The 66674-nt window shown below is 34.9% G+C and overlaps 4 protein-coding genes and 2 pseudogenes across 4 annotated transcripts; 4 read left to right on the forward strand and 2 right to left on the reverse strand.

Annotated features, from left to right (window-relative positions):
• The first annotated feature begins 11335 nt into the window (after positions 1-11335).
• Positions 11336-18779, forward strand: LOC120210314 (annotated as a pseudogene).
• Positions 18780-20517: 1738 nt separating this feature from the next.
• Positions 20518-20955, forward strand: LOC120210288. The gene has a single exon (XM_039209053.1). It carries the CDS (start codon positions 20653-20655, stop codon positions 20857-20859), a length of 207 nt encoding a protein of 68 aa, XP_039064984.1. The 5' UTR covers positions 20518-20652; the 3' UTR covers positions 20860-20955.
• Positions 20956-20957: 2 nt separating this feature from the next.
• Positions 20958-22786, forward strand: LOC120210287 (probable trehalose-phosphate phosphatase J). The gene is made up of 5 exons (XM_039209052.1): positions 20958-21242; positions 21343-21489; positions 21595-21666; positions 21750-21842; positions 22697-22786. Exons 1-5 carry the CDS (start codon positions 20997-20999, stop codon positions 22763-22765), a joined length of 627 nt encoding a protein of 208 aa, XP_039064983.1. The 5' UTR covers positions 20958-20996; the 3' UTR covers positions 22766-22786.
• A 441-nt stretch (positions 22787-23227) lies between these two features.
• On the reverse strand, positions 23228-25249 carry LOC120210315 (probable potassium transporter 13). The gene is made up of 3 exons (XM_039209076.1): positions 24982-25249; positions 24502-24756; positions 23228-24410 (listed from the first exon to the last, which is right to left on the reverse strand). Exons 1-3 carry the CDS (start codon positions 25049-25051, stop codon positions 23440-23442), a joined length of 1296 nt encoding a protein of 431 aa, XP_039065007.1. The 5' UTR covers positions 25052-25249; the 3' UTR covers positions 23228-23439.
• Positions 25250-35294: 10045 nt separating this feature from the next.
• LOC120210384 lies at positions 35295-36370 on the reverse strand (annotated as a pseudogene).
• A 2620-nt stretch (positions 36371-38990) lies between these two features.
• LOC120210316 (peroxisome biogenesis protein 1-like) lies at positions 38991-46544 on the forward strand. Its single transcript, XM_039209077.1, is given in 20 exon segments — positions 38991-39226; positions 39228-39293; positions 39667-39840; positions 39974-40073; positions 40388-40864; positions 41440-41820; positions 41823-42179; positions 42302-42393; positions 42806-42813; positions 42815-42877; positions 43050-43272; positions 43457-43550; positions 43695-43849; positions 44143-44373; positions 44756-44956; positions 45114-45239; positions 45320-45381; positions 45690-45807; positions 46058-46342; positions 46435-46544. Coding segments are annotated over 20 exon segments (3387 nt in total). The 5' UTR covers positions 38991-39091; the 3' UTR covers positions 46474-46544.
• The last annotated feature ends 20130 nt before the right edge of the window (positions 46545-66674 follow it).

Here is a 66674-nt window from a genome sequence, read left to right on the forward strand (position 1 = left end):
ATAATCAGGATGAAGTCCACGAGGTTTGAGAAAAAGACCTCCATAGAACCTAAAAAGTTCTAACTGGTATTCAAAGATCATATCTCGGGCTTTGGAATGAAATGTTCTTCTATTACCAGTCTATAAACTTCAGGAGGAAATTCTGGGTTTAGATTTGGAGGAATGGAAAAAGCTTTTTCTGGTTGAGTCTTTGGTTTCTTTGGTGGTTTTGAAGAGGAGGAGGACGATGCTCTGTACATCATAGTTTTATGGATTTGGTTTTGTGGTGGTCTAGACAAAAGATCTGCAAGAACATTAGTTTTACCTTTGATGTGTTTGTAGTCGAAAGAATATTTTGAAAACCATTCTGCCCATCTGAGAAGTTAAGGATTTGGAATCACCTTTTGCTTGAACTTCAGCATCTGAGGGAATGATGACATATCCATTTCAACTAAGAAATGATATCCAATGAGATGGAATTCAAACTTAGTTATGCCTTTTTTTACTGTAATGATCTCCTTGAAAGTGGAGTGATAATGGATTTCTGCATCTGAAAATCTTCCACTTTTGTATCCTCAAACATACTACTTCTGATCTTTTTCTTCCAGTAGAATAGCTCCCCAGTATTTGTCACTAGTATCTGTCTGGAGTATCATTTTTCCATCTGAAGGGATCTGCAGTGGTGGTAATTGTTGAAGCTTTTCTTTGAGTACCTTCACCGCCTTAGTTTGAACGTCTTTCCATGGAGGAGGATCTTTTTTGAGCATTTTTCTCAGAGGATTAGTATACTTTGAGATTTTAGGAATGAAATCTCGTAAGTAGTTTACAATCCCCAAGAATTGCAAAATTTGTTTCTTTGTAAAATCCTTCTCTGGAATTTGAGCAATTCCTGAGCAATATGAGGTCCTGGATGATATTGTCCTTTTTTGAGATTCATCCCCATGAACTGGATCTCCTGTTGACAAATCTGCATCTTCTTTTCTGATAACATAATCCCGTATTGTAGAATAAGTTGTTTAAACTTTTCCAACAATTTGAGATGGGATTCTTCATCTGGACTATATAAAAGAATATCATCAATATAAATAAGAGCATTTTCCATAACAGGATGAAAGATTTTAATCATTGCCTTCTGGAACAGTGATGGGACAGTTTTGAGTCCAAATGGCATAACCTTCCACTGGTAGTGATGATTAGGAATGCAGAACCCCGTCTTGGGCCTGCCTGATGGGTTTATTCCCATTTGCTAAAAACCTGCTTTAAGATCAAATTTTGAAAAAATCTGGGCTCTGGCTAGGCTTGAGAATAGTGCATTTCTGTTGGGCAGTGGGAACTTATCATCTTATAGAAACTGATTAAGTGGCTGGTAATTTATGACCAACCTGAGCTTTCCTCGTGCTTGTTCTGACCTTTTGTTGACATAAAATGCTTCACATGCCCACTGTGAGTCTGATGGTTCAATCAATCCTTGTTGCAAGAGATCAACACATTCTGATTCTGCTAGCTTCTAGTGTTCAGGATTCATCCCTGAATGACTAGCTTTCGTTGGATTGATATCTTCATTCTTCTTGAAAGGTAGCTGGATAAAGAACTCCGAATTTCTCCATAATGGATGGTCACATTTGGATAGGAATTCCTCATGTGATTCTGCACAAGCTTTGACTTTGAGTTCTTCTATAGCTCCATTGATTCTTTGCTTAGTCTCCAATAAGTATAACCTGGAAATTTCCACAAATGGTTTAAACATTTGTTTATATTTAAGACCATTAGGTAGAATTCTCAAATGTTTTGCCTTGGTATATAGGTCAAAACCTACAACTAAATCTTTTCCAGGTAATTGTGAACCTAGAACTGTGGTTGTTACCGCACATCCTGGAAAGAATTGAATAGTTATAGGCTTGCTGATGAGGTGTGTGGCAAATGTCTGATCTGCTGCTGAATTGAAATATCTGGTATGAGGTTTCCACTATTCTGGGGGAAGGACTTCTGGATTCATGATTGTCTCTGCTGCTCCAGTGTCAATAAAAGCAATCACTGAGATAGGCTTTTCATATTTCCCCAGGTAGACAGTTGCTGGAACATGTGGTATAGGAACCGCTGAAACTATTGAGGAACTGATTTTGCTTTGAAACATAAAGATTCCCTCTGTTTCAGAAAACTCATCTTCTGAAGAATCTATAAGGTTTTGTATTGCAAAAAGAGTCTGATCAGTTGGTTCTTCATCAATAGAGAAAAGGGATTCAACATCATCATCTTCCCTTATCTTGATTCATGTTTTCTCCTGGATCTGCTGGATCATCTTGGAGCTCTTCTTGTTTTTGGGACAATTCTTTGCAAAATGTCATTTCTTTGTTGTTAAAGATGTCTGTGGATAGCATTATGTACCAACTCTGGGATTGAAGCTAAGATGGTATGTTTCAAGCTTGGTTCTGCTCCCAAAGCATAGAAAAGCTTTGTCATTATGCTGAAATATTTCTCCAGATCTTTCTTCTTGTAAGAGCAGCATTTTCTTTTGAAAAACTCTTTTCTTTTAAGAGTTTTGATATCATCTGGGTTTCCAAGAAAACAATTGTGCACTACTCTGATGACTGTTGCGAAATCCTGTTGAACAAGAAATTATATTTGATCTCCTTGGGGTATGGACATCCACCAATCTCTGAGAACTCCAGTGAATCTAGATACAAATTCTGTGAGGATATCATAGTTATTGTCACTGGTCATAGCCCATTTGATATGGATTGTTCTTGCAAATCCTGTAGGCAAGCAGATCTAGCATTATGGCTAGAAGGAAACTCTCACTCATCCTATAATCCTCACAAGAAGATGAACAAAAAGATAAAATCTTCTCACTCCGACCTATACCAGAGGTATATGCAAGAGATCCCTCTGTTGGACCCTTGGGAGAAGACAATGGAAAGTACCAATTCCTTGTTGATTATTCTTCCAAAATCCCTTCTATGAAAAATCAGAACCAAACCTTTCAACCATCTCCTCACCCAAAACCACCACCAAATTCAGGAATCCTTGTTCAACCATGTTACAAAAATATTCAGAAATGGATCAAAAAGAATCCTGAACCACACCCTCAACCAATTACTGCTGTATGTATGTTTCAACCTTCTGATCCTACTTATGATACAGAATTTCCTCCTTTGGAAGAATTCACCAAAACAAACTACAGACATACCCCAAAAATCCAAAATCTACTTGCTGGTGAAAATATCAGTGCTGCAGAAGCAACCCTCAATTGGCAAAGTAAAAATGCTTTAGCACAAAATTCAACCTTAAAGAAAATTGATTCAAAGATTTCACAGATGGATTCTAAACTCTCTCAAATATTGTCTAAGGTGGATGCCAACACCAAAATTGCCAATGAACTGATTGTTCTACTTCATAGGAGATTACAACAAGTCGAAAGGCAAACAACTTCTCCAGGGCAAGATTTATTTCTCCACTTTGAACAAAAGGAGAAAGAAATCCAAAAGCTGAAAGAACATATCAGAATCCTTGAAGAAACAGGACAAGTTCCTCAACCACAAAAAGAATATGAACATTTCTCTTTGTTTGGAAGAACAGGGCCGGAACCACAATCTTTCTTATATTCCCGTCAACCAAAGGTCATATAACACCTTCACAGGGATTATTTTTTCCCTCTCTCAGTGCTGAGAAGAAAAAGCCAACAACTTATGAACTCTACCAGCAAATCAAAAAACAAGAAGCTGAGAAGGAAAGAGAAAGAGATAAAGGGAAGAAAAAAAAAAAGATGATCCTTCCCCAAAATTCTCAAAGGCCTTGATGATCCAACAAGAACATCAGAATCCTTTGACTTCCTTTCTAAAGGAGTATCAAGAAGCTGTTATTCCAAAGATAGCTACTGTCAGCCATCAAGAAGCAACGTCTGAAGAAGTTTCTGATAATGAAAGTTCAGAAAGTTCATATGCCTCTTCAGATGATCTCATTATGGCCACTACAAATCAACCTGAAGAAAAATCAGATGTCTCTGAATCAGGAAGTCCAATGGATGCAGAAACCTCTACAGCCAGACAACCGTCTGCGGTAGGTGGAGGAAGATATGTGTTCACACTAGATGATATTCCTGTTTCCAGATGGTCTCAAATATTCTAAGAATTTCACTCTTGGATGGAAACCCAGAAGTTGACCAGAGACAGTAACTATGATATCCTCACAGAATTTGTATCTAGATTCACTGGAGTTCTCAGAGATCGGTGGATGTCCATACCCCAAGGAGATCAAATTTCTCGACATATTGGCTTTCAAAGCTGGGCTTACATAAATCTCTTCTCTATATGAAGTAATTATTCAGAAGATGAGAAAGTTCAACCTACTGAACTTCCTCTTGTAAATCCATATTTGCTTATAAGAAGTCCTCTTTCTCCCCTATTAAAAGTATAAAACTCTTATTCACTCCTCACCTAAGAGTGTAAAAGAGTATGTCCAATCCTCTCGTTTTGACAAACACTTTATTACTGGAAGTGCTACGGAACAGTTCGTGACATTGGAAATTCCTTCAGATTTTCCAGGAATATGGATGGAAGTTGGTTATTCCCATATCCATTTTGGAGTTATTCGTTTAGCTTTGAATTATCATGGCACAGAAGGCAAGCCAGTTGTGGCTAGGATTGCTCTACTTGACACAAGATATCTGAAGTACCAAGATGCTTGTATTGGTACAGTTGAAGCAACAATGAACAATGGTCTAGTTATGGTAACTTTATTCCCAAACTTTACCATGGCTCTTGCAGATCCGAATCTAATGGATGTTTTGAAGGTTCAAATCCATATAGTGGGAGCACCACAGATAAAATCTTCTATCATTGCTACCCTTCACTACCAGATTGTTTACAGAATCCAGGACCATGCTTTCAAATTCAATGGATCAGGTACAGGAGACTCTCTCCTTATCTCAGTTAACACTCAAGAACAACCACACTGTGTTCATGTTCCTAGACAGATTTCCTGAAAAAACTGATCCAGCTATTACCAGAAAGATGGGTGACAAATTATGAGTAGATTCATGAGAAGAATCAACCAATCAGATCCACCAACAACCAGATCCTTTCCAGAGAAGGTAGAGCTACGGAGATCAGATTCGACCACAGTCATTTAAAAGGTCCAGCAACACCATCAGTTTTCCCCACACAGCTGATGATGTTACCTACAGGTGATCCCAGGGAGGCTCATGATAAAGACGATCCAGATTGCTACTGTGATTTATGTAAGCCCAGCTTTGAAAGCCAATATGTCGAGAAATTTGATCCAGCAGGAAGGCCTATTTACATGCAGCGAGATCCAGTCATTGATCATAGCCCATTTGATATGGATTGTTCTTGCAAATCCTGTAGGCAAGCAGATCTAGCATCATGGCTAGAAGGAAACTCTCACTCATCCTATAATCCTCACAAGAAGATGAACAAAAAGAAAAAATCTTCTCACTCCGACCTATACCAGAGGTATATGCAAGGAGATCCCTCTGTTGGACCCTTGGGAGAAGACAATGGAAAGTACCAATTCCTTGTTGATTATTCTTCCAAAATCCCTTCTATGAAAAATCAGAACCAAACCTTTCAACCATCTCCTCACCCAAAACCACCACCAAATTCAGTAATCCTTGTTCAACCATGTTACAAAAAGATTCAGAAATGGATCAAAAAGAATCTAACCACACCCTCAACCAATTGCTGCTGTCTGTATGTTTCAACCTTCGATCCTACTTATGATACAAATTTCCTCCTTTGGAAGAATTCACCAAAACAAACTACAGACATACCCCAAAAATCCAAAATCCACTTGCTGGTGAAAATATCAGTGCTGCAGAAGCAACCCTCAATTGGCAAAGTGAAAATACTTTAGCAAAAAATTCAACCTTAAAGAAAATGATTCAAAGATTTCACAGATGGATTCTAAACTCTCTCAAATGGAGTCTAAGGTGGATGCCAACACCAAAATTGCCAATGAACTGATTGTTCTACTTCACAGGAGATTACAACAAGTCGAAAGGCAAACAGCTTCTCCAGGGCAAGATTTATTTCTCCACTTTGAACAAAAGGAGAAAGAAATCCAAAAGCTGAAAGAACATATCAGAATCCTTGAAGAAACATGACAAGTTCCTCAACAACAAAAAGAAGATGAATTTTTCTATTTGTTTGGAAGAACAGGGCCGGAACCACAATCTTTCTCTATATTTCCATCAACCAAAGGTCATACAATACCTTCACAGGGATTATTTTTCCCTCTTTCAGTGCTGAGAAGAAAAAGCCAACAACTTATGAACTCTACCAGCAAATCAAAAAACAAGAAGCTGAGAAGAAAAGATAAAGAGATAAAGGGAAGAAAAAAGAAGAAGAAGATGATCCTTCCCCAAAATTCTCAAAGGCCTTGATGATCCAACAAGAACAACAGAATCCTTTGACTTCCTTTCTAAAGAAGTATCAAGAAGCTGTTATTCCAAAGATAGCTGCTGTCAGCTATCAAGAAGCAACATCTGAAGAGGTTTCTGATAATGAAAGTTCAGAAAGTTCATATGCCTCTTCAGATGATCTCATTATGGCCACTACAAATCAACCTGAAGAAAAATCAGATGTCTCTGAATCAGGAAGTCCAATGGATGCAGAAACCTCTACAGCCAGACAACCGTCTGCGGTAGGTGGAGGAAGATATGTGTTCACACTAGATGATATTCTTGTTTCCAGATGGTCTCAAAGATTCCAAGAATTTCACTCTTGGATGGAAACCCAGAAGTTGACCAGAGACAGTAACTATGATATCCTCACTGAATTTGTATCTAGATTCACTAGAGTTCTCAGAGATTGGTGGATGCCCATACCCCAAGGAGATCAAATGCAATTTCTTGTTCAACAGGATTTCGCAACAGTCATCAGAGTAATGCATAATTGTTTTCTTGGAAACCCAGATGATATCAAAACTCTTAAAAGAAAAGAGTTTTTCAAAAGAAAATGCTGTTCTTACAAGAAGAAAGATCTGGAGACACATTTCAGCATAATGACAAAGCTTTTCTATGCTTTGGGAGCAGAACCAAGCTTGAAACATGGCATCTTAGCTTCAATCCCAGAGTTGGTACAGAATGCTATCCACAGACATCTTCAACAATAAAGAAAATATATTTTGCAGTTGACTGTTGGTGAAATACAACAAGAAACTTTTATTTCAGTTGAAGAACTTTGTGACAGAAAGAAGATAATTAAAGACTACATGACGGGAACCAGAGAGCTAGATCAGGCTTGCAAGGAGAAAGGTTTTACTATTAAGTGTAAACCATCTCAAACATGTCATTGTAAACCTCGTACCAGGGGCAAGAAGTATTCCAAAAAATATTCTCAATATCCATTCATTCCTAAAAAAGGGAAAAAGAAATGGAGATATTTGAGAAACAAGAAAGTCACAGGTGTAAAATCTTCAAAATGCTATGTTTGTGGTCAGAAAGGACATTTTGCAAAGAATTGTCCCAAAAACAAGAAGAGCTCCAAGATGATCCAGCAGATCTAGGAGAAAACAGGAATCAAGATAAGGGAAGATGATGATGTTGAATCCCTTTTCTCTATTGATGAAGAACCAACTGATCAGACTCTTTTTGCAATACAAAACCTTATAGATTCTTCAGAAGATGAGTTTTCTGAAACATAAGGAATCTTTATGTTTCAAAGCAAAATCAGTTCCTCAATAGTTTCAGCGGTTCCTATACCACATGTTCCAGCAACTGTCTACCTGGGGAAATATGAAAAGCCTATCTCAGTGATTGCTTTTATTGACACTGGAGCAGCGGAGACAATCATGAATCCAGAAGTCCTTCCCCCATAATGGTGGAAACCTCATACCAGATATTTCAATTCAGCAGCAGATCAGACATTTGCCACACACTCATCAGCAAGCATATAACTATTCAATTCTTTCCAGGATGTGCGGTAACAACCACAGTTCTAGGTTCACAATTACCTGGAAAAGATTTGGTTGTAGGTTTTAACCTATATACCAAGGCAAAACATTTGAGAATTCTACCTAATGGTCTTAAATATAAACAAATGTTTAAACCATTTGTGGAAATTTCCAGGTTATACTTATTGGAGACTAAGCAAAGAATCAATGGAGTTGTAGAAGAACTCAAAGTCAAAGCTTGTGCAGAATCACATGAGGAATTCCTATCCAAATGTGACCATCCATTATGGAGAAATTCGGAGTTCTTTATCCAGCTACCTTTCAAGAAGAATGAAGATATCAATCCAACGAAAGCTAGTCATTCAGGGATGAATCCTGAACACCAGAAGCTAGCAGAATCAGAATGTGTTGATCTCTTGCAACAAGGATTGATTGAACCATCAGACTCACAGTGGGCATGTGAAGCATTTTATGTCAACAAAAGGTCAGAACAAGCACGAGGAAAGCTCAGGTTGGTCATAAATTACCAGCCACTTAATCAGTTTCTACAAGATGATAAGTTCCCACTGCCCAACAGAAATGCACTATTCTTAAGCCTAGCCAGAGCCCAGATTTTTTCAAAATTTGATCTTAAATCAGGTTTTTGGCAAATGGGAATAAACCCATCAGACAGGCGCAAAACGGGGTTCTGCATTCCTAATCATCACTACCAGTGGAAGGTTATGCCATTTGGACTCAAAACTGCCCCATCACTGTTCCAGAAGGCAATGATTAAAATCTTTCAGCCTGTTATGGAAAATGATCTTATTTATATTGATGATATTCTTTTATATAGTCCAGATGAAGAATCCCATCTCAAATTGTTGGAAAAGTTTAAACAACTTGTTCTACAATACGGGATTATGTTATCAGAAAAGAAGATGCAGATTTGTCAACAGGAGATCTAGTTCCTGGGGATGAATCTCAAAAAAGGACAATATCAACCAGGACCTCATATTGCTCAGGAATTGCTCAAATTTCCAGAGAAGGATTTTACAAAGAAACAAATTTTGCAATTATTGGGGATTGTAAACTACTTACGAGATTTCATTCCTAAAATCTCAAAGTATACTAATCCTATGAGAAAAATGCTCAAAAAAGATCCTCCTCCATGGAAAGACGTTCAAACTAAGGCGGTGAAGGTACTCAAAGAAAAGCTTCAACAATTACCACCATTACAGATCCCTTCAGATGGAAAAATGATACTCCAGACAGATGCTAGTGACAAATACTGGGGAGCTGTTCAACTGGAAGAAAAAGATCAGAAGCGGTATGTTTGCGGATACAAAAGTGGAAGATTTTCAGATGCAGAAATCCATTATCACTCCACTTTCAAGGAGATCCTTGTAGTAAAAAAAGGCATAACTAAGTTTGAATTCCATCTCATTGGATATCATTTCTTAGTTGAAATGGATATGTCATCATTCCCTCAGATGCTAAAGTTCAAGCAAAAGGTGATTCCAAATCCTCAACTTCTCAGATGGGCAGAATGGTTTTCAAAATATTCATTCGACTGCAAACACATCAAAGGTAAAACTAATGTTCTTGCAGATCTTTTGTCTAGACCACCACAAAACCAAATCCATAAAATTATGATGTACAGAGCATCGTCCTCCTCCTCTTCAAAACCACCAAAGAAACCAAAGACTCAACCAGAAAAAGCTTTTTCCATTCCTCCAAATCTAAACCCAGAATTTCCTCCTGAAGTTTATAGACTGGTAATAGAAGGAACATTTCATTCCAAAGCCCGAGATATGATCTTTGAATACCAGTTAGAACTTTTTAGGTTCTATCGAGGTCTTTTTCTCAAACCTCATGGACTTCATCCTGATTATCCATTTATTCACCCAATTCCTTTTGAATTTACTGAAGTACCAGACGAGTTAAAATGGTTATTATGGTATTTTACACATATACACCATGTAGCCATCCAATTCCACTTAGAAGACCTTCAGTATTTTCTTGACAAAGCCATTAGAGGAAAAGCTCAACCAGAGTTATGTATGATCCATCCTGAACTAAAAAATCTTTTTGTCATTTTGGAATGGTTCTATCCTCTACCCCAATGGCTTGAAATGGTGAACACAGAAGCACAGAAAATTCCAGGATAATATATCCTGATCGTCTTCTACAAACCACATTATTTCCTGCAACATGGAGCTGCAAAGCAACTTGGCACATTACCCGACAGCTTGGATACATCGAATCTACCCTGATGATGTCAGAAACCTCAATCAACAATACAGAGATCTTCAAAGATACTTGTGCCAGATAAACAGACAAATTCCAATTGAAGTCTGGCCCCCTCCTAATGTTGATGCACCATGGGACACTTGGCCTAGTGACTCTTCACTTCTGACTCCATATTACAAATCAATAATGGAGGCCCTTAAAGCATTCAAAGAGATGGTCCTAGATCCATCAGAATGGTCTCAAGAATATCCGTGGATCAATAGTGTTGCCAGTAAAAGAGGTGAGTCATCACAACCACCAGAACATCCATTATCAAAACAGACAGATCCTGTCCCAGCACCAGAAAATGATAAGATGGAAATGGACCCAGAAGCATGGCATGAAGCGTATCAGTTGGAATGCTACAGAAGAAATCAGGAAAAGGAAGACAGAATCATTGAGCTAAATATCACTTCAGATGAATCGACTGACTACAGTAACATATCGCTGTAGTACTTTAATAATATAATGAGTGTTTTAATTATTATTGTACTGGAGTGCTTTAATTACTTTAGTGAGCACCAGACTTTGTCTGGAATCCAATGTAATTTCTGTGTAAGATATTTTTAGGTGGTAATAGTCTCCTTGTGTGGATAAAAGGAGATAGTGTGGATTGTAAATGGCAGAACTTAGCCTTAAATAAAAATCGTGTTTTTAAATCATGAGTTTCTAAACAATTCTCTTCTTCTTTCTGAAGTCTTAAAGGTATGTAAATAGATCTCCCGTGAGTTCTTTGGAAATGGGATCCTAGTAGAAGAATGTATATTAGTAAAATCTATGGAGAAATGCTGTAACTAACAGACAGTGCCTTCTATGGCTATAGAGGCCTTTGTTTTGGCATAGCATACCTGTTACAGTATTATCTGTAGATTCTCCCCTGGTATTCATCCCCTCTATTAGTGGTATCAGAGCATCGTCCTCCTCTTTAAAACCACTAAAGAAACCAAAGAGTCAACCAGAAACAGCATTTCTTCTACCATATCTTTTACTTTCTTGTCATAACCTTCCTAATTGATTAAGTATTCAAGAGCACTCTAATTAAGATTAACTATTGAATCAAAAGTCAACGCATGTTAATGTAAGTGGACTTTGATTAGTATCATTCCAGCCTGCAGCAATCATGTTTTACAACAACGCCACTTGAGTAGATCTTTAAGCTGTGGCTGGTGACGATAAGCAGCCGTACGCCCAAACCCGATAACCTTTCTGTGATGAAAGGAAAAACCATGACTTCAATGAAGCCACCGCTCTCTTCTTCAAACTGCTTGTTATACTTCTTCTTCTGGGTTGTTTTCTTTTTGTTCAGCCAATCCGTTAATGCCCAGAACGCAACCACCGTTCCTTCTGAAGGTACTTTATTTCTCCCTCCCTCCCTGTGTCTCGTCGGTCTTTGGCAGTTCTGGTTTGGACGGAGAGATGCGGTCGTGTTGAAGAATGGGTAAAAAAAATGAAAGAACACACGAATTTTAGGAGGGAATGGAGGTAGAAGAAGATGAACACTGTGTGAGAGAGAGTGGCAAAAGATAGAAACTCTTCTCATACTGATCAATCCCAGTTCACGGTCGAGTCTCGACCGGCTGCGGCTCTCCCCCAAACCAAAAAGAGTAAACCACCAACGGACAAACTTGTTCCGATCAATATATATACATATGGAACAATGAACTCGTAATTGATTATGGGGGAAAAGCGGTAGTGATTATGATCGGTTTTGACTTTGACGCAACTCTGGTACATGTTTGACAAAATGCCAATATCTATTTTAGTATGGAATGAATGATTAAATGGAAAATTGTTTCCTCTTCTCTGTTCAGTTATTTTTTATTTTTTATTTTTGGGATAACTGTAATCTCCTAATATGAATTTTTGTTTTCACCAACTATTTTATGAATGGGAAAACAGTGAGGGCATTGAACACAATCTTCCAAAGATGGAATATACAAGCACCGGATACATGGAACATCAGCGGAGAGCCATGCACTGGAACTGCTCTCACCACAAGTTTTTCTGTGTTTGAGGATCCTGCCAATAACCCTGGTATCAGATGTGATTGTTCTTTCAACGATAGCACTGTTTGCCACATCAGTAGCCTGTATGCTTCCTGCTCTATCACGCTTCTGCAATATTTTTTAAGCCATTACAATTATTATAGTATAGCAGTTAAAAATAAGCATATGGTTTTTAAGGTTTATAGGCAGCAAAAAAACTTCATTATCAATGGCCTTTGTGAGAAGTCTAATTATAATATCGTTTGTACTAATTCTTTTACATGCTTTTAAACACTTTTATCAGGAGGGTATTCGGTCTAGATATACGAGGAGTGATACCAGAGGAGCTTTTGGAATTTCCTTATCTGGATTTCTTGTAAGCATGCTCTTATTCTCACCTTTGATATTGATAAGCCAACAATCATTTTGTGATTTTCAATATTTTCCAAATGAATACAGATTTTAATATGGTTACAGTATGCTTTTAGTTATGGAAAATGATTAGTTTTTCAGTAACTGATTCTAATCGTTTATATTGTTTGGTGATGCAGGAAGATTGATAGAAACTTCTTCGCTGGTCCTTTGCCACCATTCCTTGGAAATTTGTCTAGATTAGGGTTACTGTGAGTACTCGATGTAATCTGATAAAAGCATTTCATTTTTGGTAGACATTATTTGTCTTTGTTGGTTTTCAGGCCTTAAGAAAAAGTTCTAAAATAACATTTTGAAGAATTAACAGCATCATAGAAATGCATAACATGTATAGGCTGCTTTTTTATGGTTCGACACTACCTAGTCTAATTGGTTTCTTCATGAACCTCCTAGTCCCATACATGTAATTGCTAATCTGATACTTCACTTTGACTCAATACGATTTTGGATTTGTATATGTGTTCGACGCTTTAATTTTTTAAAACTATTTTTCATATATTTAAAGAGTCCGTGGAGGATCATATTTCCATACCATGTCCGAGAAATGAAAAGTTGAACCAACATGAGAAGTAGGTTTAAATATGAGGTTATCTTAATTATCTTTGTAACCAATGACTAGAGGAACTCAAATTTAATCTAATTCCTTGTCCTGCGAGACGGCTAATTTGAAATGAAGGTGTATCAGTAAAGTGTCAAGTCCACTCTGCTTTATATATGACAGACAATGGTTCTTTTGACATACTGGAATAAGAAAGCATTATATTCCCTGATTTTTATGTATATTTTTCAATTTTTTCACTATTACTGTTTGTTAATTTCTTATATTCAAGAATACACCTTTCTTTGGATTATTATTTATTTATTTTACTTTGTATAGGTCAATTGCACAAAATAATATCACTGGACCCATTCCAAAGGAGCTTGCAAATTGCAAGAAGCTATATCTGCTGTAAGAATTGAAGGAACTCTCAACAAATTCTTTTTGTCACTATTATAAAGGATAAATTAGTTCTGTTGTTAAGCAAACATTTTCTCGGGTTTCTTTCATGTTTCTCAAAAAATTATGTCTGGATCAATATCATGCAGGTCTTTGGGTAATAATAATATCTCTGGTACACTTCCTCCAGAACTTGGTGATTTAGTCGAACTTGGAGAACTGTAAGTTCTAACTTTCTTTAGTTCTTTGTATGGGACGTATGTGATTGTGTTTACAGGTTACCCTTGAAATTAGAACAACATTTGGTTTATGAATTTGGCAGATACATTAACAGTTGTGGATTGAGTGGTGAGATTCCCTCAACATTTGCTAACCTTAAAGAACTGCGAACAGTGTATGAAAGACCCTTCCCGATGCTTATTACCTTTTCTCTCTTCGAGTCCTTCCAACCTTACCTTACCATAACAACGGTAAGCTCTGTTGAATTTCAGGTGGGCATCTGATAATGCATTCACAGGCAAAATACCCGACTTTTTTGGTAACTTGACAGCTTACGACATTGTATGTAATTCATCAAAAACATATCTTAATACAAGTTCTCTTCGAATCCAACATCAAGATGGATAGCTTTGCCTAGATTTTTCATCAGTTTGACTAGTCTGTCGAATGTTTATATAGGAGATTTGAAGGGAACTCTCTTGAAGGTCCAATACCATCCAGTCTTGGAAATTTAACCTCATTGACTTCTTTGTAAGTAGATATATCTTGCTTTCCTGATAGCTACCATTGAACTCTCTCCCTTTGTCCGCATGTTCATATACACACAATTGTTTTTTATGCTCGTATATCATGTAGGCGAATTGGGGATATATACAATGGGAGTTCTTCTCTCAATTTCATAACAAATCTAAAGAACTTGACCGACTTGTGAGTTAACTACACTTTCCTTGTATTCATCTGTTTTCATTTTTGGAAAAAGATAGAATATTTTTATCTAAATTTATGGGATTGGAATTAAGATATTTATTTTTCCTTTCTTTTCATTTCCTATAGGGTTCTGAGAAATGTCTTGCTTACTGGTAGTTTGCCTTCTGATATCACGGAATTACAATCTTTACAAAAGCTGTAAGTTTTATCTAAAATTTAACTGCTTCAGTAATTTACGATATTTGCTTGCCTCATGTTTCTAACTTCTTTTTGTTCCAGGGATTTGAGTTTCAACAACTTAACAGGTCAAATTCCAAGTGCTCTATTCAATATGAATTCTCTCAGATACTTGTAAGCAACAAAAAAAATAAAATGAAAACCATCCTCTTCCATGGTAGAAAATCTCCGCTTAAGACATGTAGTTTTCGCTTGACATTGGTCATCTCTTTCATGCTACTGAAATGGTCAGGTTTCTTGGAAATAACAGTCTATCAGGTTCCATTCCCAGCCAGAAGAGTGAAACTCTTCAAACCATGTAAGTCATTCTCACTAACTTATTTGATATGATGTTAGTTTGAAATGTCCACCATCTGATATTAACCATAGCCAGCATCTCCATTTAGTGAACGACCAAATAGAAAAAGCAGTTAAATTCTCCTGATTCTGGCAATATATTCATACTCCATACTTTCTGCTAATATACTTCTCTATGCAGAGATTTATCATACAATTTTCTATCAGGAAACTTGCCTTCTTGGGTGAACTCAGGCTTACAACTGTATGTATCTTAAACCAGTAAACTTCCTTCACTTACCTGTGCTTTCTAATTTTAACACCGCTTTGTAGCTTATGGCTCTTTTGGTGCTCAAGTGGAGCCTACTTTCTTATTGTTAATATCACACTGTAAAAAAGTAATCGGTTGCAAATCAATACCAATAAGAGCCAGTTTCATGGAATTTTATGTAGGAACCTTGTGGCCAACAACTTCACACTTAACAGCACAATCATAAGGTGAGTTATCATCTCTCAGCACCTGATTTTCCCTTCTCCTAAACTTTCTTGAAAGGATTCTTTTACCTATATGAAAAGAAATGCTTGCTATTTTCTTTGTTATGCAATGTATTCTTTTAATGTTCCTAATCAGAAAATTGTTTTGAAATTCCTCAGGCGTTACCAGGATTAGAATGCCTTCAAAGAAGCTTCCCATGCTTTAGAAATGCTCCACGATGTACTAGCTAAAACTTTGGAGCCATTATCTGTTGTTGAGATCTTAATTCAAAGATTTAATCAAGACCAATGCTTATCAATTTGCTAACGTATTTCAATGTCGTCATTGGCAGATGCAAACTTTTCAATCAAGTGTGGTGGAGGAGCGATGCTATATGATGGGATATCATTTGAGGCAGATAATAGCTCACTTGGCCCAGCAACATTTAATGTAACCAGTGCACGGAGATGGGCAGTTAGCAATGCAGGCTTGTTTGCAGAAGGACGAATTCAACAGTTTGTGCAAAACTTCTTAGGACAAGTGAGAGATACCAACAATCCGGCACTGTATCAGACTTCAAGGCTATCCCCTGGATCACTTAGATACTATGGCCTAGGCCTTCAGAATGGACCCTATACAGTAAGATTGTTCTTTGCGGAGACAGGCTTTCCAGAGCGTTCCTCACAGTCCTGGAGGAGTCTAGGAAGGCGTGTTTTTGATGTTTATATCCAGGTAATATTTCATTTGATGTAGAAATTATTACCATTATAAGCTGTATATAATTCATTCCATTCCTCCTGTTTGCTGTGTTTCTACGATCACAATTTAGTTCACATGATTTTACGCTAAGAAGTACATATTGCTATAATATCTCATCAATGCTTCATTAGGGAACCCGACGATTAAGGGATTTTGATATAGCAAACGAGGCTGGTGGTGTCAATAGAGCAATAACTAGGAACTTCACTACTAATGTAACTGAGAACCATCTTGAAGTTCACCTGTTTTGGGCTGGTAAGGGGACTACTGGCACACCCGAAGATGGTACTTATGGTCCAGCCATTTCAGCAATTAGTGTTGTTCCAAGTAAGACACCTTAAACACTTTTGAATCCCCATGTTATATATCCTTCATATGCTTATCTTCTGTTTTCTCTTTCTAATACATCTATTCTGTTCCTCAGATTTCATACCAACCGTCAGTGGAATACCACCAAGCAATCCTAAAGGGAAGAACCACACAGCATTAATTGCTGTGTTACAGTCCCAGTTGTGGCATTGGCTTTGATACTTTTATTTGTAATTGTTTATGTGAAAAGAAGGAGAGAAGATGACGATGAGGAGGGTAAGTGAGTTAGATTTATCATAAAATATTGTATGAGTATTCATCATATATCAGAAAAAAAGGTGCATCTTTTCATCTCTGTTCAATTTCAGTGGATTAGTTCATATGAAAAGACCCCATTACCAGAAAAAATCTTCTGCCTTTAAACGGGAATGCTTAGCAAAGTTCATAAAGATTTTTAAAGTAATATCTAATTATGATAATTGGATATATTAGAGAAGGTTTTTTTTATACGGGTTACTAATTGCCTTACTTGACTCTACAGTGCTTCTTGGCATCAGCCCTAGGCCAAACACATTTAGTTATTCAGAGTTAAAAGCTGCCACCGAAGACTTCAGTCCTTCACAGAAATTAGGAGAAGGGGGGTTTGGACCAGTGTACAAGGTAAACAATGTCTAACCTTTTTTAGCATGCTGACTTTCTTCCCATAGGATGATGAGATTACCGAGGGATAATGATTTATCACACAATTTTACTAAATCGTATTATGCTTTAGGGTACACTTTCTGATGGAAGAGTTGTAGCTGTGAAACAACTTTCAGTAGCATCAAACCAGGGGAAAGAACAATTTGTTACTGAGATAGCTACCATATCAGCAGTGCAACATCGTAATCTTGTCAAACTATATGGGTGCTGTATCGGAGGAAATAGGCGTCTTCTTGTTTATGAGTACCTTGTGAACAAAAGCCTTGATCAGGCACTTTGGGGTATGCGGACAACCTAATATACTAATTTTGATGCTCTTCATTCTTTGTTGATTAATGAACAATTGTATGAGACTTGTTGCACTAAAATGCAGGAAAAAATGTCCTGCATCTTGATTGGCCAACCCGCTTCAATATCTGCTTATCAACCGCAAGAGGGCTAGCTTATCTTCATGAGGAGTCTAGGCCAAGGATTGTTCATAGGGACGTCAAGGCAAGCAATATTTTGCTTGATGAAGAGCTCTGCCCAAAGATATCTGATTTTGGATTGGCAAAGCTTTATGATGACAAGAAAACACATGTCACTACTCGTGCTGCCGGAACCATGTAAGACCTTTCAACCTTTTTGTTCATGGGTTCAGCCTTAGTATCATGTAATTTCTATTCCCAAATTGCTAGATTTAGTAGTTTTATCACTGAACATATTCACCAATGCCATGTAATTATCTTGAAGTGGCTACCTGGCACCGGAGTATGCAATGCGTGGGCATCTTACAGAGAAAGTCGATGTTTTTGGCTTTGGTGTTGTTATTTTGGAGGTCATGAGTGGTAGACCAAACTCATATAATACCTTAGAAAATGACAGAATTTATCTTCTTGAATGGGTAATCCAGAAGCACGTCTTTCCCTTTTGCAGCACTATTTGTTTGAGAACATTATTAAATATGATTATTATTAATTTGTTCCTACAATGTCTCTAGGCATGGACATTGCATGAAAATAACCAACCATTGAGCCTGGTTGATCCAACATTAGCAGAGTTCGACGAAAATGAAGCTTTTCGAATGATAGGGGTGGCACTTTTATGCACTCAGGCATCACCATCAATGCGGCCGCCTATGTCCCGTGTCGTCGGTATGCTTGCAGGAAATATTGAAGTGAACAATGTTACAACAAAACCAAGTTATATAACTGACTGGGATTTCCAAGATATAACAGGCACCTTTGTGGATGAAGAAACACAAACATCCATTGCATCCGATCATAGCAACAGCGACATCAAGAGTAAGAACAAGACTATTTCTGGGGCGGATAATCAACCAATACTCTCCCCAAGAAATATTACAGAGTTCAAGGAGAGCATTGGAGAAGGAAGGTGAGAATTGTTTGTTCCATGCCTGCTATAATATCATATCAAAATGTCAGAAAACAGAGAATTTATGCTGTTTCTTCCACTCCCCCCACTTTGTTGTGCTAGAAACTATCATTTCTATACTGAGTTGTTTTGTAATATACGTATAACAATATTGTAAACTTCATCATATACTGAAATGTACAATAATGTCTATTTTTTTGTCTTTATAGATGTATTTTAAGATTAAAAGTCTCTTTTTGGCTCTTGTTTGTAAGCTAACAATTAAGTTTTTGAGAATGATAACAAATGTTTTGTTCATTAAAATACTTGGTAATTTGACATGTGAAGTTACATGCGAAAATTGGGTTGTTGTGGGAACCTTTGTACATGACTGACTCCATCCTATTCTTAGGAACATTCTGTTACGTGTATATTATATTATATTATATTCAGGAATTGATACAAGATTTTATGTCGATGGTGATAACTTAAGAAGTTATATTAGAAATTTAGGGGTGCAAAATTACGAAATTTCAATGTGCAAAATTATATCAACGATAGAAAATATAAAGAAAAGGCCTACTATTTGAGAATTTAAAATTTCTAGAGTGCTATTACATCTCCTAATACTCCTCGATTCATCCCTAATTATATTATATTATGTATCATGTATTGAAATGACATAATTAGGATGGATTATAGAATGGAAGTATAGGTCAAGCTAGCCACCTAAATCTGTTGGCTTGACAGACTTTCATTTCATATATATAAATAAACTCCGCCATATCCAACTTGCAGTAAACGTTCAAAAACAGGGTTCACCTTGAAAGTAACATACACAACTGGTTATTGTCCATGTCATTTCGATACAAAATAAATAGTTGAATACAGATAACTCTCCAAACCAGGTTGGATCTGGACCCTACAAGTTCCTGATCCGTAATCGATCCCACCAGAAAATGCACTACCCCTTCTCTCCCTACAGTGGTTTTCAGATGGGGATTGAATATGTTATGCAGAGCACATTCTTTCTTAGTCATTGACAACAAGTATACCCCGCAGATCTTGTTGCTCAAATCCGAATATATAAATATCTAAAGAGGATAATTTCAAAGAATTAGTAATTATATGATGAGTCCGTAGCAATATCAGATTGAGACTAACGAATTTGTCACAGTTCTGGGGTTGGATAAAATTCCCTGGAGTCTAAGACTTTTCTTTGGTTTTATATGAGATCAACAATGAAACGTTAGATGTTAAAATTGGTGGGCCAACTGCATATTGCAAAATGCAGGTTCGTCATTTAAGAATAGATAAAAGAATTGGCGTGAACGGCAGGATTCGAACCTGCGCGGGCAGAGCCCACATGATTTATAGTTATACCTAGGGGTGTATTCGGTTTGGTTCGGTTTGATTTTTTACCAAAAATTGAACCGAACCGAAATAAACGGATTTTCAATATTTAAACCGAAACCGAAATCGAATAGTTAAAAAACCGAAAAAACCGAAACCGATTTTTTTGGTTCGGTTCGGTTTTTTTAACGGTTTGAATTTTTCGGTTCGGTTTATCGATTTTTCAATAAAAAAATCACTTGAAACTATAATTTTTTTACAAAAATTGCCTATTCGGTTCAATATGGAACAAATGGTTCATATGGAAAACCCGAATCGAGCCGAATCAAAAAATGAAGCCTTTAAACCGAATCGAAAACCGAATCGTTTTACTCGATTCGTGTCGATTTTTCGATTTTCTCGATTTCGTTGCTCAGCCCTAATCATACCCGATAACTACTCCGGCACGTCCACCTTTTGTTTGCTGATTACTTTGAAATAGTTTCTTCTTAATTATTAATTTACTTTCCTGGAACCAAAAAGAAAATTAGCTGTTGCAGACTTGAAAAGTTGAGCTGAAGACTGTTGGGGAAAAAATACTTTAAAAGGGTCCCTTCCCTGTAGCTATGGCCCTCCTCATCAACGCCACCCTGGACAGAACTAGAAGCCTCTGCATTATTTAAGAAGCCAAACCCGAATCCTCTTTCAGATAAAACAAATCAGAATTTTTACAGACACGTAAATTTTGGGAAGAGTTGACGTTCAAGATGGGTATGGTTATAGTCATCTCTCTGCCACTCATTTTCTTCTGCATATTACTTGGTGCTGGATGTTTCTTCTTTGGAAGAGCTAAAGGCCGACAAGATTTCCGCACCAATCCTCAGGTTTACGGGATCCCAGCTGCACCACCCGGAGCAGCAACCACCTCTTTCCCGTCTCCACTCTCCAAGCCTGACAATTTATCCAATGTTTGATAGTGTCATCTCAGCAGAGCCGGCCCAACACATGTGCCACATGGACGACGGCCTAGGGAAGCATGTTGGGGGCAGTTTTCTAGGGTTTAATTTCTATGTTACACGGTCCTGAATATGGGTTGTCGTTGTCTGTTGCAATGAATTTCCTTGAAGAAATACCAAAGAACATGGCCGCTTGTCAAAATGTGGTCTCTGATGCAAAATCAACACAAAAACCGCCTGCACCACCCGATTTTCTCTCCATTTCACGCAAGAAATTGCTTCAGAACCTTGAAATCAGTGCAGGAGCAAGGGTTAGCGCATGGGTCGATTCCATGAGAGCTTCTTCCCCAACTCATATTAAGTCTACACCTTTCATTGCCGATGATGAAGGTTTCTTGAATGTGAGTTCTTACCTGTTTCAAGCCTTGAACCAAAATGGGTTTTCATTTTTTTCAAAGGCAATAAAGATTCTGACTTTCTGTGGTTGATAAAATTGTTTAGCTGCACCAATACCATCCATCGGCGTTGGATATGTTCGAGCAGATAATAGATGCTTCGAAAGGGAAACAAATAGTAATGTTTTTAGATTACGATGGCACTCTTTCTCCGATTGTTGCAGATCCAGATCGAGCTTTTATGTCCAAGAAGGTTAGTTATTTGTTCACATGAACCACGGCTATTCTTTGCATAAAATTTTTGGGTACTTCTCATCTATAAATTTGACATTAATTTCACATGTTTTGTGTACACCAGATGAGAAAGACGGTGAGAAAGGTAGCCAAATGTTTCCCTACAGCTATAGTGAGTGGTAGATGCAGGGACAAGGTACATTTTCAGGCATTAAAATTTGATCCTTTATTTAATGTTCACACAATTGGTAAATCTTTAGTTGTTTTGAAAACTGCAAGGTATATAACTTTGCCAAGTTGGTTGAGCTATATTACGCTGGAAGCCATGGAATGGACATTAAAGGCCCTGAGAAACTTTCCAAATCTAACACAGTGAGTAAACTTATGTTTCTCAGGTCAAAATCTAACACAGAAACACATGATGTGTTTGATATAAAATCAGTACCTTGTTCTCGACTGGCACCTTGACTTGCACTTTGATCTTGAGATTCCAACGACTGATCTTGCTTTAAGAACTTGATTGAACAAAGCAGTTATCTGTTTAAATCATAAATCTAACATTAAACACTACAGAACCATATTTACCTTTGATCTAGGTTTTTTCTACCGAAAACTTGTTGTAAACTTATTACCTGTGCACAATTTCCCTTCATTTCTTTCCATTTACTACTATGTTGTTAGTTGTGAAATTCTTGATGTTTATATTCTGAATTTTATGCCAAATGAATCCGAATGTGGAATCAAATAGGCCCGAGATTCGCATTTAGCATCTCTTATTCTTAGATTACTCGATTAAACTTATCTAATAGGGGAAGGATTTATGCTTGGATTCGAACTTTGAATTCATTAGATGCCAGTTTTTGAAGATGACTGCATGAACCATTTGAGTTTCGAGTTCACTTAGGAATGCTTATTCTTTCTCTATAGTGTGTGAATTTGGTGGTTGGCATGAACTAATCCTATGATAAACCCATCCTCAAAGTGTAGTAACGAATCGGCCCGGGATTTGTATTTAGCATCTGAAATCTATTTTCCTATTCTTCGACTACCTCGTTAAACTTTTCCGGTAGAGAAGGACTTATGTTAAGATTCGAACTTTGAATTTGCCAACTACCACATTTAAAAAGTATTGCATGAGCGGATTGAGCTAAGTTTTGAGTTCAGGAACGCATCGTTCTTTCTCTTCTAAACCTTTGATGTTATGTAAATTTGTTTACAACTTGTAGGTGGTTGGCATGAAGAGACCATATCATTTTTCTCTAGACAATGTTCCAGGTCACCCTATCGTAAAATAATAAAGGTTTTTGCTTCAAAAAATGTACGAAGACATCGTTTTAGGTGATATTTATAGTCTTGTAGTTTTTGGTTTGTATTAGTATTGATATTGTTCGACTATAATTTCTATTATATTTTTGTGTTAAAAAAATTATTTATGTTTTGTCTATTATACGGTACAATTATATGGGCATAAAATTGTTATCTCGCCCAGGACATTAAAACTCATTGGACCGGCCCTGCATCTCAGAATTAAGGTTACACCCAGTGTCAAAGATCGGATTTCATATCTGAGATATTTACAAATTTGGCTATTCTTTTTGTTTTCATTGATTATATACATACATGTGTGAGATTTTTCAAGACATTGGTTGAAATATAAATCAATAAGAATTATAGAAGCAATAAATCGACAAGATGTTACAGAAAGAACAATGCTAGAGAATTATGTGTTTGTGTATTCATTCCTAAGCGCCTAAATCTGTAAAAACCTCCAAACCAGAGTAAAAACTGTAAGAAAGTCTAAATTTACATGCCTTGATTACAAAACAGTGTTACAACTCAGGCAGGCAGTTTGATTATTTGCAGCTTGCAGACTCTTCGTTGCACCAGCAGATCCTTACCATCTCAATGAATTGTCAACCTCTCTGTTAAAACTATATAGGTATAGCCTTGTTTAAAACTGTGTCGAGATCTATTCAGAATAAATCATTCCCACTTCGATCAGAGAGGTGTGTGGAATCCCGAGGGCTGTGGCCGGGTGCCTACAGTTCTGTCTCAAGAACCCGTAGACGAAGTTTATGGCAAATTTCTTCAAATATGAAGATGTGTCGCATGCCAAAACACAAGTGCTACCCATCATGTATGCCAGACCGGATTCCCTTGCCTCTTTCAGATCTTCCAATTCCTTGCTACATCCCACACCACGAAATCTCACTGTTTTCTTGCTCGACCCAGTATTAACACCACGCTGAAGACTCAAAGCAGTAACATGGTCGGGTGGGATTGATTGCTGCTGATTTACAGGTTCCCAACCTAATTCTTCACTATCATTGTTGCCACCCTGTAAAAACTCTGTTACGTTTTCAATCAGATGATTCTCAAAATCATGACTATCCTTCCTTTGATCCTTGTAACCATATCTAACAACACATTGAAAGAGACGGAAGTCGGGTGGGCCAATGCGACTGATAACAAAGCGCAGATTGGCAGGAACTTTTGGGACTGTAAGTGATTGCACCGTAACAAATATAAGGATACAACGAAAGGCAGGAAAGTTGGTGACAAAATGAGAAAACATTGGGGGAGGCCCTGTGGCCACATTTGAGTAGATTAAGCCTATTCCAGGAACACGGTTTATCCCAAGGTTTGGGCCCATGCTTAGAAGCATATCCAAGCTGACCTTGTTGTTCGACTCATACGCCTGTTTCTTTAGAGTACCATAGTGCCATACGCACATTGTAGACAGTACTATTAGCGAGAACATCAGAGGAAACCAACCCCCCTTATGAACTTTTGCCAGGCATGCAGAGAAGTAAAGCAATTCCACAGATCCAAAAACGATGACAAATGCTAAAGCTCCTAAAATATTCCTCTTCCACACCATGACAATGACCAGAAACATCAAGCAGGTGGTAACCAACATTACAATGATAACAGCAAGACCTAAAACAAGAACAGCAACAAGTCAGCATTGGATGCGAGTAAGCTGCAGGGAGAAGAGAGACAATAAGAGATGGAGCACCCAAGACTGTACCATATGCATTGCCTATCATGTCTGTATCCCTATACCCAACCACAACAGCAAGGCATAAAACCATCAATATCCAATTTGCCTCTGGTATGTAGATCTGCCCATGAATGTGGTTTGATGTATGTACCACCTTGACACGTGGGAAGCACTTCAAAGCCCTACACTGGCTGATAATTGAGAAAGTGGCAGAAATAATTGCTCGACTCCCAACCATTGTTGCAATTGTTGCAATGATAAAAACTGGCCAGAATACAACCTCTGCATAGAGAAGGGAGGGAATTTGATATGAGATTATGCTCCCTAAACAGAAAGCTGTTGAACTTATCCAGCCTTTCCGTACCGTAGACCTTTAAAACTTGATTTCTAATCTATATGGTTTACATGTGACTTGTGACCAAACACAGTAGACATCAAATTTACACACAGAGAAATAGCATGGACACTCTCAAATTAAATATTACAAGACTTGCTCGTTGGATTTACCGGGGATTGCTTTATAGAAGCTTTTCTGAAGGTCCTCTTTGTTCTTGGAGAGATAAGCATCCTCACCCATGTATGCCAAAACTAAGCAAGGGTATACAACAACAGTAAATGCAAGCTGTTCACCAGAAACATATGTAAATATAAATCAAGAAAGCAGATCATAAATGTCATGCTTTGATAGGAAACAAAGACATAAAAGAACATTCACAGAGAATTTTATAACATTTGAGGCAAGCAAAATAGGTAGGATGTTTCTAATTCTTTTCCAAATTATTCAAATCCAAGCACAGGGAGGAACTTACCCGGATTGACAGTTGGGAAAAATGACCAAGATCAGCAAACATGGCATCAACGCCTGATAAATTGCAAGAAGGGAATTCACCATTTTAAACAAAATTTACCTTAATTGGAAAAGGCTTGGCAAGAGAGGTAACTGGCGAACCTGTAATGCAAAGAACAATGCCTCCAAGTGAACTCCATCCATCTTTTCCAGCTTTTTTGAAAAATATATACATAATATGGTGACAGAGCACGTATTACATGTGGGTTCCAGTATATGGTGTTGTAAACTCCAACAGTACTAATGCAAAAGAGCCACGCTAACAAAATAGGAGCAAAAAGAAATCCAACACTACGAGTCCCAAATGCTGAAGTGCAAACAGTCCCACCAAAATCACACATGCAATAAACACAATATATGCATAAGAGAAGCCAAATTAAGGCTTAGTTTGTTTTCACAGTACAACCTCTTCAAACCTCTTATGTCTACGCCGCGCAGACCACGCGCAGACATTAAGCTTCGCATACCGTTTGTTTTTTAGAAGACAGAAGCTCTTCAAACGTCTGTGCGAGCTCTTTTTGGTGCAGACATAGTTTTATGTCTTCAAAAGTCTTCAAAGGTCTGCAGGAAAAATTAAAATCATTTAAATCTATTTTAAATTTATTTTAAAATATAAATTAATTTATTTTAAAATATAGATTGATTTATTTTAAAATAGATTGATTTATTTTAAAATATAGATTAATTTATTTTAAAATATAAAAATTTTATTTTAAAATATGGATTGATTTATTTTAAAATATGAAAAATTTTATTTTAAAATATAGATTGATTTATTTTAAAATTAATTGATTTATTTTAAAATATAGATTGATTTATTTTAAAATATGAATTGATATTTTAAAATATGGAAAATTTATTTTAAATATGGATTGATTTATTTTAAAATAAATTGATTTATTTTAAAATATGGATTGATTTATTTTAAAATATGGATTGATTTATTTAAAAAAATTATTATTGTAGTATGAATTATTTAAATTTCAATATTATAAAACTAAAATTATTTAAATTTAAGTATTGCAAAACTCTTTTAAGTTTAAAAAACCAATTTATTTTATATTTCAGTTTATTTTAACAGTCTGCATACGTTAAAAAACAAACAGTCTTCTTTTTGCAGATTGCAGACTTTTGGTCCACCTCTTCTGCTGCAGATGTGATTCGCATACTGCATACCTTTTATCTCTTCAAAACAAACACCACCTAAGTATATGCATATATATGTTCATCACGGGCTATACTAACTCCATTCAAAAGGGAGCTATAAAAAACCCTGTCCAAATGTGATTTTACAATAAGCTTTCCTGCAAATTTACAAATAGTAACTGGAAAAATGCTGGTGGGCTGAGCTTGTAGATACGTGTAATTAGAAACTCAATGACTCTTGATCAATAGTAAGGGATTCTACGATCGAAAGGGAGCGAGAAAACACTAATTTGACATACTCCCATGAAGACTAGGAGCCTTAACTTTGACACCATTAACTGCAGAAAGAACTGTATAAAAAAAGGCACCCGGTTAATAAATGCAGGAGTTGATCATAAAGGTGTCGAAACGGTTTTTTCCCGGGTGAGATTTTGGAAACCACACCAGTTTTAATTATTCTCTTTAGATTAAATTTAAATTAAAAATGAATGTGATTAAAAACCTCTCGTTTCGAAATTTGGAAATTCCTTTATGATAAAAATACAGTTCGAGGAGTCGCCACCAATCTTTGATTAAGGTGTGATTGGGCACCCAAAACGTTTTGTCATTTTAAATAAAATTAATTTTAATTAAAACAACAAATTTAGGTCCGTGTTACCAGAAAATGAGTTCGGGAGTCTGTTACACGTGGGGAAGGATTAGCACCCCCACAGTGCCCTAAATCGGTACCTAGTCGATTAATTAATTATCTTTGTAATAAAATGTATAAGTTCAAAATTAATTTGATTTATGATCCCCTAAAATAATATTTTTCAAAATTTTGGATGAAAGAATAATAATATTAATTATTTCCTATCGAGAAGAAATGATCTATCATACCTTGAAGCAATCGATTCTACTCCAATCGAAATAAAAATATTGAAATTTCATTCTAAATTTCAAAATAATAACACCCAAACTAATTTTAGAGATAAAATAATAATATTAATTATTTATGATCGAACATTATTATTTTGAAAACCCTTTAAAAACACATGCAAAAGTAAAAAAAAAAAAACTATCAAGCAATTGATTAATTTTATTTACCAATATTTAATGAGAACAAGGGTCAATTATTAAATATCAAGAGACGAGACCATAGATTCGATCTAACTGTCTTTTCTCGATGATTTAATTAAAAGAATACGATCTTTTCCTCTCCCCAAATTTAAAAATGAATATGTTTTAATTGGTGTCACTTATAGGATAGACTTTCATTTTAAAATTATCAAAAGTAACTTTCTTATCCGTTAAGACAGTCACTTTACGACAATATTAAAATGCTCGAATATTACCATTAATCAGATTATGTAATTAGGTTGATGCACGTGAGGATCTATACAAATACATGTAAAAATGTCATACCAATTTGCAAATAAATCATCCGTATACTTGTACATATCAAAACATATCAACATGCAAACCATTACGTGCAACTAATTAAAGAAATCAATCCTAATAATGGACTAAATTAAAATAAATTTACATGACTTTACACACCATAACGCTTAGTTTAAAAATATAAATATGCTTCATATGGACCAAAATATGCCACCTATGTATGTATATATATACATTTATACCACAAAGGACAAAAATAGCATATACCAAAAAGCAACCGAACATAGTGCAAAATAACATGAGAATTAAAATGAACATACTATGGGATTAAATGTAATTTAACAAATTACGGGCTAGAAGTCAAAACAACAAGAAATTATAAACAACATAACATAGGACTAAAAAAGACATACAATTTAAGGTTCCAATGTCTAAACATAAAAGGTTAATACAAAACGCTTGGGACTGAAATTAATGCGCAATAAATATAGAGACAATATAAATATAACTACAATTAGGGACCTAAATGAATTCACATGAAACTTAGGAGCTATAATCAGAAAAAAAACTTAAACACCCGAGTTGAATGCTTTGAAGCTCAAAGGATTAGCCAAAGGATTTACCCCTCCCTATGCAAAACACGTTTTACAACTATTGAAACACTGTTATTTTTATGATTAATATATTATTTAGATGAGAATTTGCCCTAACCTTGTTTACTAACATAAACTCTCCCCAGCGACATCTCCCCCCTCTCTGACTCTCTTCACGAACAGCGGCTGTACATCAAGATCCACAGCTCGTTCATCACTCGGTCGGTCACCACGTCGTGGTGGCCATACTCCTCTCCGACCACTCCAAGGTAATATTGCTTCCTCTTTTTTACCTCTGCTTTCTATTCTGTTTTGTTTCAAAACTTATACTAAAAATGAATATGATTTGTTACCTTAAAATGCTTGCTTTGTGCTGTCGGTTGATAAAAATGGGGAATTGCTTGTACGAAAAATCAAGGAAGGAAAATTGGTATTTTATTGATTTTGAATCAAAATCCCAGGAGACCCTTTTGTATTAATGACCCTCTTACAAATTGTTTTTGAAAGATCCCCTCTTTCTATTGAGAACCGACCCTTACAATCTGTTTTCACTCGGTTTCATCTTTGATCAAATCCTCCCTTCCTATTTACAGCTTTCGATGACATATCGAACCCCTGCTTGTTGGTGAATTTTGCCTATCTCCTTTCTATTTTTTCCTTTTGCTTCTTCCTCTCCTCTGACTCTCCTCCTCCATCCCCGTTGAAATTTCCCTATTTATGGTTGTTTCGAATCCACTTTTTTCTTCAATTAGTGTTGAAGCAGTATCTTTAATCCCGTAATTTCAGGATTTGCTTTTTTTTCAACGATTTAGGTAACTTAATCTTTTGTGTTGACATTGGTTTCATCCAGTCACATTTGCTGAGATGGCCAGATGATGACAACTTTTAGAAGTATTTGGTGGTGTCTCTATGTTGGCTGACACTGCAGTAGGACATGCGTGGATGACAGTTTGAAGTTGATGGCAGCTTGCTTTAGGATTTTAGCAAATCCTAAGTCAAGGATCTGGATATTCAGTGTAAGTTTTGAACCTAACCATCTAGTTTTATTTCCTTCTTCTTAATCAAAACTTTTAGTACTCCTTATGAAATATATTCAGTCCATTAGAATAGAAGTGAAAGAGGGTTAGCTAAATTTTTTTTAATTTCTTGTTTGGTTTTTCTTTAAATCAAGGAATTGGTTGTATCGACATAGTGAAATCGCCAATCCGAGAGTTTACTGGGAATTGTATTGATCCGACCTGTGTTTTTCGGCGTCCTGTGAGCTCATATTCTTTTTAATAAGTTCATGTTGATTATGGGATTGATATATCGTGAACGAATTGGATTTTTTTTTACATGTTTTGGAAATTTTACAGTTGAATATGTATTGAATTATAGCTTTAGAAGACAATTCTGCATGCACGCAACTCGAAAGACATCATGACAGGGTAGTATATTTAAAGCAGCTACTTTATATGTTGTACGGTCATTGCACATTTGCACCTTCATTTTTGGCATATATATGTTTGTTGCAGTGTTCTCTATGTTTTACAGTGTCTTTTATTGTTGACGTGCCATGAATTTACAAGAATTATGAGGTCCTATGATTTTAGTTCCACTATCTACTTTAGATTATCATCATGTTTGGCTATTGAGGAACATTAAATATGGAGCATTATAAGCAATTATATGTTAAAAGGGTAGGCCATTAATGCATTTGCAACTAATAATGTTGTATTTGGCATCTAATGTTTATCTTAAACAACCCATTTGACGCTTTAGCTTTTGGAGTGACTATGACCGAATCTCTTTCCCATTATTTATTAAGTCCTCCTTTTGAATGAGTTTATTTTAGTTATTGCTTGGTTGTATGTTGTAGTTCTATGAACTAAAACTCTTTACTATTTTCGCGGTCATTGGATGTGCATGCTCAAGTTCCATCCAAACCTATTGGATTGTCATATCAAAGTGCGGCAGCTACGAACAAGACAAATTGGCCTTGTTACTTTTACTTCAACGATTTATGCAATAAACGTGATAGATGCACTTTTCATGTTCAAAGTACGACAGCCGTTGGATGTATATGCAATAAACCTCAAATTTATATTGAAGTAAACACTGTCAAATAGCAAATTCATGATCAAAATTCCAAAACACTTCAATTGCATTCTAAACCCCAAAATCCAAAATACTTTAATTATATTATAAACCCTAAATTAGAGTATTTTAAAATTTAGGGTTTAAAATATAATTAAATTATTTTGAAATTTGGGGTTTAGAATGAAATTGAGGATTGTGTTACAAGTTTTAAAAGTTGGGATACCTAAATACAAGCGCCTAAAAATTCAGTGACCATATTGCAAACGTACTAACGGCAGTGTAACGGTTGGAGACCATATTGCAAACGGACTAAATGTTGGAGGACTGTATTACAAGTTTTAAGAGTTAGGAGACCTAAATGAAAGCTTTAGAAAAGTTCAGTGACCATTACTATACTTTACCCTATTAATAATAATAAAAGAAAATGTGTCAATTAAGCCAGCCAATAGAAGAAATAAACTTCTTTTGTTTGGGTAAAATACACAAATGGTCATCTGAATATAGGGTGTTACTTTATTGAGTCCTCTAACTATTAAAAGTTATAAAACGATTCTTCTACTATAGGGTGTTGCTTGTTGAGTCATCCGACTACTAAAAGTTACAAATGGTCACATGACTATTCATATGTTCCAAACTCATCCTTTTTCATTGAAAATTTGACGACAGTCTAAGTTAGATGTTAACTTGTTGATTATGAAATAATAAAATATGATCTCAGAGTCTCAAACGACTATTATATCTCAGTCAACATGTTAACATCTAGCTCATATGATCGTCAAATTTTTTATTGAAAAATGATAAGTTTGGAACACATGAATAGTAGGGTAACCATTTTATAACTTTTAATAGTCGAGTGACTCAAATAAAGCAACACCATATAGTTGAATTATAATTTTGTAACTTTTAATAATTGGAGGACTCAACAAAATAATATCCTATAGTCGGGAATCATTTATGTACTTTACCCTTAGTTCTTTTTACTTGTTTCCAAATAGCAATTCCTCTTTTTATTGTTTTCGGATAAATTACATGTATAAATATGGAGGTGATTTTATTTTGATCACTAAACTAAAAAAGTTGTCAATGAGATTACTTAACAAATTAAATGATACCAATTAGACATTAATTTTCAATTTAATTTTTATTATTTATATATTTTATCAATTTAGTTTTAATGTTAATTTACGTTAATTAATATTAAATTTATAAAATGTGTAAGTGATAAAAACTAAATACGTAATTATATAAATTTATTTAACTGTCACAACAATATATCCACTAATTGTTAGCTGTTGCTGGTATAATTGATACTATTTAAATAGTTAAGTGACCAGAGTGATAAAAAATTTAACTTAATTGTCAAAATAAAATTACTCTTATAGTTCAGTTGTGAATATGTAGTTTACCCTACTTTTTCATTGTTTATATGGACTTTGGATTTAAGTATAACTTTTATGATAATATTTGTTTTTAATTTATAAGGATTAATTGCATCTCAAATTATGGTCTAGATTCTTTATTGGTATCTAATTATGGGAAAAAATCTAATTAAATCCAAAAGTATTAGAGTATAATATCAATTGAGTCCTTCAAATCACTTTAATCATCAACATAGTTTTTAACTGGTTTGAATAGTTTTTTTATATTTTATATATTTTATAATTTTTTTCAAATTTAATATATATTATATGTTGTGTTATGTTCTTATAATGTTGCATTATTTTTTAATAAAATATATTAAAATAAAATATATCACGATAAAAAAAATATAAGGATCAAACTAAATTTATTCGAGTTTAATATTTTTAATTTTTGAACACATTTGATAAATACATTTTTTTTAATTTATTAATTAGTATTAGTTTAAAATCATCGTTAAAATAAAGTTTTAAATCTAAACATGAATAATTTTTATATCAATTTAATATATTTTAAAATAATTAAAAAGAGAGATAGATCTTGAACTACATACTTCAAAGACTTCATAAGCAATAAAATAAAGAAAAGTACACACTTTGTTCTTACTTCTTAGTGCTTTTCTTTCTTTTTTTTAACTTCAAAATATTTTATGTTTTCTCAGTTTGAACATAAACTTTGGATTCCATGAGTGAGAAAACATACACTTTAATATACTAATTGAGATCCAAAAACTATGCCAAAAAAATTGGAATGCTTTAGATCAGTTGATTTCTAGATTGCTGACTGCAAGGCCCACTTTAGCTGGATTCTAGCAAAATTGTTTAAGTTTAGGAGTGAAGCTAGGAGGTTGTTCTGCTCTAGCAGCAACTGGGCTCAAATCAAAGCTAGTTGGATATGGAATAACATCCAAAGTAGGTGTGATAAGGTCAGTTGGCATCGCCTTGTGTGGTTTCCTGGTCATATTCCAAAATTTTCATTGATTTCATGGATGGTAATTTTGGACAGTCTTGTAATCATCTATTCTCTGATTATGCCTATGCAAAGGAAGCTTAGTGTGCTATTCTGCTTTCCTATGGACTAAACCAGGAATGGTTGCTACAAAACCTTAAAGGTAAATCTTTACTAGTACATATCCTTAAGCTGGTTTGGACTAATTCGTTTACTACATTTGGGAGGAACGAAATCACAGGCACTTTAGAGGTTCGATTCGTTCGATTGAAACTATTGTTAGTAGTATTAAAGAAGCTGTGAGAAATTAATTGTATAGGAGCCATATGAATAGATTAGATGTTACAAATAGGCAATTGTGTATAGATTGGGGATTGATGTAATTGTTTATAGGTTATGTTTTGTAGCAGCTAGTCTGCATTCATTTTGGATGAATAAAAAATTTACTTATCTAAAAAAATCGGCTTTTCATAAAATAAAAAAGGGTAAAGTACATAAATGGTCCCTCAACTAAAGAGTAAATCTTTGTTGAGTCCCCAAACTATTAAAAATTATGAAATGATCCCTTAACTAAGACATTATTTTGTTGAGTCTCCCGACTATTAAAAGTTACAAAATGGTTATTGATTATTCATATATTCTAAACTCGTAAATTTTCTGTTAAAAATTAATGTCTTTTAAGATGGACGTTAACATACTAACTGTAATATAATAAATTGATCCCATAATCTCAAATAAATGGCATATCTCAATTAATAGGTTAATGTCAAACTCATATTGTCATCAATTTTTTTAACGAAAAAGAACGAATTTGGAACATATGAATATCTGAGTGATAATTTTGTAATTTTTAAAAGTCGATGGGCTCAACAAATCAACATCCTATAGTCAGTAGATCATTTTATAACTTTTAATAATTGAGAGACTTAACAAAACAACATCTATAATCGGGAGATTATTTGTGTACTTTATCCAATAAAAAATCAAAGTTTAAGATTCAACTAGTAAAAGTCACGTTCTTAATTGTATGTATATTTTCAAATGAATCTTGTAATTTTTTTGACAAAGAAAATGAATCTTATGATTTTGATGGACATTTTTCAAATGAATCTTGTAATTTTTTTTTACAAAGAAAATGAATCTTATGATTTTGATAGACATGAAATAATTTCAACTTTCCATGGTTACTACGTAACAATAATATAAGTGTCAACCACCAATATGTCGACCATTCAATGACGGTGGCAAACGGCAACTCACTTTCACTTGCATTGTTTTTATTGGGTTAAACGTAATATTAGTCCCTTGGTATTTTGTAAATTTAACAGCCGAAGATTAAAAAAAATTCACTTGACGACTTGATCTCTGTTACAACTTAGCTTTTAATGTATATATATTTGTTACATCTATGATTTTATTCTATATATTATTTTTAATTATATATTTGTTACATCTATGATTTTATTCTATATATTATTTTTAATTTTATCTCAATCCCAAGATAAAATTCTTATATTCATCCCATCACTATATATAAATACATATAAAACACATAGTAAATCATGTATTACATTGATAAAAATATAGCAAATCATGGAATACTCGCTGGTAATATGGAAGAAAAAAATTAATCATCTAGAAGTTGATACTTGCCGACAGAAGATAGAGAAATATAAGTAAACAAAAACTAAAGAGCTTTGAGAATTTAATAATAACAATAATTATAATTTATAATCTCGTGTGATTAGGAATAAATATTTTACACGAATTTGATGGATTTTGATTTAATTTGATCAAATACAAGTTAAGTTTATTTCCGTAAAATTTGATTTTGAGTTGAGTTTTTCAAAGGGTGAGATCAGATTGTCGTTCGAGTTTATGACGAAACATTATTGGCTCAACAAAAAATGATAGTATAATTATTATATTTATATAATAAATAATAATTACAATAATACTTCACTTTTTTTTCAATTCTATCCATATTTTGGGTTAACTATATAAATGGTCACTAATGTTTGAGTAAATTTTTATTTTCACAATCGATGTTTCAAAAGTCACAAATCGGTCACTAACATTATCATTTGTTAGAAATTGGTCACTCGACATTAATAATCGTTAATAGACGTGACGGAAAATACACGTGAACCGTTATCTGCTTACGTGGATGGTTGACCGCCACAGTGAAGAACTGTTGGGATCCCTTTGACTGATGTTTTACCAAATATTTAATGAAAATTTAATTAATAAATAGATTAATCGGGGGAAATCAAGGTTTAATAATAAAAGAAAAGTGTATCCCTTTTCAAATCTTTAAACCTTTCCTTCTTTCATTCCTCGATGAGAGAATCAGTTTTAGAGAGTTTTAAAAAGGGTTTGAGAGAGAAAAGAGAATCTACAATCCTTCATCACTGAAAGATTGAAACTTGTTCACTCATCGAAAACCCCAAGCAACGTAATAACCAAAATTGCCTTCCCATCTCTGCATAAGTTGTAAAAAAACTATATCTGGAAACCCACCATTGATAACAAGCTTCCTTCGGTTCAAGTTCCCAGAAAATGAACATTCCATTATAGGATGAACAAGCTTGAGGAACTTGGCTATGGCGAGCTTAGCAAAAGAAGAATCTAGGTTTTGAATTAGAAAGGATTTCGGCTGAGCAATTTTCAAGCTCTTGAATTCTTTGAAATATTCCTCCTCTATGACCTCGAAAACATGAGAAACGAAGCCTTCTTACATTATTTTACACATAAAATATTCAAAGACAAAGCATCGATGGCTTTGTTTTTCCAGAATGGTACCAGGCTCGATACTTTTAGCAGCTGCATCAACATCCCATTTTGCTATCTCCATCTCATTCATCATCAACCTCACGAAACTACGAACAGATTTCATTGTAAAATGCAAAACTTAAACGAAATCACTTGAATTCAACGTTGTGAACTTGATATTATCGAACATTGAAAGAAGCCCACTTTCGTTTAGTTTCTTCTCTATGGATTTGTTTAAAAATGTGCAATCTTTTAGTTGTTTATGGTGTAAAGCAATGTCTGCAATTTTTCTTTCGATATCATATTTCAGCTTCTTGATTTTGATATCGTAAGTGCGCATCAAGCTTTATTGTTATTGGATCTCAATGAGTATCAAACTGACTTGTGGTGAAACATCAAGCTCATGCTTTAAAAACTTGTGCTTCAGCTCCGAAAGAACTTTAAGTTGTTCCACGACAGCTTGGTCGGTGGCTTGAATGGCGTCGTTGTTATAAGAGTTTTGAGCCATTTGTAACTCGACATAAGCAGCTTTGATGGAAGTGACACTGGCAAAAACCATGGCCACCAGAGCTTCCAAGGCAGCACCTCTTCGGTTAACATCAGAGCCGCCGTGGGAGCCATTTCCAATCCTATTGCTTGAAGTAATTTTTGCAGCGGTTCTCAGGTTTATGACACTTTGAAAAGTTCTTGCTAGTTTGCTCTTATGGGCCATGTTGAAAGCTGGTTTGAGTTTGGATTATTCCATTGTTGAGCTTGAGCATACAAAAGAACAAAAGAAAAAAAGAGTCAATATGGTATGTTTGAAAAGCAACAAATGAACAAATTTATTATTAAACCTTGATTTCCCCCGTTAATTTATATATTAATTAAATTTTCATTAAATATTTAGTAAATCACCGGTCAAAGGAATTCCAACAATTCTCTACTATGATGGTTAACCATCCAGGTAAACATATGACAGTCTACGTATGTTTTCCATCGTGCATGTTAACACCTGTTAACGTTGAGTGACCAATTTATAACAAACGATAACGTTAGTGACCGGTTTGTGACTTTTGAAACATCAACGGTGAAAACAAAAACTTACTCAAACATTAGCGACCATTTGTGTAGTTTACCCTCATATTTTTCCTAATAAAATAAATATATATTTTCGGATCATACAGATAAAATTCTTATCTCAAAAATCAAAATAAATTTAAATCAAATGGAATCTTTTAAAATAAAAAATATATAAAGTGACATGTGATAATGAATACTTGTATCAATTTGAATGGAGTAAAAACCCAACTTAAAACGACCTATGACTATTCACACTTATGATATCATCAATGGTCAAAATTCATAGAAGTAAATATATTAATTATATAGTTGTAAGAACCTAACTCCTTGAGCACTTCGATTAATTCCGTGAGATAATAATCAGTCTAAACAATTGTAATCTTGTTGCTTAACCTTTTTAATTTTATTTTTGGTACGAAACATTTCTCAATGTCGTTACCTCCTATTCAATTGCACCTGAGATAAGCAAAGGATATTTGTAACATTTTAAATGGTTAATCAAGATTAGCAAACCAAACCAAAATTACGAGCCAAGTTGGATACGTAACCAACCTAGTAATATAATTAAATTATAAAATTTATTTGACATTTTATTTAATTTTTTTAATAGTCTAAGATAATTGTAAGATTGTATCTGTTCATATTATATCTTATCGATTGACAATTGATGTACATCCTATATATGTAACTATTCGAACCCAAGATCTTTAGAGAGAACAACACACCTTTTAACCACTAAGTATATTTTATTTAAAATTAAATATGAAATATAGTTAAATTATTCAATAAATTAAATTTTAAGATATAATATAATCCTGAATGAAACAAAATAAAATACATTAAATGTATTATTTACATTACTCGACAATCTCCATACTTTTTTATATAAAATGTTTTATAAGATATTTTTTGAATTATTAGAAATATTTAAAAATCAAATTGTTAATCATATTACTTTATCAATTGATTAAACTTTTTCAATAAGTTATTAAACAAGCCTCAATGTCATGTTTTATGACTAATTGTTTTGACGAGTTGCAATAAATCCAACATACCATTATTGTATAAGTTAATGTCCATATTGTCTGCAAATTAGAAACTATAACTTATATGCTAATATAAATTGGAAATATCATCTCTTACACGTGTTTGTGTGTGTTGAACTCATTATGATTATTTTTCAGCTTACAAATTAGTATTTATTTCACATTTAATAAATATGACTATGGAGTAAGTAACCACATGCATATAACAGATAACGATATTCACATTTCTGCAAATTACGAAAACCTAGTTGTTTGATTCAACGTCTTTAAGTAGCCTGAAATGAAAGAAGAAAAATAATTGGAGTATTGAATTGAGCGAATATATTTTGTTTGTTGCAAAATACATAACTATTAAGACATTGCCAGAGTTTCCTGCTATCTTAGCTTCAGATGCCATTTCAAATTTTCCTAGTCTTGTTGGCGTCGCGGCTCCACCTTTTCTGGTTGATGCTCAACATTTCGATCATGCATCCATCGACCTAGTTGTTGTACTTGACGTGAGTGGCAGCATGACCGACAAGCTTTCCCTTCATAAGCGAGTTGTATGCTTTATCATACAGAACATATATAGGCCCTTCCGATCGGTTATCAATAATTACTTTCTCATCATCTGTTCAAAGAATTTTGCCTTTGCGAAAGATGTGTAGTAGCGGTCAGAATGATGCTATCTCTGCCATCAATGCACACTGACTCTTTGACTGTTCAATTTTATATTAAAATATTATTTATTTTTCTAAAATGTGACATTTTATTTAAGTGATTTGAGATAAGATATATTTACATCCTACAAATATAATTATTCAAATTTAGAATTTTAAGAAAAAATTATATTTAATCACTGAAGTCCCTTAATAAATTTAAGATTAATCTACTTAATACTTAAGATTATTCTCCAAATTACATTAGGCCTACTTAGGGGCTCCACAACAATACAACAAATATACATATAGGATAATAGGAAGCTTACCATAATTATTTGTACATAATTTACAGGCAAGAGTTTCTTTTTTCCCTCAATTATTGTAATGCTGATTATTTTATAAATATAATACAGAGATAGTTGTAACGTTGTGGTGTTACATTTGATTCAATTTTTTTAAGAATTATTATTTAATAAAATATTATGTGACATTTATTAATTAAAAAAAGTAAGCAAAAGTTGTCGTCCTAGAAAGTCCAAATCCTCGAGAAAGAGAAAGAATTACCAGTTAGGCCAGCGATTCCAAGTCCAACCTACTAATAACATCATCTTCTTCTGCCATAATCACCCTTCTTTTCTACCTTCTCTTTTCTCCCAGACGGCCAGACCTTAGCTTTGCGTTGCCATGGAGTTTGAGGTCAGACACGTGGCTGGAATAGAAGGCTGTTTCGCATCTCTTCCCCTTTTACTCATCCAAACCCTTCAGTCCACGCGCTTTCTCTCCTCCCTCCTGTTCTCGCTCTCGAGCTTCGCCTCCCACGCGCCTCCTCCCACGATCCTGGACCGTCGCTTGGTCCGGCGCTACTTCTTCTTCCACCGCTATTGAGGTAAGCTAACTCTCTTCAACTACTCCTTTAAGTGTATTTAAGAATCCAGATTTCTAAAAAAATGAAGAAGAAGAAAAAACCAATTTATAAAATAATGTAATTGGATAATCAAAGATATTTTAATATAATTGTGTTGATCATTTTTCAAATTCATGAATTATTATTTTACATATCTGTGAAATTAAAATAAATGTTTTGTACCTTTAACATCTCAGCTAACTTATATCACACATAAAATCCAAGTCAGCTTTCTCAGATTCTTTTTTTCCCTTTCAAATGTAGCTTTATTGTTTATTGTTTAGACTTCGATTATATTTGGATTTTTCGTACTTTTCTCTAATTTCCGTGTATATATTTTTATTTGGCTATGAAGGTTTCTCAAAAGTTTGCTGAATGTATATCATTGCCGAACCGCACCACAGTTCAAGTAAGAGTTGCGTCTAATTTGCAAAAGGCTACATTAGTCACAATTGAACCTCATACCGAGGATGATTGGGAAATTTTAGAGCTCAACTCTGAGCACGCTGAAGATGCAATATTAAAGCAGGTAATATTAACAAACTGTAGTTATAATGAAGCAAATGAGCGATTGATGAATTTCATTTCAACTTAACTGAAAACATTTTACTCAACTTCTAATGGATTTTACATACGTTATGCAATGAATTTCAATCATACAGGTCAGGGTTGTCTACGAGGGGATGCGATTTCCTCTGTGGTTACATGGCCGAGCTACCATAACCTTCCTTGTCATGTCAACTTTTCCCAAGAAAGCGGTGGGTAAGATGATATTGTTTCGATTATCTCTTTTTTAGCGGAAAATTCTACTTAGTTTTCCAGATGTTCGTGGAAGCATCAGTTCATTTTAGAACCAATTTTATATGCATGTTCATTTATAAGTTGCGACCATAGTGCATAATTTCAGTGTGGAAATAATTCAGCAATTATATTTGCTCAATCATGTCTTGCGACTATTTCATATATTCACATATCGATATTTACGTTTTTTTTGTCATATAGCTGTTGAATCCGATCAACTACAATTTTAATCTTGGTTTGTTGGAATTTTCCCAACTTATGATATTCTTTAACAGTTCAACTTGTTCCTGGAACTGAAGTTGCTGTTGCTCCAAAGAGACGTAAGAAAAGCTTAAACAACATAGAATCGTCTGCAGAAGGATCTCATGGTGCAAAAGCACTGCTTCGCTTACAAGATTCAGACAGAAGATTGTTCCGTAAAAGTAATGTCAAAGGTGTTGAGCTACGGGTAGCACTTACTTCTGTTGCCTTTATTCACCCAGAAACAGCTAAAAGATTTTCATTGGAGCCTCTTCAGTTGGTTGTCATGGTGCCAAGGTTATCATCTAAAGATAGTGTGAAGAATCTGGAAAATGATGCCTCTAGAATGAAAGGAAGTGTTGCTTCGAAGGAAGTAAATGATGGAATTTCAACCGATAATAAGGAATTCCGTCAAGTGATTGTTCGCCTTCTAATTTCAGATTTGGTCGCTAAAGGACATATAATGGTTACGCGATCTCTCCGACTTTATTTGAGAACAGGACTACATTCATGTATGTGAATTATTTTCAGAAACCCATTACTTATCTTACTGTATTTACCTCACTTGGAAAGCCTTTTTTTTTGCTCTTCTTAATCTTATATTATTAAACAAGTGGCTAAGATGCTTTTCTGAATAGAACAATTCAGATTAAACATGTTTATTTATCAATCCTGAAAAACATTGAATTGTCTGCCAGGTTGTTTCTATGCGTGCGTCAATCTCTTCCTGACCTACTTTATCGTTTAGAGTTTAGACTCAAACTTCATTCTTTGCTCCATTATAGTGTTAAGGGAAAGAAATTTATTGATTTTATGGTATATGTTACTTTTGTTTGATTGAAAGCATTTAGATTTATTTTACTATATGGAAATTGTAGATGCAAACTGTTGTTGCTAAATACTTTGACGTGTGCTTCTTTTTCCACCTTAAGGAACTCACCTTCTGTTCGATGTGTTTCTTCTCACTGCTTTACCTTTTCAATGTTTGTTTTGATAGTTTTTCAAGGAGAGGAGAAAAACCTGGCATTACTGTTTTCACTTTCATTTATGTAAAAAGATTTTTGAAAGAAGGTTCTCATGCATGCAGGGGTTTATTTAAAGGGGTATAATGCTTCTTTGAAGAAGGAAATTCCTGTAATTTCACTTTCTCCATGTCACTTCAAGATGGTTGCAAATGATAAGGCTCTTGGGAACAGACTTGAAATGCTTGATGGTCATAAAACTCATAGGACACCAAATTCATTTCCAATATCTGGTTCAGGAACCTCTTTGGAAGTAGTAAATTGGTTAAACCATGAGAATGTTGTTGCTGCACTTTCTTGTGAATTTCCTCGCCAAGAAGCTGAAGACTGCAATCATCAAGATACTAATAAGAAGGGATTAGAATGTCTTCTTCAGGCATGGTTTCTTGCTCAAGTTGATGCTGTAACTTCAAATGCAGGGACAAAAGTTAATACATTGGTTCTGGGAATGAAAGTCTACTTCACTTTGAGGTTACCATAAATGATTCTGGAACTTACGGATTTGTCTCATCGAATGGTTTTTCGGAGAAGAGAAATAAGACAAAGTTGCCTTTGGAAATTTCATACCTACTGACTATATCGGAGGAAACATTGTACAATGGACAAGTTAATGCATATGAACTTGAACTTGATGATAGAAACAAGAGGGTTGATGTTCAGGGAGGTATAGAGTTGTTTGGAAAGCTAAATTTGGGCAACCCTGTGTCCTTGTGTTCTGTTAAAGACAGAACATCTGTCAAGGGGTTTAGCACAAATGTATCTTCATTAAGCTGGATGGGTGTGATTGCTTCTGATGTTATCAATAGTAGGTATTTTTCTCTTTGAATGTTCCAACAAATTTCCTCTAGGCCTTAGTTATAAGTGTACTATAATATTGGTACAATTAGTTTTATCTGGACATGTTCATCTGACAAATACCACATGCAGGATTGATGGTGTTGCTAGCTCCTTCTTCTGGAATTTGGTTTAATACTTATAATCTTCCTTTTCCTGGACATGTTCTAATATATGGACCTGCGGTGAGTTGCTATAGTTTTTGCTTCTTTTGAAATCGGTTTTGATAAAGTATCAAGGAGAAAACACGCTTTTCTCTAAACTTTACTTTTGGGAGAAAGCAAAATGCATTAAACTTCAAACATCGTTATTGCAAAATTTTCCAGAACAAAAGTGAAATTCCAAGTATATATTGTAGAGAGCTTTGTGATGTTGCAAGTAGATATCACTTTATACTGACTTGATCTTTGAAAATCTTAAATGAAACTTGTTGGCTCTTTATGTTTTGTGATCAAGTGGTTGGTGCATAATTTATTTATTGTGTTATCTTGAAACCTGCTTCTTTCGTTTTCTTAAGAGGGATTTATTGTATTTATTTGACATATAAATTCTGATAATTCCTACTTAAATAACAATTGGTATACTATTTCCTATTAGGGTTCTGGGAACGTTATTGGCAAGAGCTGTTGCAAAGTCCCTCGAAGAACATGAAGACCTGTTAGCACATGTGTAAGAAATTATTTAAAAATGCATATGCATCCTTCTCAGTGTTGACATTTGGAAATGCTCTAAGCATGGCTGACCCTGGCTGGAAAAAATCTCCATTCTGTTATGGTTTTCTAGTTCTTATTGGTGGTTTCTGAGGGTAAAACCTGCTTTTGATATTGGTCTGTACTTACAGAATCTTTATAAGCTGCTCTGGACTTTCTTTAGAGAAGCCTCCAACCATTCGTCAAGCACTTTCAAGTTCCATATCTGAAGCTCTAGATCATGCTCCTTCTGTTGTGATGTTTGATGATCTTGATAGCATCATCCAGTCTTCTTCTGATTTGGAAGGATCTCAACCTTCAACCTCAGTTGTTTCACTTACTAAATTTCTCACTGATATCATGGATGAATATGGGGTAAAAATCTACATTTGCTATTTCCCCTCTTTCCCGTGTATGGTAATACCAAAGTGTTGACAGATGTTAGATTCTGTTCAGTTAAAATTGTGCTCCTGATCCAACGATTTCTTTTATATCTTAGATGTATTCTCGTTTTGGTTATTTATGGTCAGCTAATAGATTATCTTGTAACATTGATCAGGAAAAGAGGAAGAGCTCCTGTGGAATTGGTCCAGTAGCTTTTATAGCTTCTGTGCAATCTCTGGAGAGTATTCCCCAGTCTTTGAGCTCATCAGGTTTGTCTTCATCTTTACCTTATTGGTTTATTAAGGATTACAGCTTCCTTTACTTGTACTGGAATTGTAACAAACTTCAATTCTAAAATTTTCCCATCTCCCCTTTTCTCATAGTTGTGCATTCTTGAATTTGATTATTATCAGGAAGGTTTGATTTTCATGTACAACTGCCTGCACCTGCTGCCTCTGAACGTGGGGCCATATTGAAGCATGAAATTCAGAGGCGTTCCCTACAGTGTCATGATGATATCGTAATTGATGTAGCTTCCAAATGTGATGGATATGATGCATATGATCTGGTATTTTTGTTTCTCGTTTGTGCATGAACTTTTGTCTAGTATTTCTTTTTAAAGAGGCATTAATGTTTTCTCTCCTCTGGATTATTTTTTCACTTTCTTCCATCTTTACATTGCCAATGTCTTTATCCCTCTAGTTTATAATGTTCACAGCATTTTAAAATCTGCATGTAATTTATATCCGATGTAATTAGTTGCATTCTGTGTTATTTAGGGGGATGAGATTGCATGTTCTTTCCATTGCTTATCCTAAAATGATGCATAAAAGTTGATACCAAGAAATTTCATTATTTCAGGAAATATTGGTTGATAGAGCTGTTCATGCTGCTGTTGGCCGGTTTTTGCCTTCTGATTCTGGTTCTGAAGAACACATGAAGCCTGTACTAGTTAGGGATGATTTCTCTCATGCTATGCATGAGTTCCTTCCTGTTGCCATGCGTGACATTACGAAATCTGCTCCTGATGTTGGTCGCTCTGGTTGGGATGAGGTTGGTGGTCTCAATGACATTCGGGATGCTATCAAAGAGGTGCAACTTTCCTTCTGGCTTCTAAATTGCCGATGATTATTTTTAATCAATATTTGGATTGTTCAGATTAGATTGTTTCACTGATTTTGTTTCTACCGTAACCCAGAATGTAAACTTTATTTGTCTCCGTTTTCCTCAGCATGCTTATCTTTATTTATTTATGTGAAGAGAATATGATAAACCTGCACCTTTTTTACTGTTAGCAAAATTGGCTTTTAACGCTACCACGAAAAAATAGTCTATTTTTTTATTTCAATTATTTATCAGGTTGATTTCTAATATTGTTCCTCAAATTTCTACACTTTTTCAAGCAGTCATTGTTTTATTCCAATCTGAAAGAATCATATTCTCTTTGTTACTAACTTTTATATTTCAATGTCAGATGATAGAACTGCCTTCAAAGTTCCCAAATATATTTGCCAAAGCTCCTTTGAGGTTGCGATCTAATGTTCTCCTGTATGGTCCTCCTGGCTGTGGCAAGACTCACATTGTTGCTGCTGCTGCTGCTGCTTGTTCACTAAGATTTATATCAGTGAAAGGGCCTGAGCTACTGAATAAATACATTGGTGCTTCTGAGCAAGCTGTAAGAGAGTATAATTAAGCCTTTTCTCTATTACAAATGCCTTTCTTTTTTCCTTTTTGTGTGTGTGTGAAGATTCCAGTAATATTTATTATGATTCAAACCCGATTTATATAGTATAATAGGTATAAACAAATAATTCAATGCCATTTTGTTTCAGGTTCGAGATATTTTCTCAAAGGCAGCTGCTGCTGCACCTTGCCTCCTCTTTTTTGATGAATTCGATTCCATTGCGCCTAAGAGAGGACATGACAATACTGGAGTAACTGATCGAGTTGTCAATCAAGTAAGTATTTTCACTTGCTGAATTTAATCTTTTTGACTGAACTTATGACATCTTTCTCATGGTTATTTTCTTTCAAACAGTTCCTAACTGAATTAGATGGTGTTGAAGTTTTGACTGGTGTATTCGTGTTTGCTGCAACAAGGTTAGTTTTCCTGTGGGATCGGTATCTATTATTAATCTCTAGTTAATCTCTGTCCACAATGTTAACTATTGTTCATAATTTAGGCAATGTCTTGATGCACGTCGATGATTCTAAACAATTAGATCTTCACATGCTTGATTTCGACATGAGCATAACCAAATAGGATATCTTTGCAAAGAGTACAGATTTTTAAAAAGATCATAAAAGTTTTGATTTCAAGGTCTTACATGAAGATATGGATTTCTTATTTCGTAGTTTTGAGTTGCATGTCTTCCATTAAAGTTGACTTGGATTCTTCTGATAAGCAGTAGACCGGATCTGCTTGATGCTGCATTGCTCAGACCAGGTAGGCTAGATCGCCTCCTTTTCTGCGATTTTCCATATCCGCGTGAAAGGTTGGATATTCTGACTGTTCTTTCAAGAAAGGTTTGTGATACATACTAATCCCCGTTTAATGTTCTATGCCACGTTTTCCATGCTTTCTTTTATTTCTGTTTCGTCACAGGAACTGAAATATAAGTTATTGGAATATGGGCTGAGTGTCCGATATTGATGTCTGACACGGATATTCTCAATTTTAATAGTTTTGCTACATATGGAGCTAGAAATTTAACTTGCTTTGAATGTTTTAGTTTTCTTTCCTTTGTAATACTTCGTTTTTGCACAAACAATGCAGCTGCCATTGGCCAGTGATGTCGATTTAGACGCCATCGTGTATATGACAGAAGGATTCAGCGGAGCTGATCTCCAAGCTCTTCTCTCAGATGCACAGCTGGCTGCAGTTCACGAACATTTGAGCAGTGCGAACAGCAACGAGCCTGGTAAAATGCCGGTCATAACTGATGCTGTTCTGAAGTCTATTGCTTCGAAGGCAAGACCGTCAGTTTCAGAAACCGAAAGACGGAGACTCTATGGAATCTACAGTCAGTTTCTGGATTCAAAGCGATCTGCCGCCGCACAGGTATCTCTCTCTTTTGTATATACTAAATTCCCTTATATTTGCAACTTCTCACATTAGTAACCCGCTGAATAAATTTGAAAATTTTCTCGCAGTCAAGGGATGCAAAAGGCAAGAGGGCAACTCTGGCATGACCGGAAATAGCCATGCTCCTTTTGAATATTGAATTTGCTTGCTGGCCAGGGAAATATTTTTCTTAGTTTCTTTAGATCATTTTGTTCTTATGTCAAAAAGTTTTTTTTCTTACATTAATATGTATACATCAGATTATTTTATATCTTTTAATTGAATACAAAGTTAAACAAAAAATATCAAAACAATTTGAATATGTTTATATTTTCATTGTTGTTGGATGAAATATTATTAATTATTTCGGTGTTTCGATCCCAAGGGAAATGTTAGTTTTGAAGAACGAAAACAAATATATTTAATATATGTTGTAAAGTAAATAAGAAAAAACGAAAAATATGAGAATAAAATGAGAAATATGTATTATTTATTTTGTATGTATTGGGTATAATATTTTTTCTAAATTAAATTATATATTTATAGATATAAAGAATATATATTATATAAAATTCTAATCTTAATATACATTTATTGACGATAACATTTGTTTAGGGGTTTATAGGTAATTTATTCCTTCTTATTCGGATGGAGAGTCATAATTTATAATTCATGGTGCTGTTATAAACAGTTTTAGTTGTGTGTGTGAGTAGAAGAAATAAGAGTTTATATATGAACATTTAATATTGTGTAAGGTGTAGGGTCATACAGTTACTCGTAGAGACATCTGGCTGAATGAATATGATTGCTTGACAATAAATCTAATATAATCGTCTAATGTTAGGTTTGATAAAGATATATTATGTGAACCTATTAGACATCTTAAAATAAATGATTAATCGACGAATGTGAAGATCTAGATAAAAGTTGGAGGATATGAAACTCCAAATGTTTCATAGAACTCTAAATGTCTTCATGCTTAATAAGTGAAGGAATGATAATTAGATGTTAACTTCAAAGAAGATTTAAATAAGATATAGCAACGGTAAATCTCATTTAATATATAGTATTGTTATTATAATAGACATGAAAACAAATAAATATTTATAAAAAAATATTTAATATATTATTTTATTTTTTAAAAGTAAAATATAAAAAGAATTGTTGAAAACAACGAATATATGAATTTTAGAGTAAATTACCTTTATTGGTCAGCAAAATCTTATCGTTTTTTTACTTAGGTCGTCAATATTTTTTTGATAAACTCTTTATTAATATTATGTCTTTTTTCATTTTAATAATTCACAGTTAAAAATCTAATAAGATTTTGATGTGATTTGTTATAATATTTAATTGTAACTCTTCTATTTACAGATTCAATCAGTCTAATTTTAATTCGAAATAACCTATTAAATTTATTTTAGATATTTAAATCAAATCTCAAAATTTTCAAATTTTCACCTCTTTGTTATGTTTTTCTTTATTGAGTTAATTGATTTTGGATTAAAAGAAAAAGGATATACAAGAACTTTCTATGTAAAATTACAAGTCACAAGAGGAAGGGTCGTTCTGCGGTGCGGCGCCTAAAAAACGGCTAATATACGGCGTGACCGGTTAAACAAGTGACCGGTTAAAATTTAGACCGGTTATGTTATATTATTTAACCGGAAATATTATAAAGTACAATAACATACTAGGTAGCGCTTATATAATGTAATAGGTAGCGCTTATATTTACCTATTTTATAAGTAAACCAGTATATTTATACCGATAGCATTGCAAATTTACCTATTACATTATATTATATTGAAAGTGTCCATACTTTTTATAAAAAGGATCGATACTTTAACAGTGTTTCATGTTTTCCACCTACAATATTGATTTAATAATTTCATTTGCACAAAAAATTATTTGATTGTTTTGATATTTTATAAAATATTATTTAGAATTTTTAATTTAATAATAATATATACCGTAACGTAAAAAATAAATCATTAGACGCCTATAATTACTAAATTAATATCTTAAAACTCACTCAAAAGATAACCTTAAATTAATGTTTTCCACAGTGAAAAAAGTATGGACACTTTTATAAAAAGGATAGACACTTTACAATATAACCACTACCTATTGCTTGGCATCATATGAGATTTGGATTTTGATTTCCTTTTGCTTGGCACCAAATGAGCTTTGGATTTTGATGAGCATCGGAAGTATTTCAGACTTATGATTTGGGTGGTACTCAACTTATGATTTTAGTTGCTATTTGTTACATTTCTTGTATACCACCCAGATCATACGCCCGAAACGTTTCTGACGCTTTAAAGTTGACCAAAAATAAAATGGTCGGGATTTCCCTCGCGTTTATACGTTGGAAAAAAACAATGGAAATTAGGAATAATCAATGATAACATGCATATTGGCTTGGGCTAATATTTATAGTGGAGCCGAAATATATTGAAATTCAAACTCAAATTGAAATTTAAATTCAAACTCCAATTACATATGAAATGAATTTGAAATGCAGTGTTAAATTGAACATGAAAATTGCATAATTGATTCATACTGTTCAAGTAACATGCTTTATGAACCATCAAGCTAAAAGACAATATTGATTGAGTTCAAAGCTGAGTTGTGAGTTGATGGAGTTGTCACACTTGTCACATGGTTGGAATAAAGTACTCACATGCGAGATAGATACCTATTACATTATATAAACGATACCTATTACATTATATAAGGGCTACCTATTACATCATATGTTTACCTATTATATTGAAAGTGTCCATACTTTTTATAAAAGGATCGATACTTTTTTTAAAACTTATGTAATTTATGTTTCAATTTTTTTAACAGTGTTTCATGTTTTCCACCTACAATATTGATTTAATAATTTCATTTGCACAAAAAATTATTTGATTGTTTTTATATTTTATAAAATATTATTTAGAATTTTAAATTTAATAATAATATATACCGTAACGTAAAAAATAAATCATTAGACGCCTATAATTACTAAATTAATATCTTAAAACTCACTCAAAGATAACCTTAAATTAATGTTTTCCACAGTGAAAAAAGTATGGACACTTTTATAAAAAGGATAGACACTTTACAATATAACCATTACCTATTACATTATATAAACGATACCTATTACATATATAAGGGCTACCTATTACATCATATGTTTACCTATTATTGAAAGTGTCCATACTTTTTATAAAAAGGATCGATACTTTTTTTAAAACTTATGTAATTTATGTTTCAATTTTTTTAACAGTGTTTCATGTTTTCCACCTACAATATTGATTTAATAATTTCATTTGCACAAAAAATTATTTGATTGTTTTTATATTTTATAAAATATTATTTAGAATTTTAATTTAATAATAATATATACCGTAACGTAAAAAATAAATCATTAGACGCCTATAATTACTAAATTAATATCTTAAAACTCACTCAAAAGATAACCTTAAATTAATGTTTTCCACAGTGAAAAAAGTATGGACACTTTTATAAAAAGGATAGACACTTTACAATATAACCATTACCTATTACATTATATAAACGATACCTATTACATTATATAAGGGCTACCTATTACATCATATGTTTACCTATTATATTGAAAGTGTCCATACTTTTTATAAAAAGGATCGATACTTTTTTTAAAACTTATGTAATTTATGTTTCAATTTTTTTAACAGTGTACTGCGAATTTAAAATGATAATATACTTGTAGTTATTGTACATACCTAAATATGTACTGCGAATTTAATGTTGTACCCACCCTTTAACTACAGAAACATGTTCAAAATGAACCTTCGTTTACATATCCATCAACTCCTGGAGCACTGAACTTGCACAACAAAATTTTTGCCATGGATAATACTGATGTAGACAATGTTAAGCCAACCGAGGAATGCCATGAAGTACATAATGTTGATGAATCTGACAGATTGGTTGGTCAGCTCTTCTGTTCACGTGATCAAGCTTGGCACTTTTACAAGGGATTCGCACGGGAACATGGGTTTAGTGCACGTAAGGGAACAACACTGTAACATCCTCCATGCCGGGTAAGTGATTAATTTGCAAAGTTTCAACATTTGGTGATTAAAGTAGAACAATTATATAGTTTAAAAATAAAGGTTGGTAAATATGAGATTTAGGTGAGGACCAAATGGTCATTTGCAAGGATTTTTAATTAAAATAAAATGTTATGGGGTATATATGATACCCACGTGTGATTTGGATTTCCAGAACCTCCCATTTCTTCTTCATTCTTCCTTATTTTCTTCTCTTCCTTCTCTCAACGTGGGGCTTGCATTTAAGGTAAGAATCTGAACTTGATAGTTCTTTGATGTTTTATGATTGGAAATGAAAGCTTGGATGTTATATAAGCTAAAGGAAAGCTTATATGACATTAAAACAACAAGATTAGTGTTTTAGAGAATGATTTGGAAAATGAGTTTTTAGATGAGATTTTGATATGGATGAGTTTTTGATGTTTGAATCAGAATTTTGACTTGTCAATAAGCTAATTAAGAAGTATGAGGGGTTAGAATTCAAATTAGAACATATTGGAATTTGAGTTGGATTCTTAAATTCTACATGGAGAATTAGATTTCTAAGTATTAGAGGTATTTAATGGATAGTAATTAGTTTAAGTAAGTGTATGAGAGCTAAGAGTAGTAAAAGGATTGAAATAGGTATGTTTGAGCTGAAATGGGATGATTTCCGAGCTCAAATTAGGAATTCTGGGTTAGGGGAATCGGTACCCATTCAAGGGGAACCGATACCCCTTCAACGAATATGAAATTCCAGAATGCTAGAGGGGAATCGGTACCCCCAGGGGGGGGAACCGATACCCCCTCATCCTATATGAAATTCCAGACTGCTTGAGGGAATCGATACCCCTAAGGGGGGGAACCGATTCCCCCATGAGAAAAAGAAGAAGAAAGAAATGAAAGCAAGACTAAGCTATTAATTCTTTTAATTAGTAAGCTATTAAAGCTTAATTTCAAGACACAGACGTCTGATGATCATCTTAAAAAAAATTATGTTTATGTAGATACCGAGCCTACTCGAGTTCGGGAGCAATCTACAGGTAGGATCGATCGAGGAAAATGCAAAGAAGTATAGGTGAGTGCAAATGCATAGCATGAATATAGTAGTATATTCAGTTCTAGACTTGTGATAAGTCTAGATTCCATATTTTGACATATGATTACATTCCATATTATGATACATGACATGAATTCGTATTAAAGGTATTACATGACATGAATTCATATTATATGTATTACATGACATGAATATGCAGAAAACGTTATATGCACTATGTGATAAAGGTATGTAAATGATATGTCTATGTGTTAAAGGTATGAAAATACTATGGCTACGCGATATGAACTACGGGAAATGTATAAGCCCATGTTATGTAGATGAGAACTATAGGTATAGTTGGCATGCCAAGGGTAGAGGGTATACTCGGTTCTTTAGGACATATGTATATCCTTTGGAACCTGTGTGAAGTCTTGAAAGACACATACTTGATCCATAGTATATGTATATGATTCTTAAAGGATTCTACGTGGTCCTTATGGACAAAATTCTACGGGCACTTCGGTGCAAATTCTACGGGCACTTCGGTGCAAATTCTACGGGCACTTCGGTGCATTTATACGAGCTGTGGTGACAGCATAGTGCACACCTCACATTACTCAAATACCTTAGGTTCTCAATATGCTATCATGGGCCAATAAACTTATTAATACTGAATAATGAATGTTACAGTCATACGCTTACAGGTATGGACATTGATGAAGTATATTACATTGATTAGTTACATGTTTGCATATCATCTCATATGATCCTGACATATTCATTACAATACATTGCCTTATGATTGTTGCCTCACTAAGTCGATGACTTAGCGTGTGAGTGTTTCACACGTAGGATCCGAGGAAAATAGAAGAGACAGGTGAAGCAGCTTGACAGTATTACTCCTGCAACCATCAGATCAGAAGCAACTTATCAGTAGGTTATTTTGTTATGTAAATAGCAGTTGGCATGTAATTAAAGAGTTAAGTTGTGTATGCTCTGAATATTTTTGTAAACTTATATTACTGTATGTATATTATTGTATTTTCTTAATACAAGTCCCAATATTTTACTATTATTTATTAAGAGTTGTGTTTTAAAGTCAATGTAGTATCTCTGACTCATATCCGGGTCGGGTATGGGTTGGGGGTGTTACATTTAATGGTATCAGAGCTATGGTTTAGCCGATTCTAGGCATAAACCAGAGTCTATGGAGTCTGTAAATGGAATACATGCCAACTAATAGCGAGAACTTCTGATCTGGTATAGTATGAGTATGCCGTTTTGCTAATAGAACAATGTGGTTATTCTTATTAGATGTCCGGACATAATAGTTCCCGAAGTGAAGCGGGAGAAGATAGACATGCTGAAAGCAGTAATTCACCTGCCCTGGCCAGGCAGAGTGAAGAACGGGCATCTCAAGGAGTGCCTGTGCAAGATCAAGATACGTTCTTCAGAACGTTAGACGCTATTCTGACGCGTCTTCAACCTCCTGCTCCACTAACTCCAAGAATTAATGTAGCAAAAGAATTGAGAAGTTTAGGAGCTCCCGAATTTAAGGGAGAAGCTGAGGAAGGTCCGGTGTCAGCGGATCTTTGGTTGAATGATTTGAAAATCATGTTAGATGGTCTCCACTGTTCCGAAGTGGAGAAATTAGATGGAGCTGTGTCTTTACTAAGGGGTCAGGCGAGGATATGGTGGACGAATGTCACCATGAGGATGTCAACCGACCAGTTGACTTGGTCTTTGTTTCTAGAAGAATTTAAAAGCAAGTATATTGGAGATCAGTTTATCCGCCAAATGAAGCAGGAATTTATGAATTTGAAGCAGATGAGCCGTTCGGTATATGAGTACGAATGTGAGTTTAATAAGCTGAGCAGGTTTGCAGCCGAGCTTGTGCCCACTGAGAAAGATGCTTGCGAATGGTTCGTGGAGGGCTTGCGCCCTAGGCTTAAGGAAATGTTGATAGTATTAAACCTGTCCTCGTTCCAGGAGGTGATCAATCGTGCAAAAGCTCTTGAAAGGGCTCAGAATGAAAGATTTGGGGACTCGAGAGTTCAGACATCAAAGAGGACGACTACTTATTCTGGTTCAACACCAACAAAAAGGGGAAGAGACTCGGGATTTCGATCACAAGCTAGATCAGAATCAGTTGCATCGTCTGCTAGGGGAGCAAGTCAGGCAAGACCTAGACAAACGCAGTCAGTGGAATCTGGTGTTGGGAGATCTACTCCGGGGCAAGGGAGACAGTGTCAGCAGTGTGGGAAAAACCATTATGGAACTTGTCGTATGGCAGCTGGGACTTGTTTCCGATGTGGAGAGGCCGGACATTTTGTCCGTGACTGTCCCTTGATTGTTGGGGAGCCGGCACCATCTGGAAGAGCTGGTTCTTTTTCACAAAGAGGCTGAGGAAGAGGCAGAGGAAGGAACCCGTCTGAATTCTCTGCTCAACCTGAAGTTCGATCCACTGCTCGAGTATACAACCTAAAGACAAGTGAAGACCGTGATGACCCTGATATTATAGCAGGTACTTTTCAGTTGTATGATAAATTGGTATTGGTATTGATTGATCCGGGTTCTAATTATTCTTATATTACAAGTAAGTTAGTAAAGGAGTTGGGGATTCCCTTAGAAGCTACGAGTAATGAGAATATAGTAACAACTCCGTTAGGCCAGAGTGCCCGGGTGAATAAAGTTTGTAAGGGGTGTCCCATAAAGATTCAGGGAATTGAATTCCCTGCTAATCTGATGGAATTACCCTTTGACGAGTTTGAAGTGATTCTGGGAATGGATTGGTTGTTCCGGTATTATGGAGATGTTAGTTGCAGATTGAAAAAGGTAACTCTAAAAAGTCCAGACGGAATAGAGATAAGTGTGAACAGTGAAAAGTTTAATCCGTTAGCGAATGTAATATCAGTGATGTCTGCCAAGAAATTATTGCTACAAGGATGTCAGGGTTTTCTGGCAAATGTGATTGATTCAAGAGCTCAAGAGAAAAGGTTAGAGGAAATTCCAATAGTTCGAGAGTTCCCTGATGTTTTTCCTGCGGAATTGCCAGGATTACCTCCGGATAGAGAGGTAGAATTCCAAATAGAAATAATGCCGGGAACAGCTCCGATTGCAATGGCACCTTATAGAATGGCTCCGAAAGAATTGCAAGAGTTAAAGAATCAATTACAAGAATTGCTAGAGAAGGGATTTATCCAACCAAGTGTATCGCCTTGGGGAGCTCCGGTGTTATTTGTTAAAAAGAAGGATGGATCAATGCGTCTTTGCATTGACTATCGACAGCTCAATAAGGTGACCATCAAGAACAAGTATCCCCTTCCGCGCATTGATGATTTGTTTGATCAACTAAAAGGAGCTTCGGTATTTTCAAAGATCGATCTACGTTCGGGTTATCATCAATTGAAGATCCAGGAGAAAGATACTCCGAAGACAGCTTTCAGAACGAGATATGGTCATTATGAATTCATAGTAATGCCATTCGGAGTAACGAATGCACCTGCTGCTTTCATGGATCTTATGAACAGGATTTTTCAGCCCTACTTGGACCAGTTTGTTGTTGTCTTTATTGATGACATACTGGTGTATTCGAAATCCCATGAAGAGCATAGCACACATCTGAGGATCGTCTTGCAAATTTTAAAAGATAAAAAGTTGTATGCCAAATTGTCCAAATGTGAGTTCTGGTTAAGGGAAGTAATTTTCCTGGGGCATGTGATCTCGGCAGTTGGGATTAGAGTAGACCCTCAGAAAGTTAAAGCTATAATGGATTGGGAAGTTCCTAAGAATGTGTCTGAAGTTCGGAGTTTTCTGGGACTTGCCGGTTACTATCGAAGATTCGTTAAGAATTTTTCGATGATTGTGCTGCCTTTAACAAAGCTAATGAGAAAGAACATACCATTTGTTTGGACTTCTGAATGTCAAGAAAGCTTCGAAGCTTTAAAGAGAATTCTGACGGAAACCCCGATATTGGTTCAACCGGAATCTGGCAAGAATTTTGTAGTATACAGTGACGCATCCCATAACGGGTTGGGGTGTGTATTAATGCAAGAAGGAAAAGTGGTAGCGTACGCATCGAGACAGTTGAAACCACATGAAAGGAATTACCCCACACATGATTTAGAAATGGCTGCGGTAGTATTCGCTCTCAGGATTTGGCGTCATTATCTTTATGGGGAACGTTGCTACTTATATACGGATCATAAGAGCCTGAAGTACCTGATGACTCAAAAAGAATTGAATTTGAGGCAACGTAGATGGGTAGAGTTCTTAAAGGATTACGATGTGATAATTGACTATCATCCCGGAAAGGCTAATGTGGTAGCAGATGCTCTGAGTAGAAAGACGTTTGCAGCTTTACGAGCTATGGATGCAAGATTATCTTTAACGGGAGATGGTGGTCTTTGTGCAGAATTAACCCTTAAACCAGCATGGTTGGAACGAATAGGAGAATTGCAAGGTAAAGATGAAATGTGTTTGAAAAGAATTGAGCAAGTAAAGAATCAAGAGATTAAAGACTTTGAGATTAAGTCAGATGGAAATATATATTGTAAAGGAAGAATTGTAATACCTGACAATGAAGACTTGAAGAAAGAAATATTAACAGAGGCTCATTGCAGTCCGTTAACGATGCACCCGGGTGGAACCAAGATGTATATGGATTTGAAGGATCAATTTTGGTGGTCAGGGATGAAGCGAAGCATCACAGAATTTGTGTCTAAATGTTTGATATGTCAACAAGTCAAAGCCGAGCATCAAGTTCCATCAGGATTATTGCAACCGCTGTTCATTCCTCAATGGAAGTGGGAAAATGTTACGATGGATTTTGTTTCGGGGTTACCCTTGACTCCGAACAAAAGAGAATCAATCTGGGTAATTGTTGATCGATTAACTAAGTCAGCGCATTTCCTCCCTGTTAGAACGGATTTCTCTATGGAAAAGTATGCAGAGCTGTATATTAGAGAAGTTATTAGATTGCATGGAGTACCTGTTTCCATAGTCTCTGATCGGGACCCTCGATTCACTTCTAGATTCTGGAAATCTTTGCATGGAGCGTTGGGGACTCGTTTAAACTTTAGTACGGCTTTTCATCCTCAGACTGATGGGCAATCAGAGAGAACTATTCAGATATTGGAAGATATGTTGAGAGCGTGCGTAATGGAATTTAAAGGATCATGGGAAAAGTATTTACCGCTGGCAGAGTTCGCTTACAACAATAGTTATCAGTCTAGTATCAAGATGGCCCCATATGAAGCATTATATGGAAGAAAATGTCGTACTCCATTAAATTGGTATGAACTCAAAGACCGAAGTATTCTTGGTCCGGATTTAATTCAAGATGTAGAACAGAAAGTTCGAGAAATTCAACATAACCTCAAAGTGGCCTCTGATCGGCAAAAGTCCTATTCTGATCTTAAGAGGAAGGAAATTGAATTTCAAGTTGGAGATAAGGTGTTTTTAAAAGTGTCTCCATGGAAGAAGGTGTTGAGATTTGGTCGGAAAGGAAAATTGAGTCCTCGGTTTATTGGACCATATGAGATTGTAAAGAGAGTAGGACCGGTAGCTTATCAGCTAGTTTTACCACCTGGGATGGAAAAGATACATGATGTTTTTCACGTTTCAATGCTTCGAAGATATAGATCTGACCCTTCTCATATCGTGACACCAGAAGAGATTGAGGTTCGTCCTGACTTGACTTATGAGGAAGAACCGATTCAAATTTTAGCCATGAAGTTAAGCAATTGAGGAACAAGACCATTCCTTTGGTCAAAGTGTTGTGGAGGAATCACAGAGTAGAAGAAGCAACGTGGGAGCGTGAAGAAGATATGCGACATCAATACCCTCATTTGTTCGTGCAATGAAAATTCGAGGACGAATTTTCTTAAGGGGGAGAGATTTGTAACATCCTCCATGCCGGGTAAGTGATTAATTTGCAAAGTTTCAACATTTGGTGATTAAAGTAGAACAATTATATAGTTTAAAAATAAAGGTTGGTAAATATGAGATTTAGGTGAGGACCAAATGGTCATTTGCAAGGATTTTTAATTAAAATAAAATGTTATGGGGTATATATGATACCCACGTGTGATTTGGATTTCCAGAACCTCCCATTTCTTCTTCATTCTTCCTTATTTTCTTCTCTTCCTTCTCTCAACGTGGGGCTTGCATTTAAGGTAAGAATCTGAACTTGATAGTTCTTTGATGTTTTATGATTGGAAATGAAAGCTTGGATGTTATATAAGCTAAAGGAAAGCTTATATGACATTAAAACAACAAGATTAGTGTTTTAGAGAATGATTTGGAAAATGAGTTTTTAGATGAGATTTTGATATGGATGAGTTTTTGATGTTTGAATCAGAATTTTGACTTGTCAATAAGCTAATTAAGAAGTATGAGGGGTTAGAATTCAAATTAGAACATATTGGAATTTGAGTTGGATTCTTAAATTCTACATGGAGAATTAGATTTCTAAGTATTAGAGGTATTTAATGGATAGTAATTAGTTTAAGTAAGTGTATGAGAGCTAAGAGTAGTAAAAGGATTGAAATAGGTATGTTTGAGCTGAAATGGGATGATTTCCGAGCTCAAATTAGGAATTCTGGGTTAGGGGAATCGGTACCCATTCAAGGGGAACCGATACCCCTTCAACGAATATGAAATTCCAGAATGCTAGAGGGGAATCGGTACCCCCAGGGGGGGAACCGATACCCCCTCATCCTATATGAAATTCCAGACTGCTTGAGGGGAATCGATACCCCTAAGGGGGGGAACCGATTCCCCCATGAGAAAAAGAAGAAGAAAGAAATGAAAGCAAGACTAAGCTATTAATTCTTTTAATTAGTAAGCTATTAAAGCTTAATTTCAAGACACAGACGTCTGATGATCATCTTAAAAAAAATTATGTTTATGTAGATACCGAGCCTACTCGAGTTCGGGAGCAATCTACAGGTAGGATCGATCGAGGAAAAGGCAAAGAAGTATAGGTGAGTGCAAATGCATAGCATGAATATAGTAGTATATTCAGTTCTAGACTTGTGATAAGTCTAGATTCCATATTTTGACATATGATTACATTCCATATTATGATACATGACATGAATTCGTATTAAAGGTATTACATGACATGAATTCATATTATATGTATTACATGACATGAATATGCAGAAAACGTTATATGCACTATGTGATAAAGGTATGTAAATGATATGTCTATGTGTTAAAGGTATGAAAATACTATGGCTACGCGATATGAACTACGGGAAATGTATAAGCCCATGTTATGTAGATGAGAACTATAGGTATAGTTGGCATGCCAAGGGTAGAGGGTATACTCGGTTCTTTAGGACATATGTATATCCTTTGGAACCTGTGTGAAGTCTTGAAAGACACATACTTGATCCATAGTATATGTATATGATTCTTAAAGGATTCTACGTGGTCCTTATGGACAAAATTCTACGGGCACTTCGGTGCAAATTCTACGGGCACTTCGGTGCAAATTCTACGGGCACTTCGGTGCATTTATACGAGCTGTGGTGACAGCATAGTGCACAACCTCACATTACTCAAATACCTTAGGTTCTCAATATGCTATCATGGGCCAATAAACTTATTAATACTGAATAATGAATGTTACAGTCATACGCTTACAGGTATGGACATTGATGAAGTATATTACATTGATTAGTTACATGTTTGCATATCATCTCATATGATCCTGACATATTCATTACAATACATTGCCTTATGATTGTTGCCTCACTAAGTCGATGACTTAGCGTGTGAGTGTTTCACACGTAGGATCCGAGGAAAATAGAAGAGACAGGTGAAGCAGCTTGACAGTATTACTCCTGCAACCATCAGATCAGAAGCAACTTATCAGTAGGTTATTTTGTTATGTAAATAGCAGTTGGCATGTAATTAAAGAGTTAAGTTGTGTATGCTCTGAATATTTTTGTAAACTTATATTACTGTATGTATATTATTGTATTTTCTTAATACAAGTCCCAATATTTTACTATTATTTATTAAGAGTTGTGTTTTAAAGTCAATGTAGTATCTCTGACTCATATCCGGGTCGGGTATGGGTTGGGGGTGTTACAAACACGGCTTGACGTGGAAGGGAATGTGAAGACACAAGAATTTTGTTGTTCCAAAGAAGGGTTTCGAGTATCAAAAGTCAATACTGTTGATCGTCAACGTGCTCATACGCCAGTCACAAGAACAGGATGTAAGGCTAGAGTCGTAGTTACAGCAACAAATACAAACGATCAGTGGGTTATAAGTAAGTCTGATCAGAAACATAATCATGCATTGTGCACATCTGCTATGACACCATTTATGCGTTCTAATCGAGCTGTAAGTAAGGCTGATATCGATGAGGCAACAACATTGAAAGAGGTCGGTGTTGGCACGTCACCTATTTCTGTTGTAACCGATGGGGATAGGGCAATGCAGAGGGCTATCAAATCTGTTATCCCTTATGCTAAGCACAGATTATGTTCTTGGCATCTTTCTCGCAATGCACAAGCTAACATTGGTGACCCAAAGTTTACAGCAGCATTCTCAAAATGCATGGCTTCCTGGTGGACAACCAAGGAATTTGATATTCAATGGCGTTCGATTGTTTCAGAATTCAACGTCCAAAAGCATCCATGGGTGATTGAGAAGGGAAATACACGACACTTATGGGCACAAGCATATCTAACCGGTCATTTCTTTGCCAATATTCGCTCAACACAAAGGTGCGAGTCTATGAATGCTTCACTAGCTATTGCACTGAAACACAAGAAGACATATTTAGATGTTGTTCGTGCAATTGAAGATGGAATTAGTAGAATGCGTATGAACGAGTTGAAAGCGGATTACTTAAGTTCCCATACGAAGCCCTTCCAGATCACAAAACTGGTCGACCTTGAAAGCCATGCCGCTGCGATTTTTACCCGCGAATCTTTTCGTGTGTTCCAAGATGAACTTACACGGGAGACATTGTACCGGATTGAGGCAGAGATTAAGTCCTTATCAGATGAATGTCAACATTATATTTTGTCAAAGTACGCAGAAAAAAATAGGAAATTTGAAATTAGTTTTGATTCTCGTACGAAAACTCTAATTTGCTCCTGCAAAAAATTCGAGACCGTTGGACTTCCGTGTCGCCATCAACTTCACATTTTGAAGCAATTGGACTACACATATTTGCCCGGGACTTTGATTCAAAGTAGGTGGACTAATGATGCGAAGGCTTCTGCACCCAGCTATGTTGATTTGAATGTGTCTCCAGAAGTGATGCAAATGGCAAGGTTCGCTGCTCTACGTTCAACGTCAAGTAGGTTATGCTACATTGCATCAAAGACAGACGAGTCTTTCAAAACCGCAAGAGATGAGATGAAAAAACTAATAGAAGAATTAGAAAACTCGTTTGGTTTGAATCATTCAGTCAACCAGAGCATTGTAGTAAACAATGTTCGTGACCCTCAACGAAAACAACGCAAGCGAAAAGAAGTGCCGAAGAACAAGGTCGAGAAGCAAATTAGGCGATGTGGGTACTGCAACGGTGAGGGGCATAACAAACTAACATGTCCTCAAGTCAAGCTTAGTTTGAGTACAAGCACACAGCCTACATCAACTGATTTTTTCGAAGACGGAATGGAATGACAACGATCTCCATATAATATATCGTAAGTATCAATATCACTCCTATTGTATGTACATATAAATATTTTGAATGAAGGAAGAAAAACCGCGTTACTTCAAATTACCGACACTTTTTTAAATGGTATGGACATAAAGTACCGACACAATATTATAAAGTGTCGATATAGGTTGTAGACCTATTCGCTCATAAAACCGGTATATTTATACCGGTTATATTACAAAATTATCTATTACATTATAATTATGGGTTCCGATGTGTAAAATGTCGACACTTTTTTAAATCGTATCGACACATTTTTCTTCCAATATGGACATAAAGTACCGACACAATATTAAAAAGTGTCGATATAGGTTGTAGACCTCGCGCATAAGACCGGTATATTTATACCGGTTATATTACAAAATTATCTATTACATTATAATTATGGGTTCCGATGTGTAAAATGTCGACACTTTTTTAATTGTATCGACACATTTTTTCTTCCAATATGGACATAAAGTACCGACACAATATTAAAAAGTGTCGATATAGGTTGTAGACCTATTCGCGCATAAGACCGGTATATTTATACCGGTTATATTACAAAATTATCTATTACATTATAATTATGGGTTCCGATGTGTAAAATGTCGACACTTTTTTAAATTGTATCGACACATTTTTCTTCCAATATGGACATAAAGTACCGACACAATATTAAAAAGTGTCGATATAGGTTGTAGACCTATTCGCGCATAAGACCGGTATATTTATACCGGTTATATTACAAAATTATCTATTACATTATAATTATGGGTTCCGATGTGTAAAATGTCGACACTTTTTTAAATCGTATCGACACATTTTTCTTCCAATATGGACATAAAGTACCGACACAATATTAAAAAGTGTCGATATAGGTTGTAGACCTATTCGCGCATAAGACCGGTATATTTATACCGGTTATATTACAAAATTATCTATTTTATTATAATATGTTGAAAGTGTCCATACTTTTTATAAAAAGGATCGAAACTTTTTTTAAAGATATGTAATTTATGTTTCAATATTTTTTAAGTATGTTTCATGTTTTCCACCTACAATATTAATTTAATAATTTCATTTGCACAAAAAATTAGTTGATTGTGTTGATATTTTATAAAATAATATTAAGAATTTTTAATTTAACAATAATATATACCGTAACGTAAAAAATTAATCATTAGACGCCTATAATTACTAAATTAATATCTTAAAACTCACTCAAATGTATATGTACACATAGAAGCAAATATGGAATAATTAATGAAAATATACATACAATATAATCACACCAAAATTTAAATACACAAGAATGTTCAAATAATGTACCGACAAACAAAATTAATCCGATGAAAAAGGGTTGTTTCTAACGAAGTCCGGAACATTAGAGGCCTTCAACAAATTTTCCAAATACTCTCGTATGTTTCCGCCTTTTTCTGAGGACATACATAAATAATTTCAATTATCAAACTAATGAGGTGCAATTTTACTAACAATAAATTAAATTCGCATAAGCATGAATAAATTTGTGTCATACCTAGAGCTTTGTCGTTCGAATGGGAAGCAGCGTCAAAGGTATGTGGACATATGTAATTGTATTTCTATATAAACACATAAGTTGTTAAAATAATCAATGTCTGAACACCTGTTCAACTGATCAGAAACATATTGCATAAATGCAACCTACCGGATTATAAATCATTTTTTCCGCTGAATCATCGACCAAAAGTGTATTTAGCTCGTTAAAATCTGGACACGCGTTCCAAACATCATTGAGATCTTTACAATAGGTAACAGAATCGTATGTTTTGCATTTTTTTTGATCCTGTTCACAAACAGTCGAACATAAATATGTAGGAATCATAGACAAGGAAAAGTCAGCAAACTGTAATGACATTCATCTTACCCACACGAATAGAAAATGCTCGGAAAATACAGGTAGTTTCTCAAGTACACGGTCGACGTTATGCCTGAGATTGTAATCAAGTTTGAATGTTAACATTCAAATGTATATTAACGATTTTGACTACAGTAATTCAATTGCCTCAAACATGTTCTAACCTCATCTTTGAAGACCAAAGGGCAACAACAAAATTGTCGACACAAAATTGCATAAATTCAAATAATCCTCTTCTGAGGACAACATCTACAACATGAAGAAAATGAGATTAAAGTTCTACGCTTATATGTTAAAATAATGGATACAAAAGAATAGAATTAAAACCTGCCGGCAGTCTTGGGATGTAGGCAAGGACACCATTGAGATCAAAAATTAAAAGTTTTCTTGAAGGCGGCGTTGCAGACACGATATACTTGTTTGGATCATCATCTTCATCATCATCATCATCATCGTCATCATCTTCATCGCCAGCTTCATCGTCATCATCATCATCATCGTCATCTTCATCGTCAGCTTCATCTTCTGTGACCGATTGGTTGTCCACATCTGTTAAAAGAAAATAAAATAAAGTTCAGAACGTGTAAATGTTAAGAAACATAGATAATGAATTACCTAACTCGTTTGATGTCGTTGACGTAATTCGTTACGCAACATGGAGACTTCACGTTGCAATGATGAAATATCGGATCGCATTCCACTCACAAGGGAATCAATATGCTCCCGAAAATTGACCATGTATTCCATCACGGTCTTAATTGTGACATCCTCTGCAACTGTTGCTTCTTCCATCATTGCGTCTCCACTTGGTTGCTCTTCTTCATGGCCAACGGGGTCCATTTCCTCCCTCTCTTGATCTAATCCGACCTCCTTGACACGCTTCCAACCGAGTTTTTCAACAAAATCATATCCCGCTTTTTTAATAAATACCATGTCAATCTTGCGGGTTAATCGAACAGGGGCGTCATGCGAAAAATCAACTTCCTTCTTCTTCAACAGATGGGTGATGACACATCCATATGGTAGTGTAGTTGAAATTGTTGCTCCCTTTGTGACCATATATACAATTGTATTAAATATGAGTTTTGCAATGTTTGGAGCCGTTTTGGATTTATACTTTGCTATCCACCAATAATCGCTGTCTCGAAGCGTTGAATGTTTTCCCCCACTAGGCCGGATATACCATGTGAGCATTTTGTGAAACACTCTCGACTCTACATCGAGGTGAATTGGGCTATTTCTAGTAACCCGTTTAATTGTAGACCAATCTACACCATTTTCATCTGAATCCCCTGTATTCGCTACACCTAAACCCTCCGCAATAGTTTCTGGAGATATATATATATCCTTCCCCATGACATGTGTATTAATTCCTATTATATTAGTCTTATTAGGCTCGTGCTGTAAGGAAGCATTGTTGTAGAAGACTCTAACTAGGTTGGGATAATATCTTGGTTCTACACCAAGGAATTCAAGCCAACCCCAAGATGTAAATGTGGATTTAAAACTAAATGCATATTTATCATCAAACAAGAAACCCAGGTCAATGACACGTTCGGGACGAATCTTCCTTACTTTAAAACTCGTCTGCCATCTTTGTTTCTCCATGTCGGATCTAAAGTTCAGAGTTTCGAAGGACCTGATTTCCTCAGAAGAATCGTTTGTTACAGAAGGAGGTGGTTGAGAAGAACTGGGTTGAGAAGAGCTTTGAGAAAGACCTCGCTTCTGACGCTGACGTTTTGGAGCCATTTTGGTTGGATGCTACCCCTATTACAATGGAACACAAACACATTCAGGATAAAAACTCCAATATAGAAATCAATCAAACCCATAAAATATCGATAAATTTACCTGAATATCTGATCGTCACTTATGATAACGGTAGAAGGAAGAAAGAGGAGAGGAAGATCTGCCTGCTTGCATTTATGTTTAGGGTTTCTCGATTAAGAGTACTATATAAACGGTGGAAAACACTTGATATTTAAATTAGTATCGACACAAAATATATTAGTGTCGACACATTATTTAGACATATTCTCTCATAAAACCGGTATTATTGTACCGGTTAGATTGAAAAATTACATATTACATTATACTTTTGGGTTCGATGATATTGGGATCGACACGTTTTATATATGGATCGACACTTTATGGGTGCACCTTGTTTTTAATTCATTCTGGGAAAAAAATATCGACACAAACTATATTAGTGTCGACACATTATTTAGACATATTCTCTCATAAAACCGGTATAATTGTACCGGTTAGATTGAAAAATTACATATTACATTATACTTTTGGGTTCGATGATTTTGGGATCGACACTTTTTATATATGGATCGACACTTTATGGGTGCACCTTGTTTTTTATTCATTCTGGGAAAAAAATATCGACACAAACTATATTAGTGTCGACACATTATTTAGACTTATTCTCTTATAAAACCGGTATAATTGTACCGGTTAGATTAAAAAATTACATATTACATTATACTTTTGGGTTCGATGATTTTGGGATCGACACTTTTTATATATGGATCGACACTTTATTGATGCACCTTGTTTTTAATTCATTCTGGAAAAAAAATATCGACACAAACTATATTAGTGTCGACACATTATTTAGACTTATTCTCTCATAAAACCGGTATAATTGTACCGGTTAGATTAAAAAATTACATATTACATTATACTTTTGGGTTCGATGATTTTGGGATCGACACTTTTTTATATATGGATCGACACTTTATGGGTGCACCTTGTTTTTAATTCATTCTGGGAAAAAATATCGACACAAACTATATTAGTGTCGATACATTATTTAGACTTATTCTCTCATAAAACCGGTATAATTGTACCGGTTAGATTGAAAAATTACATATTACATTATACTTTTGGGTTCGATGATTTTGGGATCGACACTTTTTATATATGGATCGACACTTTATTGATGCACCTTGTTTTTAATTCATTCTGGAAAAAAAATATCGACACAAACTATATTAGTGTCGACACATTATTTAGACTTATTCTCTCATAAAACCGGTATAATTGTACCGGTTAGATTAAAAAATTACATATTACATTATACTTTTGGGTTCGATGATTTTGGGATCGACACTTTTTTATATATGGATCGACACTTTATGGGTGCACCTTGTTTTTAATTCATTCTGGGAAAAAATATCGACACAAACTATATTAGTGTCGACACATTATTTAGACTTATTCTCTCATAAAACCGGTATAATTGTACCGGTTAGATTGAAAAATTACATATTACATTATACTTTTGGGTTCGATGATTTTGGGATCGACACTTTTTATATATGGATCGACACTTTATTGATGCACCTTGTTTTTAATTCATTCTGGAAAAAAAATATCGACACAAACTATATTAGTGTCGACACATTATTTAGACTTATTCTCTCATAAAACCGGTATAATTGTACCGGTTAGATTAAAAATTACATATTACATTATACTTTTGGGTTCGATGATTTTGGGATCGACACTTTTTATATATGGATCGACACTTTATTGATGCACCTTGTTTTTAATTCATTCTGGAAAAAAATATCGACACAAACTATATTAGTATCGACATGACCCTTAATGTGTATAAGAAACATGTACAA

Source organism: Hibiscus syriacus, unplaced genomic scaffold (genome assembly GCF_006381635.1).
Source record: "Hibiscus syriacus cultivar Baekdansim isolate YM2019G1 unplaced genomic scaffold, ASM638163v2 tig00109923_pilon, whole genome shotgun sequence".
Taxonomy (NCBI): domain Eukaryota; kingdom Viridiplantae; phylum Streptophyta; class Magnoliopsida; order Malvales; family Malvaceae; genus Hibiscus; species Hibiscus syriacus.

Excerpts from the sequence above, each read along its gene's own strand:
- LOC120210288 (XM_039209053.1), top strand. The coding sequence starts at position 20,653 with ATGGGTATGGTTATAGTCATCTCTCTGCCACTCATTTTCTTCTGCATA.
- LOC120210315 (XM_039209076.1), bottom strand. The coding sequence starts at position 25,051 with ATGGGTGAGGATGCTTATCTCTCCAAGAACAAAGAGGACCTTCAGAAA. Across the intron at positions 24,757-24,981 it reads CTTCTATAAAGCAATCCCCG|AGGTTGTATTCTGGCCAGTT; the intron begins GTAAATCCAACG and ends TTCTCTATGCAG. Across the intron at positions 24,411-24,501 it reads CATGATAGGCAATGCATATG|GTCTTGCTGTTATCATTGTA; the intron begins GTACAGTCTTGG and ends TTCTTGTTTTAG.
- LOC120210287 (XM_039209052.1), top strand. The coding sequence starts at position 20,997 with ATGAATTTCCTTGAAGAAATACCAAAGAACATGGCCGCTTGTCAAAAT. Across the intron at positions 21,243-21,342 it reads ATGATGAAGGTTTCTTGAAT|CTGCACCAATACCATCCATC; the intron begins GTGAGTTCTTAC and ends AAAATTGTTTAG. Across the intron at positions 21,667-21,749 it reads GTGGTAGATGCAGGGACAAG|GTATATAACTTTGCCAAGTT; the intron begins GTACATTTTCAG and ends GAAAACTGCAAG.